At 59.2% G+C, this 68,663-nt stretch overlaps 2 protein-coding genes, 2 long non-coding RNA genes and 1 pseudogene across 5 annotated transcripts; 4 read left to right on the top strand and 1 right to left on the bottom strand.

Moving 5' to 3' along the window:
• The first annotated feature begins 6,011 nt into the window (after positions 1 to 6,011).
• Positions 6,012 to 10,363, top strand: LOC100410011 (tryptase delta-like; annotated as a pseudogene). Its single transcript, XR_013524467.1, has 6 exons — positions 6,012 to 6,150; positions 6,893 to 6,953; positions 7,133 to 7,304; positions 7,390 to 7,872; positions 8,439 to 8,759; positions 10,117 to 10,363. The product of XR_013524467.1 is annotated as a tryptase delta-like (transcript).
• Positions 10,364 to 13,169: 2,806 nt separating this feature from the next.
• Positions 13,170 to 15,008, top strand: LOC144578552 (uncharacterized). The gene is made up of 3 exons (XR_013524511.1): positions 13,170 to 13,302; positions 14,654 to 14,774; positions 14,882 to 15,008. It is a non-coding gene; the product is annotated as an uncharacterized LOC144578552 (long non-coding RNA).
• Positions 15,009 to 15,079: 71 nt separating this feature from the next.
• Positions 15,080 to 16,217, top strand: LOC118146161 (uncharacterized). The gene is made up of 3 exons (XR_013524510.1): positions 15,080 to 15,205; positions 15,411 to 15,517; positions 16,108 to 16,217. It is a non-coding gene; the product is annotated as an uncharacterized LOC118146161 (long non-coding RNA).
• Positions 16,218 to 33,765: 17,548 nt separating this feature from the next.
• On the top strand, positions 33,766 to 36,815 carry LOC118146156 (uncharacterized). The gene is made up of 2 exons (XM_035266436.3): positions 33,766 to 34,219; positions 36,185 to 36,815. Exons 1-2 carry the CDS (start codon positions 33,974 to 33,976, stop codon positions 36,722 to 36,724), a joined length of 786 nt encoding a protein of 261 aa, XP_035122327.2. The 5' UTR covers positions 33,766 to 33,973; the 3' UTR covers positions 36,725 to 36,815.
• A 20,084-nt stretch (positions 36,816 to 56,899) lies between these two features.
• Positions 56,900 to 59,603, bottom strand: LOC144578539 (mastin-like). The gene is made up of 6 exons (XM_078344119.1): positions 59,481 to 59,603; positions 59,139 to 59,319; positions 58,624 to 58,991; positions 58,166 to 58,279; positions 57,244 to 57,416; positions 56,900 to 57,142 (listed from the first exon to the last, which is right to left on the bottom strand). Exons 1-6 carry the CDS (start codon positions 59,539 to 59,541, stop codon positions 56,900 to 56,902), a joined length of 1,140 nt encoding a protein of 379 aa, XP_078200245.1. The 5' UTR covers positions 59,542 to 59,603.
• Between the last annotated feature and the right edge of the window lie 9,060 nt (positions 59,604 to 68,663).

The following is a 68,663-nucleotide window of genomic DNA, read 5'->3' on the forward strand; positions in this document are numbered from 1 at the left end:
GCCGGCCAGATGCCCCTTGCTTCAGTGTTGAGAGTGGACGTCCCGGCAAGTGGACACAGGAGGCAGAGCTCAGAGCCAGGGTCTGTGACGTCCCGGCAGGTGGACACAGGAGGCAGAGCTCAGAGCCGGGTCTGTGACGTCCCGGCGGGTGGACACAGGAGGCAGAGCTCAGAGCCGGGTCTGTGATGCTCCTGCCAAAAGGGCCTCCCCTCCATCTAATGGTGAAAAAATATCAGCCTGGCTTGAGGGGCGCTCCACAAAATGATGGCCCGAAATCTTTAAGGCTCTCAGAGTCAGAGGAGTCGAGGAAGACAGGGGACCATTCCAGAGCCCAGCCTGCTTCCTGATCCTCGGCGGGACGCTTTTGCCTCAAGGATGTTACAGAAAAGTTGATGGACTTGGTTGTCGATTAAGAATTACATGGCAGCAGGCTGTCCGCAGCCTCCTCGGGGCTTCCTGGCTGTGTGGCAGAACTACAGGAAAACGCCCGCCCTCCCTTCATCCCTCCGTGCCTCCCTCCCTCCCTCCCTTCCTCCCTCCCTCCCTCCCTCCCTGCCTCCTTCCCTGCCTCCTTCCTTCCCTCCCTGCCTCCCTCCCTCCCTGCCTTCCTCCCTCCCTCCTTCCTTTCTTTCCTGCCTCCTTCCCTCCCTCCCTCCTTCCCTCCCTCCCTCCCTCATTCCTTCCTTCCCTGCCTCCTTCCCTCCCTCCCTCCTTCCCTCCCTGCCTCCCTGCCTCCCTCCCTCCTTCCCTCCCTGCCTCCCTCCCTCCCTTCCTCCTTCCCTCCCTCCCTCCTTCCCTCCCTGCCTCCCTGCCTCCCTCCCTCCCTCCTTCCCTCCCTGCCTCCCTGCCTCCCTCCCTGCCTCCTTCCCTCCCTCCCTGCCTCCCTCCCTTTCTCCCTGCCTCTTTCTTTCCCTTCATTTCTTTTCTCCTTCTTTCTTCTCTCTCTCTCTCTCTCTTTCTTCTCTGCCCCTGCCCCTGCCCCTGCCTCTCTCACTGCAGACTTGACTTCCCAGGCTCAAGCAATCCACCCACCTCAGCCTCCAGCGGAGCTGGGACCACAGGCGCGTGCCACCACGCCTGACTGATTTTTAAACTTTTTGTAGAGATGAGGTCTTGTCATGATGCTCAAGCTGGTCTCAAACCCACAGCGAATCCAAACTGCTTCCCCTGCAGCAACTGCCTTGCTCTCCACAAGCGACCTGTGAAGGTTGCTGTTTCTCTGCATCCTCATCAGCACTTGGTAATTTTCCTTTTTTTTTGGAAACAGAGTCTCGCTCTGTTGCCCTGGCTGGAGTGCAGTGGCACAATCTCAGCCCACTCCAGCCTCTGCCTCCCGGATTCAAGCCATTCTCCTGCCACAGCCTCTCAAGTAGCTGGGATTCCAGGCGTCCGCCACCACACCTGGCTCATTTTGTATTTTTAGTAGAGACAGGGGTTTTTACCATGTTAGCCAGGATAGTCTCAAACTCTTGAACTTAAGTGATCCACCTGCCTCGGCCTCCCAGAGTGCTGGGATTACAGGCGTGAGCCACCGTGCCCGGCCAGAATTTTCCTTTTCTAATTCATAACTAACCTGAGGGGATGATGTGGCATTCCCCTCATGATTCTTAATGCCAAGCATCTTTCCATGTGCTTGTTGGCTGTTTGTGTATCTTTGGAGAAATGTCTATTCAAGTCATTTGCCCATTTCTTTAATGGGGCTATTTGTCCTTTTGTGTTTTGGTTGAAAGAGTTTCTCTGTATGTTCTGAATAGTAGACCCTGATCAGATGTATAATGTGTAAATGTTTTCTCCCTTTCTGTAGAATGTCTTTTCACTTTTCTTGGAAATGTCCTTTAATGCGCAAAATTTTGGTGAGGTTCAGTTTATCTCTTTTTTCCATTGTTCTCATGCTCTTGGTGTCTTATCTAAGAATCCATTGTCAAATCTGAGGCCATGAAGACTTACTCTTCTGTTTTCTTCCAAGAGTTTTGTGGGTTTCACTCTCATATTCAAGTCACTGCTACATGCTGGGTTAACTTTTGTATATGGTGTGAGTTAGGGATCTGACTTGTGGGTTTCACTCTCATATTCAAGTCACTGCTACATGCTGGGTTAACTTTTGTATATGGTGTGAGTTAGGGATCTGACTTGTGGGTTTCACTCTCATATTCAAGTCACTGCTACATGCTGGGTTAACTTTTGTATATGGTGTGAGTTAGGGATCTGACTTGTGGGTTTCACTCTCATATTCAAGTCACTGCTACATGCTGGGTTAACTTTTGTATATGGTGTGAGTTAGGGATCTGACTTGTGGGTTTCACTCTCATATTCAAGTCACTGCTACATGCTGGGTTAACTTTTGTATATGGTGTGAGTTAGGGATCTGACTTGTGGGTTTCACTCTCATATTCAAGTCACTGCTACATGCTGGGTTAACTTTTGTATATGGTGTGAGTTAGGGATCTGACTTGTGGGTTTCACTCTCATATTCAAGTCACTGCTACATGCTGGGTTAACTTTTGTTTATGGTGTGAGTTAGGGATCTGACTTTTGTGGGTTTCACTCTCATATTCAAGTCACTGCTACATGCTGCGTTAACTTTTGTTTATGGTGTGAGTTAGGGATCTGACTTCATTCTCCTTCCTGGGGATACCCAGTTGTCCCAGCACCATTTGTTGAAGAGACTATCAATTCCCCCATTGAACAGTCTCATCACCCTTGTCAAAAATCAACTGGCCGGTGACATATGGGTTTATTTCTGGATTCTATTCTATTCCATGGATCTATATGTCTGACTTTATGCCAATACCATGCTGTTTTTATTACTATCACTTTGTAGAAAACTTTGAAGTCAGAAAGTCTGGGTCCTCCAGCTTTATTCTTCTTTTTCAATCTTATTTCAACTCTCTGGAGCAGCCTGCAATTCCATGTGAACTTAAGGGTTGCCATCTCCATTTCTACAAAAAAGAGAAAAAAGTTCATTGGAGCATTGGTGGGGAATACACCAGATCCAGACTGGGGATTGCTGTCTGATCGATGGCGAGTTTTCCACCCATCAACATGCGGTGTCTTTTCACTTATTTGGGGTTGTGTCTTGTTTTCATTTCACCATGCTACAGAAATATTTTCTAGTTTTCAAAGGTGTTCTTTTCTGTTTATTTTTTGAGAAAAGATCTCACTCTGTTGCCCAGGCTAGAGTGCCATGGCATGATCTCAGCTCAGTGCACCCTCAGCCTCCCAGGTTCAAGCGATTCTCCTGCCTCAGCCTCCGAAATAGCTGGGATTACAGGTGTGTGTTACCACGCCTGGCTACTGGTTTTGTATTTTTAGTAGAGACGGAGATTTCACCATGTTGGGCAGGCTGGTCTCAAACCCGACCTCAAGTGACCCTCCTTCCCCAGCCTCCCAAAGTGCTGGGATCACAGGTGGGAGCCACCACGCCTAGTCTCAAAGGTGTTCTAAAATGTGTGTCTGGGATTTGTTTCAGTCAAGTGTGGTAAGACACACAGAGACAGCAATTATTGTCACACGGAAAGGACTCTAGACTCACAAATCCCTGGAGGCGGGGGCACCACAAACCTCACGGGGCCAGGTGGGGAGGTGCCCAGGTCAGTCAGGAGGTGGGAAAGGGGGAGCGGGGAGCAGGGCTCAGAGCCTTCATAGGGTTCTCCCGGGAAGGGATGGGAGAGGCGGGGAAGGTAGACTCCCGTCCAATACCCGGCTCTGGGGTGACTTAGGTCGGAGGAGCGGTGGCTTCGTGTGTGCGCCTCTGATAGGAGGTGGGTGGGATGTGCTCTGGAACAGCTGCTTGGTTATCAGAGGTAAACCTGCGGGGAATCCCTGCTGTCTTTAGGGAGTAGCCCAGGTTGGCGGCACGTGACCCCGCCACCTGCCACAGGTGAGAAGGCACTTCACCTCTGTGCTCTTCCTCCCAAAACCCGTGACCTCAGGTAAGCGCGAGAAAAACACCCGGCAAATCCCAATCGATTGACGCTCTACAAACTGGCTGGCCAGCCCTCCTCAGAACCGTCAAGGTCATCAAGGGAAAGGGACGTGGGAGAAAGTGTCACAGTCAAGAGGAGCCAGAGGAGAGGGAGGACGGAAGGTGACATGGGATCCAGGGTGAGGTCCTGGGACAGGAGAAGGAGGTGAGGGAGAGTCAGCTACGGGCTTGTTACCCTCGGGAACCACACTGGCTCATTAGTGAGCCCCTCCAGAGGAGGAACGGGAACAGGCCCAGGGCGCATGGATGGCTCTAGACTTCTTCGAAAGTTTTCCATAAATCAAAACCTGTTCTAAAATAATAAGTGTATTTTAAAGAAAGGAAAACAGAAATACTTCCCAGCCCAGCAGCCCCTTGGAGACAGCTCAGGCCTCTGTGACAACCCACCCTCCAAGCAGTCCCTGTCCCCACATCCGGCAGCAGGTGCCATGCTGAGGCCACAGATCAGATGGGCACCGTCTCCTGGCACAGCCCGGGCAGGCCCTTCCTAACCATCCTGGCTGCCCCCACCTGATGACTCAGCTGATTAGGGGCCCTGGGCAGTGCCCGGGACTTTCCTGCCCCCCTCCCTAGATCCAATTCATAGGCCAGGCTGGAGGGTCTGGCTTAGACCCTCTAGGTCAGGGATCTCCTCTTTCATGTGGGGAAACTGAGGCACGGGGGGAGTTGCCTGACCATCCATCAGGATGTGGCCCCCCCCCCAGGCACAGACTTGGCCTCCTGCACGCTGGCACCTGGGGCAGCCACGGCTCAGAGCTGGGGGTTCAGTGTTCGCCTTGGTGACAGGTAAGGATGACACTAGTCCCTCCCTCCGTGTTCTTGGTGAGCCCAGTGCCATCATGAGTCCAGTGGGGTGCAGGGCCTCCAGAAAGCAGTAAAAGTGAGGAAAGGGACGCCCGGAGCCTCCAAAAGGAGCCAGCCCTGCTGCCACGTGGCTTCAGGACGGTGAGACCTGTGTCAGATCTGACCTCCAGAACTGGCAGAGATCAGGAGCCAGGAGGCTCGCAGCGGTTTCTACAGCAGCAAAGGAGACGGAGCCCCACGGCTCAGCGAGGCCCGCGATGCCTGGAGGGTGTGGGCGAGCGTCTAGAAGGAAACGTCCTCCCAGCTCCCACCTACGGGAACACAGGGCAGTGCCCCTTTCGCTTCCACTCTCCCACTGGACCCTGCGCAACCAGCCTGCAAGCAGACACCCCGGCTCGAGGCCCTTGGCGGGCAGGGCTGCAGGGGGGCCGGGCGCAGGTGGGAAGGCGCTTGGATTTCCTCGGTGCCTTCTGGAGTATTTCCTGGTAGCTCATGTCTTTCAAAGGGTTAGTCCCATTCATTTAAGGAGTCAAAATTATGGCCATTGATATATATATGCGTGTGTGTATATGTGTGTGTGTATATATACGCGCGTGTGTGTGTGTGTGTGTGTGTATATATATATATATATATATATTTTTTTTTTTTTTTTTTTTTGAGACAGAGTTTCCCTCTTGTTACCCAGGCTGGAGTGCAATGGCGCCATCTCCTCTCACCGCAACCTCCACCTCCTGGATTCAGCCAATTCTCCTGCCTCAGCCTCCTGAGTAGCTGGGATTACAGGCGCGCGCCGCCATGCCCAGCTAATTTTTTGTATTTTTTTAGTAGAGACGGGGTTTTACCATGTTGACCAGGATGGTCTCGATCTCTTGACCTTGTGATCCACCCACTTCAGCCTCCCAAAGTGCTGGGATTACAGGTGTGAGCCACCGCGCCTGGCCCATATATATATATTTTTTTTTTTTTTTTTTTTTTTTTAAGAAAATGTTTCTCTCCGTAGCCCAGCTGGAGGGCAGCACTGTAACCATCGCTCGCTGCAGCCTGGGTGAGTTCTGGCACCTCCGCACCCCCAGGAAGAAGAAGACACCAAGTAAATCTCTTCTAACTACAAGCAGCCAGAAAGAGCAGACAGTGAAACACAGATAAGACCGTGTGGGCACAGAGGGAGGTGCAGGGAAGTCTCTTGGGTAACGGCCAACCTTCACACTCATACACTGGGCCCCAGGAAAACAGTGGACCTTCATAATCACGCTCCTCTCCTTTCAGGCGCCCTGAGATAGGAAGGCAAAAGCAGACTCGGGTATGCCTGCACGACACAAAGATGGATGGGAACAGAACACAACTCGTGAGCCCCCCACCAAGTGAGTGGGGGAGGGCTGGTCCGACCCCTGTTGATTCGAAGTCCCTAAAAGGGAGACCCCAGTCCTGTCCCCACCCCGTTGGCACCTCCTGCCTCTTGGAGGGTGGCCCATGGACATGGGTTCCTCTTCCCGTGTCCCTCTTGGGGAAACAGCTTGTGGGTGACTGGTCTTGTAGCATGGGGCAGCCAGACCTGGGTGCAGCCGTGCCTGAAGGCCTCCTGGCACCAGGGCAGGGGCAGGAGCTGATCCCACCAGAGGGAAGGTGGCACTTTCCGCGCTGGGACCCACAGCTGAGAGGTGGAGCTGCAAACCTCCAGTGCTCAGCCCTCAGCAGGGCCTGCCTGGCAGCCCCACACACAGAGGGCATCAGGGCGGTGGGGGCACGTGTCACATGGGGGCCCCGGGTCTGAATCGTCCACTTCCTTCGCTGGATGGGTGGGTGCAGCGCCCCTCCTCCGCCCCGCCCTGGTCTGGAGGGATAAATGGGGAGGGGAGAGCCCGCTGGGTAGAGGGAACAGGGAGCAGCCAGGGTAAGTCCCCACTCTCAGAGACCTGACTTCAGCGTCACCTGGAGCAGAGTGGCCCAGCCTCAGACCCAGAGCGCCGAGACCCAGGCCCGTAGGCCTGGACCCTGGACCCACCCCGGTCCCCCCGCCTGGCTCATTCTGCACCCCACACTCTGCAGCCCCTGGCCCTGCCCTGTCCCCCAGCCGGGCTCACGCCGCCCCTTCTTGCTCCTCAGATGCTGAGCCTGCTGCTGCTGGTGCTGCCCGTCCTAGTGAGCCTGGCTCACTCGGCCCCTGGTGAGTCCCAGCCGGGGGCACCCTGCCCCTCACTAGGTCCCAGAGGCCGGGGCCCAGGAGGGTTCTGGGGAGGCTCAGCTGGCCCCGACACAGGGGAGGAGGTCTGGCCCCGACACAGGGGAGGAGGTCTGGCCCAGGCGTGGGGCTGCTTCCCGGTCCTGAACTGGCTCCTGCCCCAGCCCCAGGCCAGGCACTACCATGAGCAGGCATCGTCGGGGGGCAGGAGGCCCCCAGGAACAGGTGGCCCTGGCAGGTGAGCCTGAGAGTCCGCCGCCAGTTCTGGAAGCACGTCTGCGGGGGCTCCCTCATCCACCCGCAGTGGGTGCTGACAGCGGCGCACTGCCTGGGACCGTGAGTCTCCCAGGGGTTTGGGGGTGGGTGAGGGCTGGGTGTGCCCTGGCTTCCAGGTGCTCCTGGGGGCTGCCCAGGGCCTGAGTGGAGTGTCTACCACCGGGCACGTCAAGGATCTGGCCGACCTCAGGGTGCAGCTGCGGGAGCAGCACCTCTACTACAAGGACCGGCTACTGCGGGTCAGCAGGCTCCTCGTGCACCCCCAGTTCTACATGGCGCAGACGGGGCGGACATCGCCCTGCTGGAGCTGGAGGAACCCGTGAAAGTCTCCAGCCACATCCGCACGGTCACCCTGCCCCCTGCCTCGGAGACCTTCCCCGCGGGGACGCCGTGCTGGGTCACCGGCTGGGGTGACGTGGACAATAGGTGGGTCCAGGACAGCGGGAGGCCGGGCCAGGTGGGCACAAGGTCACAGCCACAGCCCAGCCCCTGGGGTCCCTGGGGTGACAGGGTCCCTCAGGGCGGCTCAGGGAGGCGGACTCAAGGCCAGGATGGATGGAATAGGCAGTGGCGAAAGGTAGCAGGTGCCCCGAGTAGAGATGATGGGTCTGGCGGTCCTGGGCCCCTCCCTTAACACCTCCGGGCCTCAGTTTCCCCTTCTGTGAAAGGACGCATTAAAAGTTCCTACGTCACACACTTGCTATGCAGAGAGAGAAAGCACACAGGGTGCTTGCTGCAAGGAGACAGACCGGTGCTGGGCTGGGAGCCGCCTGCACTCCGCCCCTCGGCCGCGGACGAGGCCTGGGAATCAGGGTTCTGGCAGGTGCCGTGAGGCCTACAGGAAGCTCACTCTGACCCTGCAGGAGGAACATTTTCACTTCTAGAAGGTCTTGTCCCCATTGTATCCACAATTCAGAGCAAAGCCTTGGGTCATGCTGTGACCTCCAGGTCATGCCGAAGGAGCCTGAGCTGAGGTGGGCTCTCCCGCTCCATGCAGAGGGGAAACTGAGCCCAGGGTCCTGCGTCCTCCTCGCCTGGGGCCCAGCCGAGCCTAGGGGGAGATGGGGGCCTGGGCTTTGCCCCCCGTGTCATGGATCCCAGCCTGGCAGTCTCCAGAGCCCGCCCTCCCTCCCTTCCCCACGTGGGGCTTCAATGAGGCCAGGGACCCAGGACCAGCCTCAGGGAGGGACCTAGTCTGCCGTCACTGCCCCTTCCCAGGGGCTGCAGGCCTGGACACAGAGCAGTGCTGGGCACAGGGCGCTGCCTCCCCTGCCCATGACATGGCCACCAAGTTCACCCAACGGCCCCCATCCGGCCCCAGCCCCGGCTCCACCTCCCGCTCTGTCCACAGTGCACCTGCCCCCGCCCTACCCGCTGAGGGAGGTGGAAGTCCCCATAGTGGAAAACCACCTTTGCGATGCGAAATACCACGCCGGCCTCTACACGGGTGACAGCTTTCGCATTGTACAAGACAGCATGCTGTGTGCGGGCAACGAAGAGCGCGACTCCTGCCAGGTAGGCTGCTTCCCCCACCCCGACCCCCCGAGCCCGGCCGGCGAGCGCTGACCCCTGACCTTCCCAGGGCGACTCTGGAGGGCCCCTGGTCTGCAAGGTGAACGACACCTGGCTGCAGGCGGGTGTGGTCAGCTGGGGCGAGGGCTGTGCCCTGCCCAACCGGCCTGGCATCTACACCCACGTCACCTACTACTTGGACTGGATCCACCAATACGTGCCCAAGAAGCCCTGAGCCAGGCCTGCAGGTGGTGACCCAGGTCACTGGAGAGCCTTCCCCTCCTGTCCGTAACACCACTGTTTCCTACCCAGGTGGCAGCCACGCCCCGCACCTGCCCCCATCTTGAGCCCCTCCCCCATCCTGAGCCCCCTCCCCATACTGAGCCCCCTCCCCATCCTGAGTCCCCTCCCCCATCCTGAGTCCCCTCCCCCATCTGAGCCCCCTTCCCCATCCTGAGCCCCTCCTCCATCCTGAGCCCCCATCCTGAGCCCCCTCCCCTATCCTGAGCCCCTTCCCCCATCCTGAGCCTCCTCCTCCATGCTGAGCTCCCTCCCCCATCCTGAGCCCCCTCCTCCATCCTGAGCCCCCTCCCCATCCTGAGTCCCCTCCCCCATCCTGAGTCCCCTCCCCCATCTGAGCCCCCTTCCCCATCCTGAGCCCCCTCCCCTATCCTGAGCCCCTTCCCCCATCCTGAGCCTCCTCCTCCATCCTGAGCTCCCTCCCCCATCCTGAGCCCCCTCCTCCATCCTGAGCCCCCTCCCCATCCTGAGTCCCCTCCCCCATCCTGAGTCCCCTTCCCCATCCTGAGCCCCCATCCTGAGCCTCCTCCCCTATCCTGAGCCCCTTCCCCCATCCTGAGCCTCCTCCTCCATCCTGAGCTCCCTCCCCCATCCTGAGCCCCCTCCTCCATCCTGAGCCCCCTCCCCATCCTGAGTCCCCTCCCCCATCCTGAGTCCCCTTCCCCATCCTGAGTCCCCATCCTGAGCCCCCTCCCCTATTCTGAGCCCCTTCCCCCATCCTGAGCCTCCTCCTCCATCCTGAGCCCCCTCCTCCTGGCTCCTCCGGCCCTCCGCTGCCCAGGTAGCTGGTGGTGGACGCCAGTCTTCCCGAGCCCTGGGTCTCATTAAAGTGCACGATAAAAAGCAGGTGTGGTCGTCAGTGTGTTTCTGGTGTTGGTGTCTCTAGGGAGGAAGGGTCCAGGCGTGGCCCGAGGCAGCTGCCAGAGCTGCGGGGTCCTGACCCCTGAGGCACAGCGGTCACTGTGGGACCGGCCTCCTCAGCAGCCCTGTTCGGCGAGTGTGGAGGTCGGTGGCTCCCATTTTGGAGGAGGAGTAATTAATTTCGGTTTTCTCCTGGCAGAGGGAGGCGGTTTCTTTCTTGCTGAAGCTGAAATTGGAGAAAGCACAGAAGCTCGCGGCGGCCGCTCAGAGGGGCTGGAAGTGCTCGGCCTCCCCGCTGGGTCTCGGCGTCCTGTGAGTCGCACAGATCAGGGTCTACGAGGGAGGGATTCTGAACGCCCTGAGGGCAGATCGAGGTCCGGCAGGGTCCGGCTGGGCACAGACGTGGCTCAGAGGTCCGGAGTGGTACTGATGGCTGCCCCCTCCCCCACCTGTCCTAGAAAGCCCAGGGAGCCCGGGCAATGCGGGAGACCCAGGAGCAACCTGGGAAGTGGTGGGGGTGCAGCTGGACCCTGGACCCCGGCAGAGAGCGCCCTGGGAGCTGGGCTGTGTCCAGCAGGTCTCACCCTGGGTTTAGAGCAGAGGGAAACCTGCAGGACTCCCCACTTTCTCCCAAGGGAAGTGTGAGGAGTGCCAGAGGGAACCACATTCCAGGAGAGAAAGGGCGGTGCCCCACCCTGCCTCCAAGCCTTTCCCACACCTCCCTTGGAGACTTTCCCACTGCCTAGAGGTGCCCCGACCCCTCCGCTCTGTCTCATTCTGGAAAGACCAGGGACCAGGAGAGTATAACCCAGCTGTGGTTTCTGCAGAGGCTCAGTGCCTGGGTTTGCCCCAAAGCCCCTGCCTTCGGGGGGTCCAGCCCACCCCTACCCCCAGGAGTGACAGGCAGGGCAGGGGAGGGCAGGGGGAAGGTGAAGGCCAGGCCCCACTGTCTGACCTGCAGAAACTTCCTCGGAGGAGCGGAAAGCCCCCAGACCCTCCCTTTTAGGCTCCCACCTTTTCTCAGTCCTGCAGAGGTCTTGGAAGCAGAGGGGAAGGCAGGAAGCCCCTGGTTGTGGGCGCCCCAGGGAGCTGGCCTGGGGCCACACGTGGACCTAAAGCCTGGGGCTGCGCCCTGAGTCTGCCCAGTCTGGGTGCAGAATGAGCAGGGGGAGGAGGGACCCGGTGGTTCCTGGCGTCGCCTGCCCCTTAGAACGCTGCTCTCCCCGCCCACCCTGGTGTGGCCCTGAGAGGAAGTGACCCCATGCGAAGGCTGGGCCTCTTACCCACCGTGCCCTCCCATCTTGCCCTGCGAGGCGGTGTCTGAGCTCTGGGACCCCGTACAGGAGGGACCTAAACCTCACCATGGTCCAGGGAGGCTAGGCCCGGGGACACGGAGGCCCCCTCACAGGAGCAGCAGGCAGCGCTCGGGCCCGGCCCCCGGAACCCCCGGCCACCGCGCCTGCACCTCCGAAGAGCTGCCTGCCTGGGTGTCCTCACCTGGAAGCTGGCACTGCAGCGGCGCCCGGGGGGTTCTTAGCACCTTCATTACCAGAGCCCCAAAGCCGAGGCAGCCCAGGTGGCCTCCGACGGGCGGTGCTGAGCACACCACACCCGGCCGCAGTCGGGGTGCAAAACCCTCCCTTTTTCTACTTTTTTTGTTTTTTCCCCTTCAAAAAATGCCTTTTGGTTTTGGGGTGTTTTTGTGGTGATGCGTTTTATTTAGAGATTTCTTGCTGTGTTCCCCGCAAAGACGCCACAAAACGCACGCTGCTGTTCCCAAGCTCTTTAATCACAGACGCTGCGAGGCCCCCGACCTCCCCTCCCCAGCACCTGCCCCCGCATCACGGAGGTCCGGGGCGCTGAGGGGCCGGAGAACCGGGCTCAGGCCCGCGGCCTGCAGCGGAGGCGGCAGCGACGACCACCCGGAGGAGGCGGGTCCGGCCCGGAGCCCGGCCCGGAGCTCAGGGCAGCTCCCCGACCTGCTGCAGGATCCAGGGCACGTGGGTCTGGACGCGGGCGTAGACGCCGGGGAAGTCCCGCAGGGCACAGCCGTAGCCCCAGCTGACCACCCCCACCAGGCTCCAGGACCCCCGCACCCTGCAGACCAGGGGGCCGCCGGAGTCACCCTGAGGAGGGGAAGGAAAGGGGTCCCGCTGAGCTCCGGGGCGGGGCGGGGGCGACGGAGCGGCGGGGCAGGGGCGGGGCGGGGCGAAGGAAGTGGGCGGAGCGATGGAGGGGCGGGGAAGTGGGCGGAGCGATGGAGGGGGCGGGGAAGTGGGCGGAGAGATGGAGGGGCGAGGAAGGGGCGGGGTGGGGTGAGGGCGGGGCGGGGTGGGGGGAGAGCTGGACGGGGGCGGGGTGAGGGCAGGGCGAGAGCGGGGCAGGGGCGGGGCGGGGGCGGGGCAGGTGGGGACAGGGCGGGGTTGGGGCAGCAGAACTCACTTGGCAGGAGTCGCGGCCCTCGCTGCCTGCGCACAGCATGTCATCCCGGATGATCGGTCCGTCGCCCGCGTGCCGGGAGGCGTTGCGGTACCGCTGCTCGCAGACGGCGTTCTCCACCACCTGCACTCTCACCTGCTGCAGGCGGAACGGCGGCGGCAGCGACTCTAGGGACAGAGGAACCCCGGGCTGGCGCAGCGGACCCGGCCCTGCCAGCGGCCCAGCTGGCCCAGGGCTTCCCCGACCAGGACATTGGAGACTCTGGGTCGGAGGCGGGGGACTGCCCTGCTGTCAAGGGCCCCTAGTCCCTTGCGCCGTGGCCTGGCGGCCTGAACACGGTGTGCGGGACCCCGTGGGGGGGCGTGTCTCCCTCTAAACTCCTAGGGCTCAGAGGTGGACCGCCCAGAGAAAAGTGGAGGGATGAGTTTTTCTGTTTTTCTTTTTTCCTCCAAAAATGCCTTTTGGTTTTGAGGTGTTTCTGGTTTTGATGGGTTTTCCCCTCTGCATGTCAAGTCTGAGCTCGGTTCTGCCATTGGCAGTCACAGGACCCCGACTCTCCTGGCCTGGGCAGCACAGAGCTGTTGGGAAAAGGAGCTGGAGGCACCGCGTGGCTGTGAGCAACGCCATCTCTTCCCTAGCTGGAACTCACGCCCCAGGAACCCTGGGATGACCTGAGTCCTTCCCCAGCCCCCACTCAACACGCACCGAACATCCCGACGGCTCCCCAGCCGGTCACCCAGCACCGGTCCTTCGGGGTGAGCTTCAGGGAGACGGGGGAGAGCTTGACCGGCTTGACATTAGCAGCGCAGATCACCGGGCTTTCCAGCTGGAGTAGGGCTACGTCCGCTCCCAGCCCCGGCGTCACGTAGTCGGGGTGGACGATGACCCGGCTGACATTCAGCAGCTCCCGGCCCCCATAGAGATACACGTCCCCGGCGTGGATCCGGTAGGTGGACGGGTCAGTGTCCTTCCTGGGGAGGACAGAACCGGGCTTCTCAGGGGGCCTGGTCTGGGGCGGCCACACTCCCACCCTTCCCTCACTGGGGTCCCCGCCCAGGCCTCACCGGAAGATGCAGTGGGCGGCGGTCAGCACCCACTGGGGGTGGATGAGGGAGCCCCCGCAGATGTGCACCCAGGACGCCCAGCGGTAGCTGTAGATCCTCAGGCTGACCTGCCACGGCCACTTCCCCTGGGGGGCGTTGTGGCCCCCCACGATGCCCAGCAGGTCATTCTCGGGGATGGTTGCTGGGAGCGACAGGAGGAGGTCAGGGAGCCCGGCCTCAGACGCCCGAGCCTCAGCCCGTGCCCACACTCGGGCCAGAGCCGGACTGTACACACGTCCCCTGGATCCTGGGTCAGGGCCGGCGGAGCCTCTGGGAAGGGAGGGCTGTGAGGGCCGGGACTCACCTGGGCTCCCCGAGCTGCAGCTCCCCAGGGAGAAGATGGCCAGGAACAGCAGCAGCAGCATCTGCAGGGAGACAGCGTGGAGTGGGGCTGGGGGCTCAGACCCGGGGTCAGGGGTGGGTCGGGGAGCCGCCCGCAGGTGTCAGGGAGGGGACGGCACCCTTACCATGCCAGGACTCCGCAGCTCTCCCCGGCCTCTCGGAGCCCCTTTATTCTCAGGCACAGGAAGTGGGCAGGTGCCAGTCAGCCCTCTCCTTGGAGAAGGGGCGGGGAGGAAGCGGCCCCTTGTTCAGGTTGAGAAGGGTGGTGGCCAGCGACCAGGGGTGTGGGTCCTTGGTCCAGGCTCCGGAGGTGCAGCTGCCCTGAGCCACTGGGTCACTGTCCCCACCAGCATCACCAGCAGAGGAGAGCCGCCGGGGTTGGGGAGGAGGGTACGCAGCCTCACTGCAGAAGCGCCACCTCACCTGGCAGGTTCCTGCGCCCTGGGGAGGTGGTGGGATGGCGTCCCCACCTCGAGGCCAGTGATGCTCAGAGCCAGGTGGCCAAGCATTTCTCGATGCCCAGGGCAGGTGGTGGCAATGTTGACGACATGGGCAGGCCCCTCCCCTGGGGCCGCACGGTGGTCTCCCAGCTTCCACAGCCACCCCACACATGCCAATCAGTGCACAGCAGCCCGCTGTCCCTGGGGGGAGGTCCTCTCATCCTCACCGAAGGCAGTGGGGCTTCACCAAGGCCTGGGCCGATGACCCGAGGCCGAATCCTCCCTGCAGGGGTGGAGACGGGGCCCAGGGGAGCCGACCCCAGGCTCTCTCATCCCAGGTCCACACAGCAGCCCAGCCCTGGGTCAGATCCTCTTTGAGTGGCCAGAGCAGATGGTCCTCTTCCTCAAACAGAATGCCTGTGACCCTGGCCCATCAGGACATCCCGGCAGGTGCAGGTCACTATGGGGGGCTGGAGGGTCCTCCTCCCCAGACTCCACCCAGGGCCGCATAATGGAATCCGCCCCAACTCCAGGTGAGCCAAGCAGCTCAGTGAGAGGTAGCCGAGCCTCCTCCTCCTCCTGGCTGGAGGCCCCCGGGTCATCACCAGCCCCACCCTCAGTCCCCCTCCTCATCCACCAGGAACAAGCCTCTCCGTGGTGACTCAAAAAAGCAACTCTGAGCCCTGCCCCGGCCCCCGCCTGCTGAGCTCCTGGCTCTGCGTGGCCTCTGGGTGGCCGGTGATGCCAGCGGTGACACTTACTGAGTCCTCAGGGCTGGCCGTGACTCGGGAACCACAAGGAAGGTGGCTGGGGAGACAGCACACCCAGGCCTGGGGCCACCTCCAGCCAGGGAGTTGGGGGCGGGCCCTGAGCTCTGCTTCAGGGGCCCCAAGCCAGGCTGTCCCGTATGTCCTCAGCCCTGCCTGTCCAGGGGGCCTGGGCAGATGGCACTGGTGTGGACAGGGTAAGCCAGAGGACCCAGGGTGGGGCATGGGGCAGGCTGGGTGCTTGGCTCTGGGGCAGTCCACGCTGAGCAGGGCAGGGTGTGGGTGGGCAGAGTGGCCAGGAGCTGCTGGGATTCAGGACTGGGAGTCTGAGCCCAGGAGGCTTTGGGGCACCCTAGGCATGGCCCAGCTCCACTGCCAGTCAGAGAACATGTTGCTTCCCAGGGCTAGGAAGAGCCAGGAGGTGCTGGAGAAACAGCCCAGGGGAGGCCCGGAGGGAGAGAAAGACGTGACAGCCTCATCCATCAGTGCCAGCGGGCAGCAGCCCTGAGGTGAGAAGGGAAACAGAGAAGGCAGGGCTGCGTGTCCTCACACCCCCACGTCCCCACCTCGACCTGGGGCTAACTCCTGGGATGGCCACCATGGCACAGAAGGGCACACAGGGGCGGGACGAGGGCCAGCTACTGAAACACCCTGCATCCTGCTCTCTGTGCTGACCACGGAGGCACAGTTCCCTTATCTAAGAGGGATCAACCTGAGGCCGTCACCCACAGGCTGTTAGGCCACGGCGCCTGGGGACAGGATACCTGTTTGTCCTGATAGAGTCAGGACCAGACCACCATGAGAGCGTTTGGCGATAGGATCAGAGGAAGAACTGGGGGCCGTGCGACCGTTAAGACTGGGGTCAGAGGCCCTGGCCAAGGACAGGGTCAAGTCGAGGCCTGTGGCCAGGGCACCCCCCACCCCGGGTCACCACTGTGTGAAGGATGTGGCTGCTTCAGGCCAGAGGTGCAATAGGGCTGGGCTGGAGGAAAGGCCAGGCAGAGGGTCCCAGCTCAGGGGCACGTCTGAATACGACACGCAGAGCCTGGGGACCTGGGAGGTGAAGGGTTCATGACCGCCATTTTTCCATGTCCCCAAGGTCACCCAGCATGTGTGTGCACATGGAACCCTGTCACCCATCAGTACCAGCTTCCTCAGTGTGGGCTCAGCTTTCACAGACCTGGAGAGTCCTGCCCACCTGCTTCCAGGGTCCTGGGAAGATGCTTCCTGCGCGCAGGTGAGTCCGCTCCTCATCCAGGGTGTCCGCTGCTCTTCCCCTGGCACCCTGCACTCTGGGTCCCTGCTGCCCACACGGGGTCGCCCTGGGTGACGGGGCCCGCCGAGCTGCACCTCCTCGATTGGGAGACCATTTCCTGAGGGTGTTTTAATGGAGCCGTGGAGTTTGCCATGAACATAACATCTGCACCGATGTGACAAACGGAAAAACACTCATCTTCTTTCAATGTGAAGTCATTTTGGTTTTGGTTTTGGTTTTGGTTTTTGTTTTTTGAGACAGAGTCTCACTCTGTCGCTCAGGCTGGAGCACAGCGGCTTGATCTCGGCTCACTGCAACCTCTGCCTCCTGGGTTCAAGTGATTCTCCTGCCTCAGCCTCCAGAGTCACTGGGACTACAGGCGCGAGCCACCGCGCCCGGCTAACTTTTTGTGTTTTTGTAGAGAGACAGCGTTTCACCATGTTGGCCAGGATGGTCTTGATCTCCTGACCTCATGATCCACCTGTCTCTATCTCCCAAAGTGCTGGGATTACAGGCATGAGTCACCTCGCCCGGCCATGAAACAGGTTTTAAGGTAAAAGACCTAGGCCAAACATAAACGTTCGAAGTAGATATTCTGCGTAATTCTAGACCCTGCAGTCACCGTCCTCGCCACCCAGCGCCACCTCCCCTGACTCCACACATGTGGTCACGAGAGGGAGCTTCGCAGTGACGGGACTGCCGCCGACACGCAGGCAGAGATGTCAGGCTTAATGGCGCCCTGCAGCCAGCTGTATGGATTTAGGGAAACATTTCACCAGCTCTTCATGGACAGTTAGACAGTTTCCAGTAATTTGCTGTTATAAATAATAATGAAAAGAAGGTTCCTGCACGTACAGAAGATGTGTGCTTCTCCCAGTTAATTACACACAATGCACAATGCTCAGTCAGATGGGTCTGAGTCCAAAACGAAACCCAAGCTGAGATTGTGGAGCCACTGGGATCCATCTACTCACCCACGCTCCCATCCATCCATCCACTCAACGTGCACCCATCCATCCACTCACCCATCCATCCATCCACTCATCCATCCATCCACTCACCCATCCACCCATCCACTCATCCATCCATCCACTCACCCATCCATCCACTCACCCATCCATCCATCCACTCACCCATCCATCCATCCACTCATCCATCCATCCACTCAACCATCCATCCACTCACCCATCCATCCATCCACTCATCCATCCATCCACCAACTCACCCATCCATCCACCAACTCACCCATCTGTCCACTCATCCATCCATCCACCAACTCACCCATCCATCCATCCATCCATTCACCCATCCTCCCATCCACCCACCCATCTATCCACCAACTCACCCATCCATCCATCCATCCACTCACTCACCCATCCATCCATCAACTCACCCATTCATTCATCCATCCTCCCATCCACTCACCAATCCATCCACCCACTCACGCATCCATCCATCCACTCACTCATCCATCCATCTACCAACTCACCCATCCATCCATCCATTCACCCATCCTCCCATCCACTCACCCATCCAGCCATCCACTCACCCATCCATCCACTCACCCATCCATCCATCCACTCACTCACCCATCCATCCACCAACTCACCCATCCATCCACCAACTCACCCATCCATTCACCCATCCTCACATCCACTCACCCATCCATTCATCCACTCACCCATCCATCCATCCACTCACCCATCCATCCATCCACTCACTCACCCATCCATCCACTCACTCACCCATCCATCCACCAACTCACCCATCCATTCACCCATCCATCCATCCACTCACTCACCCATCCATCCACCAACTCACCCATCCATTCACCTGTCCACCCATCCACTCACCCATCCATCCATCCACTCACCCATCCAGCCACCCACTCATCCATCCATCTACCAACTCACCCATCCATCCATCCACTCACCCATCCTCCCATCCACTCACCCATCCATCCACTCACCCATCCATCCATCCACTCACTCATCCATCCATCTATCCACCAACTCACCCACCCAGCCATCCACTCATTCATCCATCCATCCAACTCACCCATCCATTCACCATCCTCCAATCCACAAACCCACTCACCCATCTACCCACTCATCCATCCACTCACTCACCAATCCACCCACTCACTTACCTACCCATCCACTCATTCATTCACTCACCCACCTATCCATCCATTCTTTTTTTTTTTTTTGGAGATAGAGTCTTGCTCTGTGACACAGAGTGGAGTGTAGCAGTGTGACCTCGGCTCACTGCAACCTCCATCTCCTGGGTTTAAGTGATTCTCCTGCCTCAGCCTCTCAAATAGCTGGGATCACAGGCTCAAGCCACCACACCCAGCTAATTTTTCTTCTTTTTTAGTAGAGATGGGGTTTTCCTATGTTGGCCAGGCTGGTCTTGAACGCCTGACCTCAAGTGATTCACCTGCCTCAGCCTCCCAAAGTGCTAGGATTATAAGCATGAGGGTTGGGTTAGGGTTAGGGTTAGGGTTAGCTCTGGGAAGTGTGGCTGCAGGAGACAGGGGACGGCCAGACACTGGACCCCAGGCAGCCTCGCTTCTCTGGCCCTGGTGGGTGGGAGTGGCCAGGGTGTCTGGGAAGGACCAGCTCCCACATATTCCACCTCCCCAGGAACCGCAGATACCCCCCGGGGTGTGCACATCATCTGGAGGGGGATGAGGAGCCAGGTCACCCCAGCCCTTCTCAGCCGTGCTTCTCTGGTGCTGAGCTCAGGGAGGGTGTGATCAGCGCTGGGGGAGGATTCTCCAGCGTGTGCAGGAAAGCCTTGCTCAGCCCCGTCCTGCCTCAGTTCCCTGGGACAGGGCTGGGGCCTGTGACTTAGGATTAACCGGCTGACAGAAGACATATCATTAACGTTCTTTCCTCACTATGAAAATAGCTTTCTTGTTCATTTTACGCGGGCAATGCCAGTTTGCTATACAGGTTCCAAAGACGCAGTGGGAGCCCAGGGTGTCCGGCCTCTCCCTCGGGCACAGGTGGTTCTCCCGGCCGGCCCCACCCTCTGTCCTGCCTGCAGGCTCATCGTTTCAACCCAGCCATACCCGATGCCTCCGGGAACCACTCAGGCTTCCCTTAGGGATGAATCTCACTGACACCCAGGGGAGCCACCTCTGGTTCTTTTGAGGACCCTTCCGTCTATGACACCACCTCCCACTGCATTTCTTTTCTTTTCTTAAATTTTTTTGGTATAGAGTCTTGCTCTGTTGCCAGACTAGAGTGCAGTGGCATGATCTGGGCTCATTGCAACCTCTGCCTCCTGGATTCAAGCTGTTCTCCCACCTCAGCTTCCCCAGTAGCTGGGATTACAGGAGCCCACCACTGCATCTGCCTAATTCTTGTATTTTTAGTAGAGATGGGGTTTCACCATCTTGGCCAGTCTGGTCTCGAACTCCCGACCTCCTGATCCACCTGCCTTGGCCTCCTGGCGGCATTTCAAATCCCTGTCACACACTCACCACCCTCCAGGCCCTGAAATCAGGTAGAACAAGTTTATTCCCCAATAGTCCAGGACAGGCCACCTTAGTGGCATCAGGAGAACCAATGAATAAGGGAATGAATGAGAGCCTGAAAATGACTGCATGGTGTGTGAATCTGCCAACACCCTCACTTGGTAATGGGGTACACTGCATAAAACACAATAGGGGTGGGGCATGATGGCTCACACCTGTCACCCCAGCACTTTGGGAGGCCGGGGCAGGTGGATCACCTGAGGTCAGGAGTTCAAGACCAGCGTGTCCAACACAGCAAAACCCCATCTCTACTGAAAATACAAAAATCAGCTGGGCGTGGTGGGCACCTGTAATCCCAGCTCCTCCGAGGGCTGAGGCAGGAGAATCGCTTGAACTCAGAGGGTGGAGGTTGCAGTGAGCTGAGATTGTGCCACTGTACTCCAGCCTGGGTGACAGGGCCAGACTGTACAACAGCAACGCCACGATAAGGAGTGATGGCCCCGAGGTTGGGGAAGAGTCTCTGAATCTCTCACCCGCCCAGACTCCACCTGCCCCAGCCCACGCCTGCCCCGTTCCCCCAGCACTCAGGTTTCCCAAATGGAAGAGCTGGGACCACCCACTCTGCAGCCACAAAGACCACTCTGACCACCAGCCTGTGTAGGCAGACAGTTTAATGAGATAGTCACAGCCGGATGGCACCCCAGCACCACAGAGGCCGCCACCCTCCTCTTGGGACCCGCGGAGAAGGAGAGGGGAGGAAGAGGGGGAGGGGAGCAGGCTGAAGCTCAGGGAGGTGGGCGGGGGGGGGGTACAGGCGGAGGGGGTCAGAAAGCCGTGCCGGGGAAGGTGAGGACGAAGCTTCGGCCTCCTCCGCTGATCCTGGCGCCCCCCCCCGGGGCTCACCCACACTTCCTGATTTGCCGGTGGATCCAGGCGACGTGGCTCTGGACACTTGTGAAGACGGCCGGCAGCTGGATCATGGAGCAGCCGATACCCCAGCTGACCACGCCAGCCTGGACCCAGTAGCCTCCCTTCCTGCAGACCAGGGGCCCTCCGGAGTCCCCCTGCAGAGAGAGGACGCAGTCACACATCTCTCCCGGGGCCTCGAAAGGCCCAGGCCAGGAGGAGCCCCCTGGGGCGAGGCAGAGCCTGAAGGTCTCACCATGCAGGGCCCCCGGCCCAGGGTGCCGGCACACAGCATGTCCTCCGGGATGACCTTCTGGTTGGCGCTGGTGTGCAGGTAGTTCTTGTAGGCTTCCTCACAGGCCCCGCGGGCCTCCAGCGGGATGTGCACCTGCTGCAGGCGGTAGGGTGGGTGTAGTGGCGCTGGGGGAGAGAGAGGGGGGTCAGGAGGCAGCAGGGGGCTGTGTCCCCGACACGGTGGGTTTGCTCACACCCACCACGGCCAAGGCAGCCACGGGGAGGGTCCACACCGCCTGTGACGTATGGGCCCTGGGCTCTGGTCCTGCTCTCACCACTCGGACCTGGAGCCAGCCTGGGCCTCAGTGTCCCCATCTGTCCTTGGTGGGGGTGTGTCCTCAGCCCATCTCTGCAGAGCCCTCGTTCCGTGATAGACAGGCTCAGATTCCACAGACAGACCCCGACAGACCGGGGCTGGGCATACACGTCTCTCCAAAGCTCCAGGGATCTTCCTTGGAACTGGAATCTTAGCGGATTAAGCTGGGATGAGGCCATGCTGGGATGGGACAGGAAGGGCCCTCAGTCCGAGACAGGTGCCCTCATGAGAGGCAGGACAGGAGTGGACCCAGGCTCGGGGGAGAAGTTTACATGAAGACCAAGGCAGAGATGGTGGGCATGTAACCGTGAGCCCCGGGACACCAGGGCCATGAGAGGCTGGGAGAGACCAGGAGGGACCCTCCCCTAGAGCCTGAGAGGGAGCAGGGCCCTGCCCACACCTGGACTTTGGGAGAACACATCTCTGTGGCGTGAAGCCCCCAGGGTGTGGGCCTTGTCACAGCAGCCCCAGGACACAGACACGGGGGGCAGGTGCTGGGGACCAGCAGCCCAAAGGTCCGCAGAACATATGAAGAAGCATGACTCCCCCATTGAAAAATGTAACCAGATTCTTCCTCTCACCCCGCTCCATGCCCCCAAAATCCACACAGAACAGAGTGAGGGCAGCAGGCTGTGGACCCGGGGAACAGCCGATGGCAGACCAAGAGAGCTGGGAAATGCCATCCACCGTCCTTAATGCAAAATGAATATCAGCACACCAGAGTGGACACAGGGGGCTGAGAGGCTCAGCGGAGTGGGGGGGCAGCTGGAACCTGCTGGGGGGAGGGGGGCTCCTTTCCTTCCCTGTCCCATTTATTTCCGAGCTTGTGAATGTCAGCCCCCAAGGGACCTGCCTCCATAAATGGGCATGGAGGGGAAATTCTGGAAACTTCCCCACACCTCTCCACCACCCTCCCCCTCCCCCACCTGCCGTCACTCTCACCGAAGTAGGATGTCCTGCCCCAGCCGGTCAGCCAGCACTCGTCCTCTGGAGTGAAGTTCAGGGCCTCAGGCGGCAGGGTGACCGGCTGAAGGTTGCTTGCTGCACCCACGGGGGTGGCCAACCTCAGCAAGGCCACGTCGAATCCGAGGTGGGCAGCAATGTAGTCGGGGTGGATGATGACCCGGCTGACATTCAGCAGCTCCCGGCCCCCGTAGAGATACACGTCCCCAGCGTGGATCCGGTAGGTGGACGGGTCAGTGTCCTTCCTGGGGAGGACGGACCTGGGCTTCTCAGGGGGTCTGGCCTGGGGCGGCCCCACTCCCACCCTCCCCTCACTGGGGTCCCCGCCCAGGCCTCACCGGAAGATGCAGTGGGCGGCGGTCAGCACCCACTGGGGGTGGATGAGGGAGCCCCCGCAGATGTGCACCCAGGACGCCCAGTGATAGCTGTAGATCCTCAGGCTGACCTGCCACGGCCACTTCCCCTGGGGGGCGTTGTGGCCCCCCACGATGCCCAGCAGGTCATTCTCGGGGACAGGCTCTGGGAGCCACAGGAGGAGGTCAGGGAGCCTGGCCCTGCCCTCCTGCAATTCCAGGAGTTTCCAGGCTCTGCTCCGTGAGGGGTCAGCTCTCCGCCCTAGCCCAGTCCCCAGGGTCCAGTGTGGGACGGGGCCAGGACTCACCTGGGGTGTTAGGCATGGAGCCCCCCAGGCAGGGGAGGGCCAGGAACAGCAGCCACAGCATCTGGGTGAGAAGAGCCGCACAGGACCTGGGTCCGGAGGCCACTGGTGGCTGCTGGGTGGTCAGTGTCCTCACTGTGATCTGTGGCCACAGCTGCCCTCATGGACTCACCTGGAGCTCCTTTATCTTCCTTGCAAAGGAAGTAGGTGGGGCTCGGTCAGACCTTCCTCCCGCCAGGGTGGGGGCGATGGCTCAAGGCCAGGCTGTGACCGGGTGACCAGGAGGACACAGGCCACCCCCAGCCCCGGTGACTGTTCCCTAAGGGACAGTTGTGGTTGTCAGGGATAGGGGGGCACCACCTGCATCTAGTGGGAAGAGGCTGGGGCTGGGGTCTGTGAAATGTCCATGGTGCAGAGGACCCTGGCCCCAAATGTCCACAGCCCCCGGGGTGTCACCACCCCACTTGTCTTTATGGCCAGTGCCCCAGAGGCCAAGGTAGCAGCTGGGCCTCGGTAGAGAAATGGCCAGGGACCAGCACTCTGGAAGCCTCTCCTGCCACCTGGGACGACATGGGACGGGCACTCATACGTCCTCCATGAGGGCAAAAGCATCATCCAGAGGGAGGGGCGTGAGAGGCGCTGGGAGCCAGGACCAGGGGACCCTCTTGCTCCATGGTGGCTGCCCCAGGCCCAGGCTCCAGCCCTTGGAGGGAGTTTCAGACAACACTGCGGAGTCCATGCAGGATGGGCTCCTTTTAATTCTATTTAATCATATAATCCCATTTTCATCAGATACAAACCTCAGGTAGCAGGAGGGGAGCCCCTGCGCCGGGAGAGGGGCCATCACCTGCTGGGATTCTCAGAGGGTGGGGATCTGCATTCCTATGGCAGGCCCCAGCTGCCCACTGCTGAACCTCGGGGCTCCGGCAACCAATGCCCGTTTCAGCCCAGGCAGCAGACACGTGCCAGGACTGAAGGGGCTGCGAGGCCAAGGTCCCCCTGCAGCCTCTCCTCCAGGAGGCTCGCCTTGCTCTGGGATTGTCATGGGGGGTGGGAACACAAAAGAGCACTGTGAATGGGGGCGTGGGGGCATGTGCATGCATGCCTGTGTGTGCATGCCTGTGTGTGTGCATCCCTGTGTGTGTGTGCATCCCTGTGTGTGTGCATGCCTGTGTGTGCGCATGCCTGTGTGTGCATCCCTGTGTGTGTACATGCCTGTGTGTGTGCATCCCTGTGTGTGCATGCCTGTGTGTGCATCCCTGTGTCTGTGTGCATGCCTGTGTGTGTTCATCCCTGTGTGTGCATGCCTGTGTGTCTGCATCCGTGTGTGTGCATCCCTGTGTGTGTGCATGCCTGTGTGTGTGTGCATCCCTGTGTGTGTGTGCATGCCTGGGTGTGCATCCCTGTGTGTGTGTCCATGCCTGTGTGTGTGCATCCCTGTGTGTGCATGCCTGTGTGTGTGCATGCCTGTGCGTGTGCATACCTGTGTGTGTGCATCCCTGTGTGTGTCCATCCCTGTGTGTGTGTGCATGCCTGTGTGTGTGCATCCGTGTGTCCATCCCTGTGTGTGCATGCCTGTGTGTGTGTCCATCCCTGTGTGTGTGCATGCCTGTGTGTGTGTCCATCCCTGTGTGTGCATCCCTGTGTGTGTCCATCCCTGTGTGTGTGCATGCCTATGTGTGTGCATGCCTGTGTGTGTCCATCCCTGTGTGTGTCCATCCCTGTGTGTGTGTGCATGCCTGTGTGTGTGTATGCATGGGTATGTGTGATTTGTACATGTGTGAATGTGTGTACATTCGTGTGTGTGTAAGCACGAGTGATTGTACATGCGTGCACGTGTGTGGTTGTACATGTGTGACAGTGTGTACATGTGTGTGTGTGTAAGCATGAGTGCATGTGAGCTTATGTGCATGTGTGTAAGCGTGTGTGTGTTTCCATGTGTGTATGTGTGGGTTCATGTGGGGTGCATGGTTTTAGCACGGATTTGCATGAATGTGTGTGTGTATTCTGCATGTCCTCCAGCTGGCGCAGGTCCAGCTCTCTCCATGCTTCCAGAAGCTTCCTGGCGAAGCTTCAGGACCCCTGGAGGCTGAGGGAGGGTGTCCCTGCGGCTGTGAAATCCTCTGCTCCCCGACTTCTGCCTGCACACCCAGCCCTGGGCCTGCCCGCATGGGGAGGAGAGAAGGCCCAGGCTGCCCGGGATGGGTTCCCAGCCACCCCTGCCCCTCGCTCCTGACCGCATTCTGCCTGTCATGGCCCAGGACCTCTGGCTCTGTGCCTGGGGAGCAGCTGCACCCCCCTTACTCTTGGGGGCTTGGCCCACGCCCACTTCAAGCTGCTGCCCAGGCCCATGGAGCAAGCAGCTCCGTCTGAAAAAGCAAGAGGATACGAGAGAGCAGCTGGAGAACAGCAGCCTGGGAGGTCTGACCAGGTGAGGCCAGGAGAGGCTGATGGGAGGGAGGCTTGGATCCAGACCACCTGGGTTCCTTGTCTAGAAGCAGAGGGCCGAGGAGAAGGGAGGATGGCTTCTTAGCCCGGCGCTTTCTTGGTGATTCCTCTCCAGGCCTAGGACACCAGGAGAACATGGCAGCTGTGTCACAGGTGCAGGACCCTCTCAGGCTCCCTCCCAGCTGCCAGGAGGCCCTGGTAAGGCAGACTCGGCACCAGCGAGCATGAGAGCCCTGAACCAGCCAAGATCCGTGAAGCGCAGCCAGTCGAGGGCCGCAGGGCGAGTGTGGCCAGGGCCTCCTAGGCGGCCCAGAGCCTGCAGGCAGGGGTCCCAGGCTTCACGGGGGTGGGTGGGAGAGGCCGAGGAGCCGTCGGGCCCCAGGCCAGTCTAGGTTTGGGGAGCCAAGCTGGCCCGAGCAGAGCCAGGAACGTTGGAGTCTCGCTTGGAGGATGCAGGTGACGCTTTCTTTTTATCTTCTATCTGGTGCTTTATACTTGGAATCAGGTGTGAGGTCCGCCAAAATCTGGCACTGTTTTATGGGGAGGGTTCTCGAAGTTGCCCAGTGCTGTGTCTGCACAGGGAGGCTCCTACAGGAAGTGCATGTGAAGGAGGAAAACGCATGCGGGGGAAGGAGTCCAGTGCCACGGCAATGGCAAACTGTGTTCCCCGAAAAGATCCATTCAAGCGTGAGCCCCAGGACCTGGGAATGTGAATTTATTGGAAAATAGGGCTTTGGCAGATGTGATTAAGGATGCCAAGATGAGAGCATCCTGGGATGAGGGTGGGCCTCAATCCAAGGAGAGGCGTCCTTATAAAAGAAAGTGGGGTGAGACCCATAGGAGCAGGGAAGACAGGCAGGGATGGGAGTGATGTGGCCACAGGCCAAGGACTGCCGGCAACACCGGATGAGCGAGTGTGAGCATGTGTGATTGTGCATGCATGTGTGAATGTGTGTGCATGTGTGTGTATGTGTGTGCATGTGTGATTGTGCATGTATGTGTGAATGTGTGCGTGTGTATGTGTGATTGTGCATGTATGTGTGAATGTGTGTATGTGTGTGCATGTGTGATTGTGCATGTGTGCATGTGTGATGGTGCATGTATGTGTGCATGTGTGTATGAGTGTGTGCATGTGTGACTGCATGTATGTGTGAATGTGTGTGCATGCGTGTGTGCATGTGTGAAAGTGTGTGCATGTGTGATTGTGCGTGTATGTGTGCATGTGTGTGCATGTGTGTGAGTGTGTGCATGTGTGACTGCATGTATGTGTGAATGTGTGTGCATGCGTGTGTGCATGTGTGAAAGTGTGCGTGTGTGCACGTGTGTGAGCATGTGTGGTTGTGCATGTGTGTCAACATGTGTGAATGTGAGCATGTGTGTATGTGTGTGCATGTGTGAACCTGTGTGCATGCCTGTGTGTGGGCATGTGTGATTGTGCACGTGTGTGAGCATGTGTGTGTGTGAATGTGTGTATAAGCATGTGTGATTGTGCATGTGTGTGAACGTGTGTGAGTGTGTGTGTGCGTGCACGTTAGCAGGAGCCTCTGGGGATCAGGAAGCAGGCACGGAGCAGCCCCTCCCTCCAAGCCTGCAAAGCAAGCGGCCCTGCTGATCCCTCTGGGACCGAAGGAGAATAAAATTCTCCCCTCAGTTTGCGGCACTTTCTGTGGCAGCCCCAGGACACTGATAGAGGTGACAAGAGACGGGCACGGCCCAGGCACCATGCTCACGCCTGTCATCTCAGCACTGTAGGAGGCTGAAGCGGGTGGATCACTTGAAGTCAGGAGTTCTAGACCAGCCTGGCCAACATGGTGAAACCCCGTCTCTACTAAAAATACAAAAGTTAACTGGGTGTGGTGGTGCGCATCTGTAACCCCAGCGACTTGGGAGGCTGAGACAGGAGAATTGCTTGAACCTCGCAGGTGGAGGTTGGGGTGAGCTGAGATTGCCCGTTGCACTCCAGCCTGGGTGACAGAGCACGACTCCATCTCAAGAAATACAACAAAAACTGAGATGGAGTGGAAAGATGTCAGAAACACTTACTGTTGGGAGCAGGGCTCAGTGGCTCACACCTACAATCCCAGCACTTTGGGAGGCTGAGGCAGGAGGATCGCTTGAGCTCAGGAGTTCAAGACCAGCCTGGGCAACAAAGTGAGACTCCATCTCTACAAAAAGTCAACAAAATTAGCCGAGTGTGGTGGCGCCCGCCTGTAGTCCCAACCACTCCAGAGGCTGAGCAGGAGGATGGCTTGAACTCAGGGGGTTTAGCAGTGAGCTGTGATCACACTACTGCACTCCAGCCTGGGTGACAGAGCAAGACCCTGTCAAAAAAATTTAAAAGCTAGGGACCTGAATACGGAATGTCTCATCTCTCAGGCCACTCATGGGCTCAGGCACCCTCTGTTCCCTCTGGGAGCTGCCTGTTCTGCACCTGTGTTGAGCAGGGCTCAGCGGGAAGCAGGAACCAGACTCCCTGTTTAAGCAAAAGGCAATTTAAGAGAAGGAATTTGATCTTTTTCGTGTGTTTCATGTGTTTGTGTGTGTTTGTGTGTTTTTGTGTGTCTGAGACGGAGTCTTGTACTATCTCCTGGGCTGGAGGGCAGTGGCCTGATCTCAGCTCACGGCAGCCTCCGCCTCTTGGGTTGAAGTGATTCTCCTGCCTCAGCCTCCTGAGTAGCTGGGACTACAGGTGCGTACCACCACACCTGGCTAGTTTTCGTATTTTTTGTAGAGATGGGGTCTTGCTATGTTGCCCAGGCTCTGCATGGCTTAAAAAAATTGTTTTCTAGAGATAAACTCTCGCTGTTGCCCAGGCTGGTCTTGACCGCTTTGGCTCCATCGATCCTCCTGCCTCGGCCTCCCAAAGTGCTGGGATTACAGGCGTGAGCACTGCACCCGCCCAGAAGCCCTGTGTATGTCCAGCCATTGGTCCTGTGTTGATTGGGATAAGCCGCCTCGCTGCTCTCATGCCCCTGCCACTGTCTGCAGGTGACCTGGGACGGGCTTCAGAGACACCACATGGTCTACAGACACTGCAGCCCGTCCCCTCCTTTCCAGTCCCGACACTCTTTGTTGTTGTCTGTTTGTTTGAGATGGGGTCTCACTCCGTTGCCCAGGCTGGCGTGCGCTGGTGCGATCTCAGCTCACGGCAACCTCCATCCAGCCGGGTTCAAGTGATTCTCCTGTCTCAGCCTCCAGAGCAGCTGGAATTACAGGCGTGCGCCACCACGCCTGGCTCCTTTTCATATTTTTAGTAGAAATGGGGTTTGGCCATTTTGGCCAGGCTGGTCTCGAACCCCTGACCTCAGGTGATCCGCCCGCCTCGTCCTCCTGAGTAGCTGGAATGACAGGCGTGAGCCATGGTGCCCAGCCTGTTTCTCTCGGTTTCCGTGCTGCCTGTGCCGGGCTGGGCGGAGGGAGGGAGTGGCTGTACCTACCGATCCCTTACTCACAGGAGCCGCTTCTTGAGGTCCGGGGTTACACAGGACGTTTGCTGTGGGCTCGGGTGAGATCCCCCCAAATTTGCTAAGAGTTTTATCACAGTTGGTGGTTGAATTTATCCACCAAAAGAATCAAATGCTTGTCAATCAGATCACCGTCTAGTGCTCTATCTCTGCTCCGCTGACTGGCAGATTAGATGAGATCTCCTGAGCGTTAACCCAGCCTGGTTTCACCCCATCAGGTTTCACTGTAATTGTGAGCACATTTTTAGAGTCAACCGGTTAATGATTTTGGATGTTCGCAACAATGCTCATGAGTGAATTCAGCCTGAAGTGACCCTGCATTCTGAGTCCAGCCTCGTTCTGCAGGCTGCACTGATCTCATCAAACCAGCCAGGACGTTCGCCTCTTTTTCCTAGTCTCTGGAAGAGTGTGTTTGAAATGGAGGTTATGTTTCTCGAAGACTTAGTAGAATTCTCACGTGAAACCATGCAGGATAAATATATATATATATGTATATATATATATATATATATATATATATATATATATGTATGTATATATATATATATATATATATATATATATATATATATATATATACTGTGTACTCAGAAAAATTTAAAAATTTGGCCAGGTGTGGTGGCTCACTCCTGTAATCCCAGCACTTTGGGAGGCCGAAGCTGGTGGATCACCTGAGGTCGAGAGTTCAAGACCAGCCTGATGAACATGGAGAAAACCTGTCTCTACTAAAAATACAAAATTAGCCAGGTGTGGTGACGCACCCAGCAACTCGGGAAGCTGAGACAGGAGAATCGATTGAATTCAGGAGGTGGAGGTTCCAGTGAGCTGAGATTGTGCCACTGCACTCCAGCCTGGGCAACAAGAGTAAAACTCTGTCTCAAAAAAAAAAAAAATAGCGGGCCGGGTGCGGTGGCTCAATCCTGTAATCCCAGCACTTTGGGAGGCTGAGGCGGGTGGATCACGAGGTCAAGAGATGGAGACCATCCTGGTCAACATGGTGAAACCCCGTCTCTACTAAAAATACAAAAAATTAGCTGGGCGTGGTGGCGCGTGCCTGTAATCCCAGCTACTCGGGAGGCTGAGGCAGGAGAATTGCCTGAACCCAGGAGGCGGAGGTTGCGGTGAGCCGAGATCGCGCCATTGCACTCCAGCCTGGGTGACAAGAGCAAAACTCCATCTCAAAAAAAAAAAAAAAACAGCAGTGACTTCAGCCAAAAATAAAAAACAATTTGTGTTCTGAGTAATACAGGAATGTGTCATATAAAAAAATTTATTTAAAAATCAAAATAATTATCTGGGTGCAGTGGGTCACACCTGTAATCCCAGCACTTGGGAAGGCCGAGTGGGGGAGGATTCCTTGAGCCCAGGAGTTTGAGACCAGCCTGGGCAACATAGTGAGACCCTGTCTCTACAGAAGATTTAGATATTAGCCCCAGAGCGCCACGGATGAGGCTCACGCACACGTGGTAGACACGGGGAGTGGACGGATCCCAGGCTTCCTGGCAGAGCGGTGAGAAGGATGCAGTGGCAGATGCCCTCAGGCTGTTTCTGTGGGGCACGGCTCTGCCCAGGAGTTGTCCAAAGCTGTCAGACCCAGAGAAGGGTGCATCACAGTGTTGAGATGACCCAGGGACAGGCACAGGGCGTCTCCATGAGCCTATGTCCTCTACAAGCAGGGAGGACGGAGCCAGAGAGATTCCTGTCCCTCATCAGTGTGGCCCCTTTGTCTCTGTGGCAGGGCTGGGGATGGCCGTTGTGTGGCAGGTGACGTGGGTGAGGGTGCTAGGGATGGCATCGTGTGGCAGGTGATGTGGGTGAGGGTGCTGGGGACAGCCGTCGTGTAGCAGGTGACATGGGTGAGGGTGCTGGGGATGGCATTGTGTGGCAAGTGACATGGGTGGGGTTGCTGGGGACAGCTGTCATGTGGCAGGTGACGTGGGTGAGGGTGCTGGGGACAGCATCGTTTGGCAGGTGACATGGGTGAGAGTGCTAAGGACAGCCATCGTGTGGCAGGTGACATGGGTGAGGGTGCTGGGGATGGCATTATGTGGCAAGTGACATGAGTGAGGGTGCTGGGAACAGCCGTCGTGTGGCAGGTGACGTGGGTGAGGGTGCTGGGGACAGTATCATGTGGCAGGTGATGCAGGTGAAGGGCCTTCAGAGCCACTCCTGGCCTGGCCCAGGTCTTTGGGCCTCTGGAGTGTTCTGTGGGGATCTGGTGGACACTGGCACAGTGCCAGCTGCCACAGCACCCACCCCAGCACCCACCTGGGTCTGGCTCCGCCTGCCTTGTTGCAAAAGGGACCTGCAGGGGGTGGGTCCCTTTTGTGCCCTTGCCCAACCTGCATCCTGCCTCAGGCACGGCCCCACAAGAGCCCTCACCACAGGCTCTGATCCATCCCTGACCTGCCCCCCTCACCCTGCCGTCTCAACACAGGGGCCTCCTCTGTATCAGGAAGCCCAGGCTCCCAGCCCTTTCTCTGTGCAGTTCTCTCCAGGTGGGGTGGGAGAGACCTGCCAAGACAAACAAGATTCCTCAGCTTCACTCAGTGTGAAGCCAGAAGGGACCAGACCCAGACACCCCTCCCAGTGCCAGCTGCTCCACAAAGCCCCTTTCTCCAGCAAGAGAGTGTGGCCAGCCCTCTGATGCTCAGGGGCCTTCTCAGCCTCCCCTGACCCCCACCTTGGGGCTGGGGGGTGCAAGAGGAAGGAGAATGGAGACTTCTCCATCTCAGGTCGAGGGCGCCTGTCGTCCTGCCACAACCCGGCAGCCACCCTGGACCAGTGCTGGTCCCAGAGCTTCTCCAAGGCAGGCACAGGGCAGCCATGTGGGAGGTCTCGGTGCCAAATGCTCTAGTGCCCCTGGCCAAACAGTGGCCTGGCAACTCGGGATCTGCACCATGCGTGGGTCTCCCCAGCCTCCCATGCTGCACCCTGGAGAGGCCCTGGGCACTGGGTAAGCCTCTCGGGGCTGGAGGAGGTGCCCAGGGGTTCAGAAGCACTTGAATGTGAACGGACTGAGAATGAACTTCCAGAAGCACTGCCCCACTGAAAAAAAAAGCCCAAGGGACCATCAGGGCATGCCAGGAAGCATTGAGGCAGCCACTGGGCCCACAGCAGGGTCTGGGATGGGCAACCCTGGGTGGAGACAAGGGGAGGTTGTCTGGGTGGACGTTGCTTTATCCGCAGCTTATCTGAGGGAAGGGAGTCTGCCCCAGACCAGGTACCCCAGACCTCTGCACCAACGGCACAGACCTAGCGGAAGGGAGGGAGGAAGGGTGGAAGGAAGGACGGACGGAAGAGCAGATAGATTCGTGGGTGGGTGGGATGGATGGATTCATGGGTGGGTGGGTGGATGAATGGATGGATAGATGAGTGAGAAGATTAGTGGAGGGATGGATAAATAGATGCATGCATGGATAGATTAGTGGATGGATGGATGGATGGATAGGTGGATGGGTGGATGGATGAATGGATGAATGAGTAGGTAGATTAGTGGATGGATGGATGGATGGATGGATAGGTAGATGGATGAGTGGATAGATTAGTGGGTGGATGAATGGATGGAGAATGGGTGGATGGGTGGATGAGTAGGTAGATTAGTGGATGGTTGGATGGATAGGTGGATGGATGAGTGGATAGATTAGTGGATGAACAGATGAATGGATGGATGAGTGGTTAGGTTGGGGGCTGGATATATGGGTGGATGAGTGAATAGATTCGTAGATGAAAGATTGAATGGATAGATTGGCGGGTGGATGGATGGAAGGATGGGTGAGTGAATAGATTCGTGGGTGATGGATGGACAGATGGATAGACAGATGGGTGGGTGGACGGGTGGATAGATTAGTGGGTGCATGGTTGGATGAATAGGTGGATGGATGATGGATGGATAGATTAGTGGATGAGTGGATGATTTAGTGAGTAGAGAGGTAGGCGGATGGCAGATGGATGAAATCTGGTGGGGGGGCTGACCTATACTTTAGTGGAGGGCTGGGCTGGGAGCTGGGCCCCAAGAGTAGATCACCACTGAGCTTGTTTTCCCTGCTGTTGGCACCCAGCTTATCATTTCCCTCCACCACCAATGAATGCCTGGTCTGGAGCAGCCTTTTTTTTTTTTTGAGACAGAGTCTCTGTTGTCCAGGCTGGAGTGCAGTGGCGAATTCTCAGCTCAATGCAACCTCCGACTCCCGGGTTTAAGTGAGTCTCCTGCCTCAGCCTCCTGAGTAGCTGGGATTGCAGGCACGCGCCACCGTGCCCAGCTAATTTTTTTGTAGTTTTAGTAGACACGGGGTTTCACCATGTTGGCCAGGATGGTCTCTGTCTCCTGACCTGGTGATCTGCCCGTCTCAGCCTCCCAAAGTGCCTGGATTACAGGCGTGAGCCACCGCGCCCAGACTGGAGCAGCCATTTCTACAGCCCGACGGTCCAGAGCAGATGCACCCCCCTCAGGAAGCCCCCAGTCACTGCCCCACCAGCCACACCCACACTCAAGAGCACTGGCGGCTTTCTGGTTTGCTCTGCTAAAGGTTTAATGAGACAACACTACAAACTGCCTCTGGGGCTTCCATTCCCAACCTCACCCCATTCAAAGCCCCTCCCACGCCACCTCCTCCCAGGCTGAGGGAGGAAGGTGATGGGTCTGAAAAGGTGGAAGGGACTGAGGCAGTGGAGGGGCCTGGAGGAGAAAGGAGCTGTGTCCCTGGGGAGCTGGGCGGGGCTGGGGGCTCAGAGCTGCATTCCTAGGGAGCTGGGCGGGGCCGGGGGCTCAGAGCTGCCTCCCTGGGGAGCTGGGCGGGGCCGGGGCTCAGAGCTGCCTCCCTGGGGAGCTGGGCGGGGCCGGGGGCTCAGAGCTGCATTCCTAGGGAGCTGGGTGGGGCCGGGGGCTCAGAGCTGCCTCCCTGGGGAGCTGGGCGGGGCCGTGGGCTCAGAGCTGCCTCCCTGGGGAGCTGGGCGGGGCCGTGGGCTCAGAGCTGCATCCCTGGGGAGCAGGGCAGGGCAGGGGGCTCAGAGGTGCATTTGTCGCAGGATCCAGGGCACGTAGGTCTGGACTCTCGTGTAGACGCCAATGCTGGGCCGATCGCTGACAAATCCCCAGCTCGTCACGCCCACCTGGATCCAGGTACCTCTCTTCTTGCAGACCAGGGGGCCGCCTGAGTCACCCTGTGGAGCAGGGAATGGCCGGCTTGACCAGAGACACCCAGGACCAGCACATCCCAGTCCAGCCTCGGGGCTGCAGGTGGGAAAAGGGATGGCAGGAGAGAGGCGCCGGGTCTCACCTTCCAAGTGCGGCAGCCTGTGCGGCCAGCACAGATCATGTCGTCCTGGATGAACTTTCTGTCTCCAGCGCCAGGAAAAGCGTCGTGTATCTGCCGCTCGCAGTCTGTGTTGCTCAGCGTGGGGACCTTCACCTGCTGCAGGCGGTAAGGAGGCGGCAGCATATCTGGGGAGACAGGCCTCGGGTGCTGGGAGCGGCTCGGGGGGTCCCCCAGCCAGCGCCAGGCAGAGCCCCTCCCTGCCCCCGGCCTCAGCTCTGCCTACCCGGCCTAAGGCGGAGTCAAAGGGGCTCCACCTGCAAAGCTACAAAAACCCAAAATGGAGATGCCTCCCAGGCTCAAGCCATCCTCTAGCCTCAGCCTCCCAAGTCACCGGGACCACAGCCACGCACCTCCATGCCCAGCTGATTTTTGAGATGGGAACTCTCTGTCTACCGGCTAGAGTGCAATGGCTCCGTCTCTGCTCACTGCAACCTCCGCCTCCCGTGCTCAGCTCATTCTCCCGCCTCAGCCTCCCGAGTAGCTGGGATTACAGGCGCACACCACCATGCCCCGCTAAAGTTTGTGTTTTTGGGAGACACGGGGTCTCACCATGTTGGCCAGGCTGGTCTTGAACTCCTGACCTCAAATGATCCGCCTGCCTCAGCCTCCCAAAGTGCTGGGATTACAGTCATGAGCCACTGCGCCTGGCCAATATGTACTTTTTTAAGTTTTTTGAAGAGATGAGGTCTCCCTGTGCTGTCCAGGCTGGTCTTGAACCCCTGGGCTCAAGTGATCCTCCTACCTCAGCCTCTCAGAGTGCTGAGATTACAAACATGAACCACGGCACTCACTTCCCTACTGACCCCACCACCCGTCCCCCAATACCTTTTACATTAGGAGAAAAGGGGGGCAGGACAGAACACATACTCTAGAAGAGGGAGGCGGGGTGTACACTCTCTACAACACCAGGCATTGCCTTTTAAAGAACAGGCCGTGCACGATGACTGACGCCGGTAGTCCCAGCACTTTGGGAGACTAAGGCAGGTGGGTCACCTGAGGTCTGGAGTTCGAGACCAGCCTGACCAACATGGAGAAATCCCGTCTCTACTAAAAATACAAAACTGTGCAGGTATGGTGGTGCACGGCTGTAATCCCAGCTACTCGGGAGACTGAGGCAGGATCATTGCTTGAACCGGGGAGGTGGAGGTTGTGGTGAGCCGAGATTGCACCACTGCACTACAGCCTGGGCAACAAGAGCGACACGCCATCTCTCTTTTTTTTTTTTTGAGACCAAGTCTCACTCTGTAACCCAGGCTGTAGTGCAGTGGCATGATCTGGGCTCACTGCAACCTCCGCCTTCTGGGTTCAAGCGATTCTCCTGCCTCAGCTTCCTGAGTAGCTGGGATTACAGGTGCGTGTCACCACACCCGGCTAATTTTCTTTTTGTGTTTTTAGTAGAGACGGGGTTTCGCCATGTTGGTCAGGCTGGTCTTGAACTCCTGACCTTGTGATCCGCCTTCCTCAGCCTCCCAAAGTGCTGGAATTACAGGCCTGAGCCACCTAGCCTGACTGGGAAATTCCATCTCAAAAAAAAAAATGAAGGCCGGGAGCAGGTGATGAAGAAAGCCTCAGGGTCTCGGAAGCCGTCAATAGAGCGAGGGACGGATGGGTCAGTTCCTGTCCTCTGCGAGCCCATTCCGTTTTCCACAAAACGAAGAAAAATGCCTCACAACGAGAATGTGCATAAAACACATGTTCTGTACACACACGCACAGCGCAGTCGGTGCCTCCTCCCACCGCCCCAGATGCTGGTGTTCTCTTCTCCCACCTGTATCATGAGCTGGCACCCCAGGCCTGCCCACCTGACCCCTGCACCCCAGCCCTAGCAAGAGAAACCCAGACAGGTGCAAACCAAGGGCTTGCCTTCCGTGAGCCTTCCTGGGACCCCCTCGAGTGCCGCCTCGCGTCCCTCCGGCTCTCACCGAACAAGCCGACCCTTCCCCAGCCTGTGGTCCAGCAGTTGTCAGTGTCAGTGAGTTCCAGGGACGCTGACGGCAGTGCGACCGTCGCGAGGGATTTTGTTGTTCTCACGCTGGTGGCCAGCTTCAGCAGGGCAATGTCTCCCCCCAGGAAGAAGATGGAGAAATCGGGGTGGACGATGACCCGGCTGACATTCAGCAGCTCCCGGCCCCCATAGAGATACACGTCCCCGGCGTGGATCCGGTAGGTGGACGGGTCAGTGTCCTTCCTGGGGAGGACAGAACCGGGCTTCTCAGGGGGCCTGGTCTGGGGCGGCCCCACTGCCACCCTCCCCTCACTGGGGTCCCCACCCAGGACTCACCGGAAGATGCAGTGGGCGGCGGTCAGCACCCACTGGGGGTGGATGAGGGAGCCCCCGCAGATGTGCACCCAGGATGCCCATTGGTAGCTGTAGATCCTCAGGCTGACCTGCCACGGCCACTTCCCCTGGGGGGCGTTGTGGCCCCCAACGATGCCCAGCAGGTCATTCTCAGGGACAGTCGCTGGGAGCGACAGGAGGAGGTCAGGGAGCCCGGCCTCAGACACCCGAGCCTCAGCCCGTGCCCACACTCGGGCCAGAGCCGGACTGTACACACGTCCCCTGGATCCTGGGTCAGGGCCGGCGGAGCCTCTGGGAAGGGAGGGCTGTGAGGGCCGGGACTCACCTGGGCTCCCCGAGCTGCAGCTCCCCAGGGAGAAGATGGCCAGGAACAGCAGCAGCAGCATCTGCAGGGAGACAGCGTGGAGTGGGGCTGGGGGCTCAGACCCGGGGTCAGGGGTGGGTCGGGGAGCCGCCCGCAGGCGTCAGGGAGGGGATGGCATGCTTACCATGCCAGGACTCCGCAGCTCTCCCCAGCCCCTCAGAGCCCCTTTATCCTCGCTCAGAGGTGGAGGGCAGCAGGAGGTGGGGCCCTGTGGTCGCCCCAGGTCCAGGAAGTGTCTCTTCACCCATCCTCCACTCTTGTGTCCCACCCACACTTCAGGTCTCCACCCACCCCACAGCCTGGGCTGCCAGGACAGGGGTGAGAGGGGCGGGTGAAGGCAGGGAGCGTGGGGTGGTGCTGGGGCCCTCGAGTCTGCCTGTTCCTCCTGGAAGAGGTCACAGCATCTGGTTTGGAGGGCAGGGCTGTCAGGAGAAACTCAGATCTGGGATGCAGGAGGGAGCCCGAGGCAGCAGCAAGCCTCTGCGTCCCACCATGGGGTCCCCGGGACAGTTTCCGGCAATCCATGCACAGCAGCATGAAGGTGACGGCCATGAAGGCGACGGGTGGCCCCATGTGGACGTGCAGCTCCCTCTAGGACAGACTGCAGGCCCATCAGATCGTCTGAGGGCGGTACCCACCATGGTGGTGCCCACCACGATTGGTAAAGCCCACTCTGCAGATGCCCTCCGGCCAGCTCAGCCTGGAGTCTGCACGTGGAGATGCCTCCATGGTGGGTGTTGGGGTGAGGTCCTCTGTCCTCAGAGAGACCTTCCAGACACAGTTGAGGCAGGCTGGGACCATGTCGCCCAGGCTGGAGTGCAGTGGCGTGATCACAGCTTACTGCAGCCTCCACTGCTTGGGCTCAAGCCATTCTCCCACTCAGCCCTCCCAGGGAGCTGGGACCACGGGCAAACTATGACCCAGAGACAGGAGAGAGACCTGTGCAGTGGTGACTGGAGGGGCCGGGGGCAGAAATGCCATCCTGGACTTGTGCCAGGTGTACCCTGGGCTTCGGGCAAAAGCTTCGGAGGTGTGGCAGCACCAGAGCCGTGGTCCTCCCAGGGAGCACGGGGCTTCGGGGACAGAGCCAGGACCCGAAACTGCAGAGGCAGGGGAGAGGCAGTGAGGGGAGGGACAGAGGACAGATGTGGAAGAAGGAGCGGGGAGGACCCTCGGGGAGAGCTGGACGCGGCTGTCTGGTGCCAAGGACTCAGGGTGCCCCACGTCCTGCAGCCCGGCTTCTGCCCCAGCCCCAGTGAGAGCTGCTCCTCCTCTGGGTACTGCACAAGAAGCCACAGGCACCGTGAGAAAGGCCTGGCAGCTCCAGCCTCTCCCTCCACCAGTGGGTGCTAGGACCCCAGCCAGAGCTCATGAAAGGGGGTTCAGGGGCTCACACCCTGCCCAGAGTGTCGGGAGCCTGACCCCCCTGCTCCCTGAGGCCCACGGTCCCTAGTCCCCTCCCTTTCTCCCTCTCCCACCTCGGCCCCCACTTGCCCCAGAAACCTTCCGGAATCCCTTTCTTCAGTCTTGAGCCCCCCCAGTCTCTGCAGGACCCCCACCCCACCGCACACCAAGCTGGGGGCACACATGTTTGAGGTGGGGCAGTCGGCACTAAAAGCCAAAATTTTCTGGCAGAGGTGAGGAGGTGAGTGAGTCTCCCAGCCCCTTGACTGGCTGGCGACAGACGGACGACCCCACCTGATCCTCAAAGCTACGGGTAGCTGGGCCTGAGAGTGCCAGGCACCCAGGGGACCCTCCCGCTGAGGCCCGGGGTGCAGGCAGCCACTCTCCACACACCCACCTCCTTTTCCCTACCCCCTGTCCAACTCAGGGCCAGGGCGTCCTGCCCCAGCCTGGGGCTGGCGGGAGAGCTGAGGAGGACGCAGCCACTGGGAGCTAGAGGAAGACACTGCTGTGGCTTCCCCGGCGTTTGCTGACCTTTTTCAGCCATTTCCCCCCAAGCCCCTGATAACAGACACCCAATCTGATGCCCATTCTGGGGACACCCAGGTAAACCCTGGGTCAAGGGCCCTGTGGCCCATGCAGGCATCCCCCCAACCCCAGTGTCCCAGGAAGCCTGGGCTCTGGGAAGAATCCAGAATCCTAGTGGGACCAGGAGGGGATGGAGAGACCCTCGATCCTCGGGCCCATATTGTGGAGACCCTGGGGGTGTCCCCCACTTCAGAGGGGCCCGGGGAGCAGGAGGGCTCTGCAGGGAGGTGGCAGGGGCCTCCCTGCGGCTCCAGGAAACCCACGAGGTGGGGTACTCCCGTCTCCCTGAAAGAAGGGGCCGCTAGGGCAGAGAGTATTCTCTGGTAAGTGGGAGTGGCCAGAGCTCAGCAGGCAGGGGCTTTGGAACCAGAGGGCCTTGTGGTGCCCAGGCCGTGGCCATGACAGGGCCACTGTGTCCCATTTTGGGTCTTAGGGGCAGCCGTGGGGACCCATGTCACGGCGGTTCCTCTGCCTGGAGAGAAGAGGTGGAGGAGCAGCTGCTCAGGGGCAGAGCTGGGGTCTCCCAAATTCCAGGGCAGCCAGCTCCATGGAGACCCACAGTTCAGGGAGGCTGTGTCCTCAGCAGACCCTGAGACTCCGGGAGCTCCAAGGAGGAGACCCGGCCAAGGGAGCAGCCTCAGGCCTCGCAGTGTGGCTCGGTGTCAGAACTGGGGTGCAGCGAGGCCGGGTTTCATTTCACAGATCGGGGGAGTGAGGGAAGGGAGGGAAACTCTGCCAGCCAGCGATGGCTGTTGGGGAGAGGACAGCTATCTCAACCCTGGGCTGTGGGAAGCCGGGGAGGGAGGCTGAGCCCTCCCAGAATAAGGCAATCACCACACGCCCTCCCTCGGGCCCCCAACCCGGCCTGAAGGTGCAGTCACTCCAGGCTGGCCCCGAGCCCTCACCATAGCCCAGGACTCATCAGAGAATCAGAGACTCGGAGGCTGCTGTTCACATGGTTTAATAGCATGGCAGACCCAGGCAGAAGGCAGGGTCCCTGGGTGTGTCCTCCCCAACCAGCCAACATCCCCGGGATACCAACTTCTGAGCCCCCACTTCCTCCGCATCCTCACCCCTAGGTCAGGGAAGGACGGACGGGCTGCTTTGGGGCCAGGTGGGGCAGGCAGGAACAGGGCCTGGAGGCGGGAGGGGGAATGCAGCTGGAGGCCAGGCGGGGAGGCCAGGCAGGGAGGCCAGGAGGGCAGGTTGGCTCCCGGGTTCCCAGAGGCTCCTCAAAGCTCCAGTGGGACGTGCTGACGGACCCAGGATGAATAGGTCATCACCCGGGTGTAGACATCAGGGTAGTCCCTGTGCCCGGAGGCCATGCCCCAGCTCAGCACGCCGACCTGGAGCCAGGTGTCCAGCCAGTAACAGACCAGGGGGCCCCCAGAATCGCCCTGTAGGGGAGGACAGTCAGGGCACAAAGGCCCCACGGTGAAGCCGCTCCCACACCAAACACTGAGGGCAGAGGGCAGGGCTGGGGTCTCACCTGGGAGGAGCCCTGCCCCTTCCTCCCTGCACACAGCATGTCAGCCTTGATGTGATACACCCTCTCGCAAGCCTGGGTCCTTACGATGAGGACCTCAGCCTCCTGCAGGTGGTGGGCTGGGGGCAGCGGCCCTGTGGGGAGGGGCTGGGTGAGCACAGCTGGCCAAGATGGCAAAACCCCGTCTCTACTAAAAATACAAAAATTAGCTGGGCATGGTGGCGAGCGCCCATAGTCCCAGCTACTCGGGAGGCCGAGGCAGGAGAATTGCTTGAACCGGGAGGTGGAGGCTGCAGTGAGCCGAGATCGCACCCCTGCACTTCAGGTGGGCGACAGAGCAAAACTCTGTCTCAAAAAACAAAAAAATGGCAATTGCTGACTGAGAAATGGCCTCCGGCTCCTGTGGCTGTCTCCTAGGTTTAAACAAGAGCTGAAGATGCCTCCTGGTGAGGGGAGGCCTGGAGCAGGCGGCCAGAGGTCCTGGGGCCCACCTGGGGCCCAGGCACGCCCCTGCCGGCCCCACGCACCCTGCCCAGTGCTTCCCTGCCCGTCCCCTGACCTTACCGAGGGTCCCCCAGCCAGTCACCCAGCACCTCATCCCTGGGTGGAGCATCAGTGAGTCGGGGGCCAGGGACACCGGGTGGACGAGCTCCGACAAAGTCACAGGGGCCTCCAGCTTCAGCAGGGCGACGTTGGCGCCCCCCAGGGCCAACAGGCTCAGGTTGAACTTGGGGTGCAGGATGATCTGGGTCACCTTCGTCAGCTGGTCGTGGTGATAGAGTGTCACTTGTCCAGTTTGGACCCTGTATGTCTGTGGCTCCGTCGCGTCCCTGTGGGAGACCAGCTGCTTCTCAGGGCAGGGGGCCCCCATTGCAGCAGGAATATGTCCAGGGTCTCAGCCCGGGGTCAGGAGGAGCCACAGCTCCCAGAACCTGAGCCGCCTCCCGCCCCAGGACACCGCCCGCCACACTACACGGCCCTCCCCCTAGGCTTCCTCCTGCCCACATCTCCCAGCACGGGTCTCCCGGTGAGCACTCACAGTGCTGTGCAGTGGGCCGCAGTCAGCACCCACTGGGGGTGGATGAGGGAGCCCCCGCAGCTGTGCTCCCACTGGTCCCGCTCCTTGTTGAAGGTCCTGAGGCTGACCTGCCACGGCCACTTCCCGGGAGGGGCACTGTGGCCCCCTACGGTGCGCGCCCACTCAGTCTCTGATCTGGGATCTGGGGACGTGGCGAGAGGGGCTGTGAGGGGCCCAGGAGCCCTGCCCAGAGTCAGCATGGCCTCCCCCATGCCGTCCCCCAGAGCCCAGGGTGAACAGGTAGCTCCCAGGGGCTGATCAGCACCCAGGCACCCGAGTCAGCACAGGCCTGGAGTCGGGGGCAAGTCCCAGGACAGTGGGAGCATTGGATGGGGCCAAAACTTACCCGGGAACATGGGCACGGAGCCCCCCAGGCGGGGCAGGGTCAGGAACAGCAACCACAGCATCTGCAGGGTTGTGGTAGCACTGGGCTGGGTGAGAGCTGGGACCGGGACCCCGGGGTCTGGGATGGGTGGGGGGCTGCAGGACCTAAGAGGAACCTGGCACTGCCTTCCTGGCGTCTCTGCCCTCTGCCTCCCTGAGCCCCCTTTATCCTCTCAGCCCAGGAAGTGGGCGGGGCCTGTGCATCCGTGGGCGGGGCCTGTGCATCCTTGAGCAGGGCTCCCCTTCTCCCAAGTCAGTCTCAGCTAGGATCTGCACCAGGCTGGGGAGAGGCTCACGGTGGAGGCGGCAACGCTGACACTGAATGGGGCGTTTGGAGGCGTGCTCAGTGCCACGGGTGATGCCCGGGCTGGGCCAAGCTGCCAATGCTCAGGAAAGCCCTCTCCCCACAGGAGCCACCCCAGCACAGCCAGGGCTGACCTGGGCTCCAGCTCCGGGGTTCGCGGTCCAGGTCCTCCCTGGGAGTGGGGCCGGGCGTGGGCTGCTGCCTCCTCCTGTGGGCCTGGCACAGAGCCCGCAGCTCCCACCCACCTTGGAGAGCTGCAGGGCCTGGCTTGGTGGGAGGCGGAGGCAGCCAAGCAGGGAACAGGGCCCCTTGTTGGGAGAGCCTGCCAGCAGGACTGGGCAGGGACGGCGGCTTCCCACCCTCTTCCTGCCTCTTTCGGGACACCGGGCAACGGTGAGCCCTGGAGAAGAAGGCTCCCTAGCTTCCTCAGCAGTCAGCCCTGGGAGCCTGAGCGCCAGGACTGGTGAGATCTCTGAGGAGGGTGCACTCCACCTCAGCCTCCCCCAGCCAGAGAGAAAGCAAAGAAGGGACTGTCAGCTGGGTGCAGTGGTTCATGCCTGTAATCCCAGCACTTTGGGAGGCCGAGGCGGGTAGATCACTTGAGGTCAGGAGTTCGAGACTAGCCTGTCCAACAGGGTGAAACCCTGTCTCTACTAAAAATACAAAAAATAGCCTGGCGTGGTGGCGGGCCCCTGCAATCCCTGCCACTGGGGAGGTTGAGGCGGCAGAATTGCTTGAAGGTGGAGGTTGCAGTGAGCCAAGATCACAACACTGCACTCCATCCTGGGTGACAGAGGAAGACTCCATCTCAAAAAAAAAAAGGGATTGTCACCATGACCCGGGAGTTCCCTGTTCCTGGGAGACGCCCCCAATCAGCAGTGCACCTGAGAGCTGAGGGAACAGGGCGGACAGTGCCGGTGGGCAGTGTCCCAGCCCCGCCACTGCTGGGCCTCACCCAAACCAGTGACCACCTGAGCAGAGAGCCCCCACCCCTGCCAAGATCCCTCAGAGGGGCTCCCCACACTCCGCAAACCTCACACGCCCAGGTTGGTCCTGCCACAGACCCTGCGTTGGGAAGACAGGGCCCTGGTGACTGTCCCTTGGAAGACCCTGACATCTGATGTACAGGGAGGGGTGCCTGGGGGCCCGTGTCCAGCAGCTCCTCACGGGGCTCACGTTGTGGTTTTGCAGGTTTTTTTCCTGCTCCGTCACCCAGGCTGGAGTGCAATGGCGCGATCTCGGCTCACTGTAAACCTCCACCCCCTGGGTTCAAGCAATTCTCCTGCCTCAGCCTCCTGAGTAGCTGGGATTACAGGCACGCGCCCCCACGCCCAGCTAATTTTTGTATTTTTAGTAGAGACGGGGTTTCACCATGTTGGCCAGGCTGATCTAGGTCTCTTGACCTTGCGATCCACCCTCCTCGGCCTCCCAGAGTGCTGGGATTACAGGCGTGAGCCACCGCGCCCGGCCGACTCTGGTTGTTTTTTATTGTTAATCTGGGCTTTTCTAACCAGCTATATTGAGACTGAGTTCACAAACACCTGTGGTTCAGATGGGTAAAGGGCGCAGCTCCGTAGATTTCTGTGCATTCACAGACATGCGGCCATCACCATTCCCAATTTTTCGGCATTTTTATCGCTCTGAAAAGAATCCCACATTCGTCAGCTGCCGCCTCCTGTCCCTGTCACTCCCTCCCCCAGCCCCACAAACCTCTGTCTGCCTCCACGGATTTCCCTGTTCCCACATGTCACTCAACGCATGGCCGCGGTGCCCGGCTTTTCTCACGAAGCGACTGGGAGAATTTCAGGCTCTTTCCCTGCGTGGTGCCCGGCCCTGCCCTGCCCCAGGAAGCCAGCTCAGCCCCAGACCTTTGTGTCAGCAAAGACCTCCTGGAGACACCTTGCCTAGCCTGGGAGGAGGCCTGGGCCACCTGTGCCTGGAGGGGTGGGTGGTGTCCTAGCCAGCTCCAGAGGCTGCCGCAGTGCCACAGCCCGGTGCTCATACACGGCAGGGATTCATTCCTGATGCCCTGGAGGATGGAGGTCTGAGGTCAGGGAGGCAGCGTGGCCGGTGGCTGGTGAGGACCCATGCCCTGGTTCAGACAGTGCTTTCTCTCTGCATCCTCCAGTGCAGGAGGGTGAGCGAGCTCTCTGGGGTCCCTCCTCTAAGGGCACGAATCCGCTGCTCACTTCCTGAAGCCCCCTCCTCCTGATACCATCACGCTGAGGTTAGGGCTTTTCCATCTGGATTGCGGGGAGCACAGCTGGGGTCTGAACTGAGGGTCCTGGCCTCCAGCAGTGGGAAAAGGGCTTGCTTTCTCCCATGCCTGGGGTGCAGGGCAGTGTCTGTGCACCCTCCATGAGCCTCATATTCCTGATGTACGATGTGCCTGTCCGGGATACAGGGGCGGGCGTGGGGATGAGGAAGAAACGGCCGTGAGAGGCCCTGGGAGCTGACTCTGGGCAGAAGCTCCAGCTCTCTCCAAAAGATTTCTTTGCACGGTAGGAGGGAGGTCAGTTCTGGAGCCTTCTGATTTGGAATTGCCATGTGGACTCCCAAAGTGACATTTTGGCACTGGTGGGTGGGGACTGAAGTGTTGGGGCAGGTCCCACAAAGCTGGGCTCTGCCTGAGACTCTTGGGGCCTGCACAGGAGGGTAGCCCCAGGATGCCCGCAGGGGCCGTCTACTCTGTGGGGCGGACGTCCTGCAGGCTGGGCACAGCCGTCGGGGGGGAGGGAGTGGCTCTCGGGGCCTGACGCGGCCCCACCTGTCTGGACACCCATGCTCTGCCGGCTCAGCAGTCCCAGCACCCACTTCTGAGCTCTGGGTTCAAACAGACTTAATCAGATGGCAGCAACCAAGAGCGTCGCTCACCTGCCCCCAGCCCCTGCCCCAGGTCACATCACCAAAGAGTCGAGGGGCCACAACCAACCCCACCCAGCATGAGGCCGACACAGCCCCAGATATGGGGACAGGACCCCACGGCCCAACTCAGGCAGAGAGCAGTTTCCTCCCACCAAAGCCCTTTGTCCCAGAGGTTCCCAAGGGACGAGGGGCCAGGGTGGGGCCTGAAATCAGGTAGAGACCAGTCAGGTTACAGATGGGGGCCCTGAGCGCCCCACCCCTTCCCACTGTGCTGCCCCCACCCCCCAGGGCCCTCTCCACCCCAGAACCCTCTACTCCCACCGGCACCCCCCAAAAATCTCAGGCTCCGGGCACTTGGAGGCACCTCCATATGCCCCAGGCCAGGTGTCCAGGGTGACCAGTAGAAGGCATTACAGCCGGAAAATCCAGAGGCACCCATGGGACCCTTGCTTCCCAGGAAAGCTGTGGTTGTCATGGGAACCTGTGGCCCCACGTAGCCCCTGCTGGAAGCACCTCCAGGGTTGCAAATCTGGGGTCACATTTGCAGAACCCAAACCGGAGAACCTTGACTTAGGACTTCAGTGTTTTTGTTTTTGTTTGAGGAGTGTCACTCTTGTTGCCCTGGCTGGAGTGCACTGGCGTGATCTCCACTCACTGCAGCCTCCACCTCCCGGGTTCAGGCGATTCTCCTGGATCAGCCTCCTGAGGAGCTGGGACTACTGGCCACGCCCGGCTATTTTTTGTATTTTTAGTAGAGACGGGGATTTCACCATGTTGGCCAGGATGGTCTCGATCTCTTGACCTGGTCATCTGCCCACCTCATCCTCCCAAAGTGTTGGGATTACAGGCGTGAGCCACCACACCCGGCCAATTTAGGACTTTTGAAATTCAAAAAAGAGGGATTTGTGCCAGAAAAGGAGAAAGTCTAGAGCTGGCCAGGAACCCCATCTGGGAGTGGAGGGCCGGGAGAGCAGCACCGGAGCCGTGGGCCTCGGGACCAGCGCACCGCACCAGCGGCTCTCAGGGCCACATCTTGTGGGACCAGGAGGACCCTGGTGGTGGGTAGGGACCTGGGGGCTCTAGGAGGGAGGTGGCTCTGGGAAGGGGAGGGAGGGAGAAGTCGGTCAGCCTGGGACTGATGCTCCAGTGTCAAGGGCCCTGACAGACGTGAGTGGGACCCCTCGCAGCCCCAGCGTCCATCCCTCTCCTGCCTGGCCTGAGAGAGACCGAGGCCAGCCTGCTCGGTGACCCCCAGCTGCTCCCACAGTCCAGACACACGCCACAGACCCGGAGCCATTTCCACACCATTTAATAGAGTCAAGTCACAAGCAGTTGCCTGGGATGGCTGGGGTTTCATTCTCACTCCCAGCTCATCTCTGAGGGCCCCTCCCCTGCTCCCCAGCCCCCTGCCGGCGGAAAAACTGGGAGCCTTGAGAAGCTGGAGAGGAGCAAAAGGTTCTCGGGGCACAGACCCGTGGGGGGCCGAGGCTGGGACTGGGGAGCAGCAGGGGCATCCACAAGGAAGACGGGGTCTCCGGGAGCGTGCAGACCCCACTGCACCCCAGCTAGGGTCCAGAGAATGGAGGGACGTGCTGGCGAATCCAGGACAGGTAGCTCATAACGCGGGTGTACACGCCGGGGTACCCTTGGCCGCAGAGGTAGCCCCAGCTCACAACCCCCACCTGGACCCAGGAGCAATTCCACCTGCACACCAGGGGGCCCCCAGAGTCACCCTGTGGGGAGAGACAGCGCTCAGCAAAGCCCCCAAGTGCACCCACAGCGATGGGGCAGGTGGGCGGGGGACCAAGGAGGCAGGGCAGGGCTGGGGTCCCACCTGGCAGGAATCCCGGCCCTCACTCCCCGCACACAGCATGTCGTCTTGGATGACCCTGTCGGTGCTGTCCAGTGACTGGTTACGGTACTCGTGGTCACACTCCTCGTTTCCCACGATGGGGACGTCCACCTCCTGCAGGTGGTAGGGCCAGGGCAGTGGCTCTGTGGGGAGAACGTGCACCTGAGCCTCTTCCCTACAGCAGAGACCCCATTCCACCCCGTGCGGGCCTTCCTGACCTTCAGCAGAGGACGTAGGGGAGTCCCCACCCCCCAAATCCTGACCCAGTGACTCAGTTTCCCCAAGTCCACTAGAGTCAGGGTCTGCCCACATGACCTCTGAGGATCTGGATGCCAGCCCAGCGCCAGGACCTAGGGTTCCTCTCGGAAGCAGGGGCAAAGCCATGGTCTCGGGACCCGGGACAGACCCTCCGACCACAGTGGAGAAGCCCAGCCTCGGCTGCCGTTGGCAGAGTGGAGCCAGGGAATACCGGGTCTGCAGCAGCAGCTGGAGCTGCCTACCCAGAGCAAGTCCCAGTCCCCGATGCCTGTTACAGAAGCATCCTGTCCAAAACCCGGGCGCCATCTTCACTCGCTCGCAAAGGGGGTCCCAGAGGACAGAGTGAGGGGATTTCCACAAGACCCAGCCCCCTCATCCCTCCCCGGCAAGCCTTCCCAATACGCACGGTTGTCCCTAATGTCACCCCAGCCGGTCACCCAGCAGGTCTTCCCCGAGGGGACGTCCAGGGAGACAGGCGGGAGCGAGACGGGGTGGACGAGCTCGGACAGCGGCACAGGGGCCTCCAGCCTCAGCAGGGCGATGTCCGCGCCACCCTGGACGGACAGGCTCTCGTTGTACTGGGGGTGGCGGAGGATCTCGGCCACCTTCGTCCGCTGGTCGTCCTCATAGAGCCTCAGCTGCCCAACCTGCACCCTAAACGCACAGGCCTCCAGCTCCTCCCTGGGGAGAGGAGCAGGCGCCTCTCAGAGTGAGGCCGGACGCTCAGGGTGCTTCCCCTGCATCCTGGGAGGGGCCCCCGGCACACCGGACCCCTGCCTGTCCCCACCCCCACTCCCACCCGCCAAGGAGACGGCAGGCCCCACTCACGGCTCAAGGCAGTGGGCAGCGGTCAGCACCCACTCGGGGTGGATGAGGGAGCCCCCGCAGATGTGCTCCCACATGCCCTTCTTCATGCTGTAGAACCTCAGGCTGACCTGCCAGGGGTACCTCCTGGCCGAGACATCACAGCCCCCGACGATGCCCACCTGCTCACGCCCCGTGCCAGGCTCTGGGGAGGCAAGGGAGGGCCTTGAGGGGGCCGGACGAGGGTCTTCCCTGAGCTCAGGGGCACCAAACGGTCCTCTCGCCCCCCAGGGCCGGTGCTCTGAGCCCGGGGCAGGGCAGGGACGGGGTCCTGGGCAGCGGAGGCATTGGGTGGGGTGGACTCGCCTGGGCTCCTGGGCACAGAGCCCCCCAGACAGGGGAGGGTCAGGAGCAGCAGCCACAGCATCTGTGGGGAGGTCTGCATCAGGAAGGGGGACCCCAAATACCAGCTTCTGGGAATGGAGGCTGAGCTCAGGGATTCAGCTCTGACGGGAGCAGCTGCCTGCGGTACCAGCCTCCACGTGCACCCCGCCTGTGGCCACCTCGCTCAGGGCCCCCTTTATTCTTCCGTCACAGGAAGTGGGCAGAGGCCGGCAGCTCCACTTCGGGGATTCAAGGTGTAACCAAAACGATCTCCTCCCTTGACTGAGAGTGAGGGGCCTGATGGCCAGCCGGAGGAAGCAGGGACCCCACGTTCCTCCACGGGAGAAGGACCCAGGCTGGTGCCGCCCTCCGGGAGCTTGTCCTGTCAGTGACGGACATGGGGACGAGGCTGCTGGTGAGATGAAAAGGCACGTTCAGGGTGGTGCTGGTGGCTGGGCTGGAGGGAAACGTCTCCCTGAGCCTCCCCACCTTCAGCAGCTCTGCTCTGGGCGCCAAGCACCCCAAGGATCTGGACACCCCAAATCACCAGAAAAAGGCTCAAGCACGGTTCCAAAGGACACACAGTCACTAATCAGAACAGGTTCCAGGAGTCCCAGGACCCAGGCTAGAGGAGAGGGCTGTCCGAAGCCCCGGGACTGGGGGGCCCGGCCTTCCAGGAACTTGCTGTTATCTAGAACAGCCGGAAAGGACCACACTGTCCACCTTAAGGTGCTGCTTGCGGGGGGCGGCCCAGGAACGTGGCCTGGATCTCAGCACTCCACCCGGCTCTGATGCGCATGGCAGAGTCCTCCAAGCAGGTGGACAGAAGGAAGGGTCAGGGCACTACAGGGGTCCCAGAGACATGGCCGTCCCCTCCAGTAAATCTCCAAGGTGAGGGAAGAGGAAAAGTGGGGCACCAAGCTATCGTTTGGTGGGACCACGTGTCCAGACCCAGGGTGGGGTCCCCATCACAGCTGCCCCCACCGCAGCTGGCGGACCCTCCAGCCCAACCAGTGAAACCCCCTTCCCTACTTCTCAGATCCCCTGGCTCCAGGCACAGCGGGATACTCCCCCTTGGGTGATCTGGGTCACAGACGGGCACCCACGTCGGGGGAGGTGGGAAGGGCACTGCCTGGGGCTACAGAGGCTCCTCCCCGGCCGTGGCACCCAGGGTGGACTCTGTAAACCCGAGAGGGACGGGGACACTGGTCTCAAGTGAGGACAAGCGTCTGTGCCCCAACTCCATGCCTTTCTCAGCCACCCTGCACCCCGAGACTCTGGCCGAGAGCCTCTGAGGCCGGGATATGACCGTGGATGTCTGTGGGGCGGGCGGGTCGCCGAGGGGCTGTGGTTTCCAGGCTGTGAAAGAATCAGCAGACAACTGTGCACGTTTCTCCGCGTCTTCCCTTCCCAGCCGCCACTGTGACCCCGGCAGCCGGTGTGGAGCTGCTGAAGACAGCTCGGGTCCCGCTCCCCGGGAGTCAGAGGGTTTGAGAACGTTCTCCGAGTGTTGGAGGAGGCGGGTGCGTTTGGAGAAGACTCTGCCCGACCCTGGAGGGGAGGGAGCAGGTGTCTCCAACCCCTTAGGGAGGGTCCAGGCCTGTGGGTTGGTTGAGGAGGAGACCCCTGTTGTGGCCTGGAGTGTACCCCCCATTCCTACTTTTTTTTTTTTTTGAGATGGAGTCTCACTCTGTCACCCAGGCTGGAGTTCAGGGGCGCAATCTCAGCTCACTGGGTTCAAGCGATTCTCCTGCTTCAGCCTCCCTGTAGCTGGGGCCCTAAGTTGTGTGCTTCCTTTTTTTTTTGGTGTTTTGAGATGGAGTCTCACTCTGTCGCCCAGGCTGGAGTGCAATGGTGCCATCTCGGCTCCCCGCACCCTCCGCCTCCCGGGTTCAAGTGAGCCTCCTGAGTAGCTGGGATCACAGGCACGTGCCACCACGCCCAGCTAATTTTTGTATTTTTGGTAGAGACAGGGTTTCTCCATGTTAGTCAGGCTGGTCTCGAACTCCTAATCTGGTGATCCGCCCGCCTCAGCCTCCCCAGGTGCTGGGATTACAGGCTGGCTTTATTTCCTGTGAGGTGCCCCGGCATTCCTTGTTCACCAGCCAGGGGAGCCTTCAGGAACCCCGGGGTCCCCAGTGCCAGGGTCCTCAGGGTGGCTTCCTCCTGGAGCCTCGCTCTTCCTGGCCTCAGCCACACCAGCACTGGCCTCTGCCCACAGCGTTGCAGGAAGAGGTCAGAGGATAGCAACGGCAGTTGCCACCCCATCCCTATCTCTCGTCCCAGGGCCCCGGCCCAAGCCCCAGTGGCCCCACAGCTCAGCCCAGGAGCCCCACCCGCAGGGGCAGATGCCCCTGGCCCACAGAGGACGAGAACCGGCTGGGGAGTCTCTTCGACAAACAGCAGTACCCGTTCTCCCCGTCCCTGCTAGGCCTCCGGTGCCTGCCGCTGGTCGGCAGAACCAGGTTTGAGCATGGAGCTGGGTCACTTAGAGAACGGTCAAGGGGAAGACAGATGGCCCCTGTCTGCGGGGTCTCCAGGTTCCTCCGATGCGCCGTCCGGCAGCCCTGATCCCCTCTTCCATTTCTTTTTTTTTTTTCTTTTGAGACGGGGTCTCACTCTGTTGCCCAGGCTGGAGTGCAGTGGCACGATCTCGGCTCACTGCAACCTCTGCCTCCCAGGTTCAAGCGATTCTTCTGCCTCAGCCTCCCAAGTAGCTGGAATTACAGGTGCATGCCTCCACGCCTGGCTAATCTTCTTTTTTTTTTTTTTTTTTTTTGAGGCGGAGTTTCGCTCTTGTTACCCAGGCTGGAGTGCAATGGCGCGATCTCAGCTCACCGCAACCTCCGCCTCCTGGGTTCAGGCAATTCTCCTGCCTCATTCTCCTGAGTAGCTGGGATTACAGGCACGCGCCACCATGCCCAGCTAATTCTTTGTATTTTTAGTAGAGACAGGGTTTCACCTTGTTGACCAGGACGGTCTCAATCTCTTGACCTCGTGATCCACCTGCCTCGGCCTCCCAAAGTGCTGGGATTACAGGCGTGAGCCACCATGCCCGGCCAGCCTGGCTAATCTTTAGTACAGACAGGGTTTCACCATATTGGCTAGGCTGGTCTTGAACTCCTGACCTCATGATCTGTCTGCCTCAGCCTTCCACGGTGCTGACCACCGCCCTCTGGGGAAGGGATGCCATCCCCCCATTGTCCACCCGCGTGCAGGGATGGAGGGCAACTTCCGTGCCTCTGAGGGGATCTGGACGGGCATTCCACCATCACGACATTCCACTTGTCACTGGTGTCGGCGTGTCTGCCTCCAGCTACCCTGACAGCAATGCGGCTGGTTTGCGCGTCTGTTTTACGCGTCACCCTGTGGATCCTCATCCTCATTACACAATCGATTTGTTCATTTCCATTAAAGAGTCTCCAGTTTCCTTCCAGGTTCTTGCCACCATGGACATAAACAGGACTATCTTTTTTTTTTTTAAGACAAAGACTTGCTCTGTCACGCAGGCTGGAGCACAGTGGCCCAATCTCGGCTCACTTCAGCCTCTGCCTCCCGGGTTCAAGTGATTCTCCTTCCTCAGCCTCCCAAGTAGCTGGGATTACAGGTGCGCACCACCACGCACAGCTAATTTTGTATTTTTAGTAGAGACGGGGTTTCACCTTGTTGACCAGGCTGGTCTCAAACTCCCAACCTCAGGTGATCCATGCACGTTGGCCTCCCACACTGCTGGGATGACAGGCGTGAGCCACCGCGCCCGGCCAACAGTGCTATCATTTAAACAGAGTCCTTTGGGGCCTGTTTTCCCGCAGCTCACGCAGGGTGCAAGCCCATCCTGGGTTACATGGGCCGCCGCTGGCTTGCCCTGCAGGGAGGCTGGAGCCCTTGCACCCTGCCCTCGGCCCGAGAGCACCCATCTCCCCGGGTCTCCCCAACGCCGTGTTTTTAGTTTTTGTTAAGCTGAGAAGCAAAGAACGGCTCTATGCGGATGTTTGAATAGCCCGTCCACGGAGACCAAGGGGGCGACCAGACTCCAGACACTGCCTGTCCACGTGACCAAGGGGGCGACCAGACTCCAGACACTGCCTGTCCACGCAACCAAGGGGGCGACCAGACTCCAGACACTGCCTGTCCACGCGACCAAGGGGGCGACCAGACTCCAGACACTGCCTGTCCACGTGACCAAGGGGGCGACCAGACTCCAGACACTGCCTGTCCACGCGACCAAGGGGGCGACCAGACTCCAGACGCTGCCTGTCCACGCGACCAAGGGGGCGACCAGACTCCAGACACTGCCTGTCCACGCGACCAAGGGGGCGACCAGACTCCAGACGCCGCATGGTAGCTTCTTCGACGAACGAGTCTGTCTGCTCCTCGGGATTTCTGATGCCTCCGTCAGGGTGAGAGCCCCTGACTAACAGGACCAAGTCCAGGATCCCCCGTGGGGACTTCGGGACCCTCTTCCCATGCCCCGTGCACGCTGACCTTACTCACGGCCTGAAATGACCCGGAACTTGCATCCTTCTGCATAAACGCCATTCAGACTACGGGGACCAGCCTGGCCAACATGGCGAAACCCCGTCTCTACTAAAAATACAAAAATTAGCTGGGGGTGGTGGTGCGCACCTGTAGCTACTCGGGAGACTGAGGCAGGAGAATCACTTGAACCCAGGAGGCGGAGGTTGCAGTGAGCTGAGATCGCGCCACTGCGCTCCAGCCTGGGTGACAGAGTGAGACTCCGCCTCAAAAAAAGTTAATAATAAATAAGTAACTTGGACTCTAGATCATGCTATCCAAGGAAACTTGCACCCGAGGCTGAGGGCAATATAAATGCGTTTTCAGGCACAGGGCACCTCAAACTTTTCATATCCTTTAAAACATTTCCATAAAACTCTTAAATAAAAGGAAAGACAATTACAGAAAATGTAGCAAGAGATACATTCAGAAAGGAGATCACACAGCATGATGGAGTTTACTGTTGTCCTTTAAAATAGATTACACCAAAGAAAAAGAGAAACTGTATCCACGTAACCCAGAAGTAACAGCCTAGATGGTATCACGTGAGGGATTTGGGGAGGAAGAGGGGCCGGGGGTGCCAGAGGCCGATAAACTCCTTATCTTACTGAATGTGCACGTAGCCATCTGTTTCAGAAAGGTGACGAAAGAGGAAACCTAGAAAATAACCGAGCTTTATAAAATAAAAAGATAACAGGAACCAGTCTGAGTGTATCGATGATTCTAATAAATATGAAGGAGTGAACTTGTCAGTTAAAATATACAAATATTAGCCAAAAAATAAACTTCTGAAAAAGAGGAAATTAAAAACGACAAATATAGCCAGGGGCGGTGGCTCACGCCTGTAATCGCAACACTTTGGGAGGCTGAGGCATGTGTATCACCTGAGGTCAGGAGTTCGAGAACAGCCTGGCCAACATGGAGAAACCTCATCTCTACTAAAAATACAAAAATTAGCTGGACGTGGTGGTGAGTGCCTGTAGTCCCAGCTATTTGGGAGGCTGAGGCAGGAGAATGGCTTGAACCCGGGAGGCAGAGGTTGCAGTGAGCCAAGATTGTACCACTGCACTCCAGCCTTAGTGACAGAGTGAGACTCTGGCTCAGTAAAATAATACAAATATTTGGCCAGGCATGGTGGCTCCTGCCTGTAATCCCAGCACTTTGGGAGGCTGAGGTGGGTGGATCACGAGGTCAGGAGTTTGAAAGCAGCCTGGCCAACATGGCACAACGCTGTCTGCAATGAAAATACAACAATTAGCCAGGCGTGGTGGCGCACTCCTACAATCCCAGCTACTTGGAAGGCTGAGGCAGGAGAATCCCTTGAACCCGGGAGCCAGAGTTTGCAGTGAGCTGAGATCACGCCACTGCACTCCAGCCTGGGCGACAGAGGCCGACTCTGTCTCAAAAAAACACAAATATTCATGATTGATATAAAAAACAAATCCAGGCCGGGCGTGGTGGCTCAAGCCTGTAATCCCAGCACTTTGGGAGGCCGAGGCGGGCGGATCACCAGGTCGAGAGATTGAGACCATCCTGGTCAACATGGTGAAACCCCATCTCTACTGAAAATACAAAAAATTAGCTGGGCGTGGTGGCGCGTGCCTGTAATCCCAGCTACTCGGGAGGCTGAGGCAGGAGAATTGCCTGAACCCAGGAGGCGGAGGCTGCGGTGAGCCGAGATCGCGCCATTGCCCTCCAGCCTGGGTAACAAGAGCGAAACTCCGTCTCAAAAAAAAAATAAAATAAATAAATAAATAAAGGTGGAGGAAACCTGGCTTCTGGGAGGGCCTCATCCCCTCTACGGGTGGAAGTGAAACACAGGCCATTGGCTTCGTCAGACCACGTGTGTGCAGACCACAGGCATGTCAGAGCCGCTGGAGGGGACTGCGGACTTGGTGGATGTTCTGAAGTGTCTTACCCTGCGGAGGATTTGTTCAAAGTGACCTGTGTGGTGTGAGAACCCCTAAAAACACCAAGACGGAGGGCCGGGCGTGATGGCTCCCGCCTGTAATCCCAGCACTTTGGGAGGCTGAAGCGGGCAGATGTACTGAGGTTGGTAGTTCGAGACCAGCCTGACCAATATGGTGAAAATACTACTAAAAATACAAAATTGGCTGGGCCTGGTGGCGGGGGCCTGTAGCCCCAGCTACTCGGGAGGCTGAGGCAGGAGAATCCCTTGAACCCGGGAGGCGGAGGTTGCGGTGAGCTGAGTTCACGCCACTGCACTCCAGCCTGGGAGACAGAGCGAGACTCCATCTCAAAAAACAAAAAACAAAAACAAAACAAAAAAAAAACCCTAAGCTGGAAATGGCCGGGGCAGTTTTCTGTGACACGGAGAACACAGAGCTGTGTGACGGTTGTGCTCTTCCAAGCCACCGTGAATGCGTAGATATTCACGGGCCCCTAGCACCAAAATCCCCAGAGGCCTTAACATGAGAGACCCCCAGACCTGTGCTGAGCCCCCCGGGGGGGCCCCACTCGGTGGCCAGGGATCTCACCCCACGCCCTTCTCAGCCCTGCTGGATGCAGAGCTGGCGACAGCGGGAACCGCGGGCATTACCCAACCTCAGCCGCAGCCCCGCCCCACGTTGCATCACTGCCCACCCGAGGAGCCCCCAGGGAAGACGCTGAGGGGCCGATGCCACCTGAGATACCGGAGGGAACCCGGTGCCCCACTCCGGACACAGCAGGCGCCCGTCTCCCTCTTCTGGTCAGGTCTCCGGCGCCCTCTCCTGGCCGGCAGGGCTGGGTGAGGATGGGGAGTTTGGGATCTGTTAGAGACCAGCCCCAGAACAGCAGAGAGGGGGTGCAGCCCCCCAGTCCTCTCCCCGACACCCCAGCAGGCTGGCTCACCACTTCCCATGTCCAGGGCCGCCCCCAGACCCTGGCTTTCCAGCAAAAGGCACCAGAAGGGCCTTTGATCAGTTCTGTGGGCATCCACACATGTGGCACAGCTGGGTGCCAGCCCAGGAGAGCACAGCGGGAGTTGGGGTCCCCTTGGAAGAATCGCCCCTTCCCAGGAGAAGTCAGCACCACCCCATGGTTGGATATTTTCAGCCGGGGCTGAGAGTGAACGGGAAAATGAACAAGGTGGCACTCAGGTGAGGCTCTGGGCCACAGGTGGACGCCTGGCCCAGCCCGGCCAGCAGCCTTGACCCACACTGACCCACCCTGGCCCTGGGACGCCCACTGCCTGCAAGAGGCTGTGTCGGGCTCCGGGGGTGTCTGTCCTTTCTTATTCAGACTGGCAGAGGTTCGGGTATGGGCCCTCCCCCACGGAACGTAGGCATCAGGCCCCCGGGGACAGAGAGAGCTCCACGGTGGCCTCTGAATCCCAGGACCTGAGCTTGGAAGGGCTCCCAGAGTGAACCCCACACCCTGGATCACAGATGGTAGAGGTGGGAGCCCCGAGCCAAGTTCCAGGGGAGTGGGGGTTGAACCAAGCCCCGCACCACCCCAGCGGCCCTGACCCTCCTCCAGGCCAAGTGTCACTGCAGGTGAGAATGGAGATGCTTGACACTGGAGCCTGGTCATCATCCTGCTGGGCACATCCCTGTGACCCTGTCACTTCCCTACCCCCGGGGGAGCCAGCCTCAGTGTCACCATCCAGCCCAAGCAGTTCCCACTGGTTAAGCCCCTCAGCTGGCCCCAGGACCCCCGGGACCCCCATCCCAGGCACCCTACAGACGTCTCCACTGCCAGCGCATGGCACCCACTCAGTCTGAGGACACGGCTCCTACCTCCCGCCGTGGAAGCCACCCCCTTATCCAACTCCACACCCAAGGCCTGGCCCAGGATCAACTATTGCCAGTGGGGTGGGGGAGGCAGCAGGGAAGCGCCAGCCAGGCTGAGCACCCACAGCACCCTGGAACAGCCGCCACCCACACCCAGCTCCCTGCTGCACTGAGGAAGGACTGGAGCTTAGAGACCCCAAGGGAAGCCGCTCCACCCCTGTGGACAGACACACTCGGCCACACGGAGGCTGCTTTACACACAGTTTAATCAGAGTCACAGGTCACAGGCCAGGCAGGTGGCGGTGGGAGAGCAGGGGCCTCAGCTCCCTCACACACCCGCCTGCCTGGTGACACCCTGCAGAGCCGCCCAGTGCTCTCCCTCGAGAAGGACAGGACGTGGATGAGGGGCAGGAAAGGGCAGTGGAAACGTGGGTGCCAGGCAGAGGATGACTGGGTGCCAGGACAGTCAGGCTGGAACTGGGGAGGGGCGGAGGGTGTCCATACGGGAGGCGGGGTCTCCTCCATCACGAGGACCCCCTGCAGCCCCGGGGAGGGGAGGGACATGCCGGCGGATCCAGGACACATAGCTCGTAACGCGGGCGTACACCCCCGGGAAGTCACCGTGACCACAGAAGGTGCCCCAGCTCACCACCCCCACCTGGACCCAGGTGCAATTCCACCTGCACACAAGGGGGCCCCCGGCGTCGCCCTGTGAGGAGAGATGGCACTCAGCAAGGACTCCCCATGTGCCCCACGGCCACAGGGGTGGCATCCCCAGGAGGGGACAGACAGGTGCGTCCGGAGTCTCACCGGGCATGGGCCGTGGTTCCCGTCCCCGGCACACAGCATGCCGTCCTTGACAACCTGCTCAAACCGCTTCGTGTTGTTGGAAGGAAAATGGTGGCAATAGATCTGATTGCAGACGACGTTGCTCCTGACCTTCACCTTCGCCTCCCGAAGGATGAGGGGCCGGGGCAGTGGCTCTGCAGGGAGAGGCGCAGGGAGGCTCAGGGGCCTGGCAGGGACAGGCTCCGGCTTCGCGTCTTATCCGGAGCTAAGGCGTATGATTCACTTGGAGCTAGACCCTCCCTGGCCCCGAGGCCATAGTCCCCGACACCAGACCACAAAACGGCAGGACTCACTCTTAGAAACTACTAGAGGGAGGGCACGGGGGGGCTCACGCCTGTAACCCCAGCACTTTGGGAGGCTGAGGTGGGAGGATCACTTGAGCCCAGGAGTTCAAGACCAGCCTGGGCAACATGGTGAAACTCCATCTCTACTAAAAATACAAAAATTAGCTGGGTGTGGTGGCGGGCTCCTCCAGAGGCTTGAACCCGGGAGGTGGAGGTTGCAATGAGTTGAGGTCTGGGCGACAGAAAGAGACTCCATCTCAAAAATTAAAACAAAATAAAATAAAATTAGCCAGGCGTGGTGGCGCACAACGGTAGTCTCAGCTATCAGATACTTGGAGGGCTGAGGCGGGAGGATCGTTTGAGCCCAGGAGTTTGTGTGGTGGCTCACGCTTGTGGTTCAGCTACTCAGGAGGCTGAGGTGGGAGGACCACTTGAGCCTCGGAGCCGGAGGCTGTAGTGAGCTATGATCACACCGCTGTACTCCAGCCTGGGCGACAGAGGGAGACCCTGACTCAAAAGCAATTTTGTAAATACAAAATTTTAAGAAAGAAACTATTAGGGAAAAGCATGGGACCAGGAATCCCTCTGGACCGAGATACGATGGAATGAGGGCGGCGGCTCCGGGCGCTGGGGCGCTGCGGGGCCCAGGACGAGTTCCCACCCTCCCTTCACTCGGGGTTTCTTGCTGCGGAGGAACAGCCACCAGCGAGCCGCTGAGGATGGAGCGGATTCACAAAGAGGCCGTCGGGAGGTGCCAGGAGCACCCCCAAGTCCCACCTCCAGAACTTGTCGCTGTGACCTTGTTTGGAAGTAGGGCCTTTGCAGATGGACTGGAGTTAAGATGGGGTCCTGTTACCCTCAATACACTGCCCAGTGTCCTTGGAGGAGGAGGGAGGGAGCCTGGAGGACAGGACCACAAGCCCAGGGAGTCGGAGACCCCCGAAGCTGGGAAGGCTTAGACTGGGCTGTCCCTCGGGGCCTCTGAAGGAAGCCAGCCCAGCCCACGCCTGGAGTTTGGACGTTTCACCTCCAGAACCGAGAGAGAATCAATCCCTGCTGCTCCGAGCGACCTCGCCTGTGGTCACCTGTCTCGGCACCGACACTCCACGCCATCTCCCCACATCCCCACCCAGGTGACCCTGCTCCTGACCTCCATGTCCAATGTCACCCCAGCCGGTCACCCAGCAGGTCTTCCCCGAGGGGACGTCCAGGGAGACAGGCGGGAGCGAGACGGGGTGGACGAGCTCGGACAGCGGCACAGGGGCCTCCAGCTTCAGCAGGGCGATGTCCGCGCCACCCTGGACGGACAGGCTCTCGTTGTACTGGGGGTGGCGGAGGATCTCGGCCACCTTCGTCCGCTGGTCGTCCTTATAGAGCCTCAGCTGCCCAACCTGCACCCTAAACGCACAGGCCTCCAGCTCCTCCCTGGGAAGAGGAGCAGGCGCCTCTCAGAGTGAGGCCGGACACTCAGGGTGCTTCCCCTGCATCCTGGGAGGGGCCCCTGGCACACCTGACCCCTGCCTGTCCCCACCCCCACTCCCACCCGCCAAGGGGATGGCAGGCCCCACTCACGGCCCAAGGCAGTGGGCAGCGGTCAGCACCCACTCGGGATGGATGAGGGAGCCCCCGCAGATGTGCTCCCACATGCCCTTCTTCATGCTGTAGAACCTCAGGCTGACCTGCCAGGGGTACCTCCTGGCCGAGACGTCACAGCCCCCGACGATGCCCACCTGCTCATGCCCCGTGCCAGGCTCTGGGGAGACAAGGGAGGGCCTTGAGGGGGCCGGACGAGGGTCTTCCCTGAGCTCAGGGGCACCGGACGGTCCTCTCGCCCCCCAGGGCCGGCACTCTGAGCCCAGGGCGGGGCAGGGACGGGGTCCTGGGCAGCGGGGACATTGGGTGGGGTGGACTCGCCTGGGTTCCTGGGCACAGAGCCCCCCAGACAGGGGAGGGTCAGGAGCAGCAGCCACAGCATCTGTGGGGAGAAAGCCGGGGCCTGCGGTGAGGTGACTTGAGCCCCAGCTGGGTTCTGGGAATGGAAAGGGGTTTGGAGTGGGCTGCGTCCTCACACCCAGGTTTCTCCGCCTCCTCCCCGCCTGCCTCAGAGCCCATTTATCTCTCAGACAGAGGAAGTAGGCGGGTGGGGCAGCCCCTTCTGGGCACACTCAGGAACAGATCTCAGAGTGCTGAGGGCAGATGGGGCCAGGTGCAGAGCTCCACCCGGCGGGACCGGGTCCCAGGCACAGAAACAGTGTGTGAACCACAGCCACCCCCGAGGGGGGTTCTGAGAAATGGTCAACGCAGGGAAAGGAAGCAGCAGCAGCACCCCAGCTGGGGAGGGAGGAGCGCGCCTTCTTCAGGACGCCACCCCTCTTCTCCAGCCGGCTCCCCTCCCTCACCCTCGCCTGGGACACCCGGCGTTCTGGGGAATGAAGGATTCACTTCTCGGTGCCTGGAGCCCGTTCTCCTCCTTGGCCCAAAATGTCCACCTCCCCAAAATAACCCAGAGTGCCCCGTGATGGCCGGGGGTTGCCAGAACCGGCTCCAGGAGAGTGTGCCAGTCCCAAGCCCAGGGCACCACCAGCAGCCTCGGTCCGCTGACCTCTCTCTAGGACCGTCTGCTGCCTGGAGGCGCTGGGGTGGAGGCCAGAACTCACAACCCAGCTGGGCGCTGCGGCTCACACCTGGAATCCCAGCACGTCAGGAGGCCAAGGTGAGTGAATCACAAGGTCAGGAGTTCGAGACCAGCCTGGGCAAATTGGTGAAACTCCGTGTCTACTAAAAATACAAAAATTAGCCGGGTGTGGTGGTGGGCACCTGTAATCCCAGCCACTCAGGAGGCTAAGGCAGGAGAATCGGTTGAACCCGGAAGGCAGAGGTTGCAGTGAGTGGAGATTGCACCACTGCACTCCAGCCTGGGTGAAAGAGGGAGACTCTGTCTCAAAAAAAAAAAAAAAAAAAAAAGAGAGAGAGAGAGAGAAAAGAAAGAAAAAGAAACATGGCCCAGCCTGGACTTGTCAGCAGCTCTGAGGAATGAGGACTCAACGACATGCCCTTTAATCTGTCTCTGAGACCCTGAAGCGCCCCGGTATGTCGTGCTCCCCACGGAAGAGGGTCGTGAGGACCCAGGAGCCCTCCGCCGCCAGCCCCCCAGCATCCGTGTCCCTGAACATCTGGATGCTGCTGGAGGCGACTGTCAGTGCGGGACCGCAGTGCAGACCCCACCTGGCCACTCTCGGCCTCATCCCACGCCCTTCTTGGTCCCACCGACAAGGAGACAGCAGGAACCATAGACCTTCCCCAACCCCAGCTACACCCCGCCCCCGGCCCACGTGGCATCTCAACCCGCCCAAGGGCAGCAGCCCCCAGAGAACAGCCAGGGGTGCAGCCCCCCAGTCCTCTCCCCAGCTGTCTCTCCGCCCCCCCCCAGCACAGCCAGCAGCCTGGTCCAGCTCGGCATCTGCTCGCCAGGGGGCGCATCCCCAGGCCTGCGTGCAGCGGCCAATCCGTGTGGGTCTGTGGCAATCCCAGTTCTGGCCTCCCCGGAAGAAAACACTCGACGGAGGGGCACACGGCAGAAGGAGAGACTGAGGCAAGTTTTAGAGCAGGAGTGAACGTTTATTATAAAGCTTTAGAGGCCGGGCGCGGTGCTCACTCCCGTAATCCCAGCACTGTGGGAGGCCGAGGCAGGAGGATGGCTGGAGATCAGGAGTTCGAGACCAGCCTGGCCCACATGGTGAAACCGCATCTCTGCTAAAAATAGAAAAATTAGCCGGGTGTGGGGGCGGGCACCTGTAACCCCAGCTACTCGGGAGGCTGAGGCGGGAGAATCGTTTGAACCTGGAAGTGGAGGCTGCAGTGAGCTGAGATCGCAGCCTGGGTGACAGTGAGAACCTGTCTCAAAAATACTAATAATAAATAAATAAAAACCAGCAGCTTTAGAGCAGGAACCAAATGAAAGCAACTACACTTGGAAAGGGCCCAAGCAGGCAACTTGAAAGACAAGTTGTGTGTGTGTGTGTTTAGATGGAGTCTCACTCTGTGGCCCGGCTGGAGTGCAGTGCTGAGATCTCCGCTCTCTGCAACCTCCACCTCCCGGGTTCAAGCGATTTTCCTGCCTCGGCCTCCAAATCAGCTGGGGTTACAGGCTCGCACCACCACACGCGGTTAATTGTGTATTTTTAGTAGAGACGGGGTTTCACCATGTTGTCCAGGATGGTCTCGATCTCTTGACCTCGTGATCCGCCCGCCTAGGCCTCCCAAAGTGCTGGGATTACAGGCCACAGTTTGATCTCTGACTTGGGGTCTCATAGGTTGGTTCCGGGGTCTCCCGTCCCTTCTCCCGTGATTATGCCCGTGTGTGGGCTATCTGCACGTGCAGGGGCCTGCTGGTACTCGGGAGGGGGGCGTATGTGGTTCGTTTGCTGGAGTTGTGCCCGTCCTGGCTTTAGGAGCTCTCCACGACCCGCCCGCTCACCGGCCCCCGAGACCGGGTTCAGGTGTTTGCTCTCTATCGGGAGCGCCGTGCCCTGGCCCCAGCTGTAGCCAATTATTATTTTAGCGAAGCAGTTAGTACCCGCCCGCCCGTCACCTGGCAGTCACCACCGACATTCCTGGTGTGTGGGTCCCGGAGCCCTCTCCTGCCCTGCCCGTGCCTGACCAGCTGCTTCTGCCACGGGCCCAGCAATCACAGGTGGCCAGCAGGACACGCTCCTGTGACCCACAGCCACAGCAGTGAGTGTTTCCCACCTGAGATCTCCTTCCCCTGGAAACCCAGGTCAGCCCCACTCAACCCACTTGGTCTGGCTCCTGGTCTCTCTCAGTCCCTTTCTCTTGCCTCCTCCCTCCCTGTGGACACCCTGACTTCCCCTCGGCCTTCCGCCCCCGCCCGCGCCCCCCCCACCCCACCATGGGAAGCTCCCGAGGCCTCCCCGCCCCCCCACCCCCCGGTGGGAAGCTCCCGAGGCCTCCCCGCCCCCGCCCCCTCCCCCCGTGGGAAGCTCCCGAGGCCTCCCCAGAAGCCAAGCAGATGCTGATACCATTTCCCCTGCAGCCTGCAGAACCACAGCCAATCCAGCCTCTTCCCCCTCTTCAGGCTGGAGTGCAGTGTCGATCTCAGCTCACTGCAACCTCCGCCTCCCGGGTTCAAGCAATGCTCCTGCCCCAGCCTCCTGAGGAGCTGGGATTACAGGCACCCACCACCACACCTGGCTCATTTTGTATTTTTAGTAGAGAAAGGGTTTCTTTATGTTGGTCAGACGGGTCTCAAACTCCTGACCTCAAGTGATCCTGGAATTACAGGCTTGAGCTACGGCCCCTGGCCTTCCTTTCCCTTTTCTCCTCCCGTCACCTCTCCCCCCTGCACTCTCCTTTTCCCAGGCTATTACTCTCACCAGCTGCATGATCTCAGCTCATTCAAATGCCACCTCCCAGGCTCAAACCATCCTCTCCTCAGCCTCTCGTGTAGCTGGGACTACAGGCACACACCACCATGCCCAGCTAATTTTCTTTTCTCTTTTTTTTTCTGAGATGGAGCCTCTCTGTTGCCCAGGCTGGAGTGCGGTGGCGAGATCTCAGCTCACCACAACCTCCGCCTCCCGGGTTCAAGTGATTCTCCTGCCTCAGCCTCCCAAGTAGCTACAATCACAGGCGTGCACCACCATGCCTGGCTGATTTTGTACTTTTAGTAGAGACAGGGTTTCTCCATATGTTGGTCAGGCTGGTCTCAAACTCCTGACCTCAGCTGCCGACCTCGGCCTCTGAAAGTGCTGGGATTACAGGTGTGCGTCACTGCCTGCACAGAGGCCAGACATGCTGGCTCGCACCTGTAATCCCAGCACTTCAGGAGGCTGAAATGACAGGATCGCTTGAGATCAGGAGTTTGATGCCAACCCCGGGCGACACAGTGAGACCCCATCTCTTTTTTTTTCCCCCGCGAGATGGGGTCTCACTCCTGCCCAGGCTGGAGTGCAGTGGCGTAACCTCGGCTCACTGCAGCCTCCATCTCCCGGGTTCAAGCGATTCTCCTGCCTCAGCCTCCTGAGTAGCTGGGACTACAGGCACCTGCCACCATGCCTGGCTCACTTTTTTGTATATTTAGTAGAGACGGGGTTTCACCATGTTGGCCAGGCTAAAAACCCTATCTCTTAAAAAAAAAAAAAAAAAAACTAAAAATCAGCCAGACATAGTGGCAAGCACCTGTGAACTTAGCTCTTTGGGAAGCTGAGGCAGGACACTGCTTTGTTGCAGGAAAGGGGTCCCAATCCAGACCCCAAGAGAGGGTTCTTGGATCTCTCACGGGAGAGAATTCAGGGTGAGTCCACAGAGTAAACTGAACGCAAGCTTGTTAGGAAAGGAAAGGAGTAAGGAATGAGCACTCACGGGGCTGCGCAGCGGCTCACGCCGTAATCCCGGCACTTCAGGAGGCCGAGGTCAGAGGTTCGGGTGGATCACAAGGTCAGAGGTTTGAGACCATCCTGGTCAACAAGGTGAAACCCCATCTCTACTAAAAATGCAAAAATTAGCCGGACACGGTGGTGGGTGCCTGTAGTCCCAGCTACTCAGAAGGCTGAGGCAGGAGAATTGGTTGAGCCCAGGAAGCAGAGGTTGCGGTGAGCCGAGATCACGCCACTGCACTCCAGTCTGGGTGACAGAGTAAGACTCCATCTCAAAATAAAAAACAGCAACTCTGCAGACAGAGCGGCCCTGATAGTGGCTGGCTGCTCATTTTTGTGGTTATTTCTTGATGATACGCTAAACAGAGGGTGGGTTATTCATGCCTCCCCTTTCAGACCGTACAGGGCCACTTCCCGATGACGTCGCCATGGCATCTATAACCTGTCGTGGCACTGGCGGGAGTGTGGCAGTGAGGACGACCAGTGGTCACTCTCGTCACCATCTTGGTTTTGGTGGGTTTTGGCGGCTCCTTCACTGCAAACTGTTTTATCAGTGAGGTCCTTATGAGCCGTGCCCTGTGCGGACCTGTCTCGTCCTGAGACTCAGAATGCCCTCGCCCTCTGGAGATGCAGCCAGTAGGCTGCAGTGTTGTTTCACCCGGCTCCTATCCAAAATGGAGTTGCTCCGGTTCACACACCTGAGGTTGAGGCTGTGGCGAGCCATGATCACACCAGGGCACTCCAGCCTGGGAGATGACAGGGCTGGGAGACAGGGGCTAGACTCCATCTCTTAAAAAAAAAAAAAGTCTGCCAGGCACAGCGGCTCGCGCCTGTAATCCCAGCACTTTGGGAAACTGAGGCGGGTGGATCACCTGAGGTCAGGAATTCGAGACTGATAAAGCCACACTCTGAATGAAGAGAGCCCCAAACAGGCTTAGTGTGAGCAACGCGGCTGTTTATTCACCCAGGGGCGGGCGGGCTGAGTGAAAAGGGAGTCGGCGGAGGGCGGTGGGATAGGAGCTGGTTGTATAGGTTTGGGGCAGGCAGTGGAAATTTACGGAAGTTAAGTTTCGGGCGGTTTTCAGAAGCTGGGAGGGGGTCGTAGGGTCTGAGGTCAGGAGGTTGTCCAAGGTCGGAGGCAAAGTCAGTTGCCCCATCAGCTGAGTGGGAATACGGAGCCATAGAAGAACGTGTGGGCTGATCATCCTTCCCCACTTTGTGCTTTTCCAGTTACTTCATGCAGGGCACATTGGGAGCCAAAGGTAGGGCTGAGGGCCCCACAGTGTCGTGGGGTGTCCCTTATGCTGTGCTGAGGTGCAGGACCCGAGAAATAAAGAGACAGGACACAGAAGTACGAGGAAAACGCAGCTGGGCTCGGGGGGCCACGCCACCTATAAGTGGAGTCAGGCGAGGCCCCAAATGTCCAGAAGCATCAGTATTTATTGTATATAGGTTAGGGGGCAGGGCAGTGAGTGAAGTCATCTTTAAGGACAGTGATAGGGTCGTGGGCAATAAAACATGGGGTCCACCCCCATTAGGTCACCTAGGCCAGGAGGTGGACAGTGCGCAGCAAGGGGCCCGTTCCCACGAAGGCAAGGGCCGTGCGCAGTAAGGGGTCCACCCCCATTAGGTCACCTAGGCCAGGAGGTGGACAGTGCGCAGCAAGGGGCCCGTTCCCACGAAGGCAAGGGCTGTGTGCAGTAAGGGGTCCACCCCCATTAGGTCACCAAGGCTTGAAGGGCCGTGCGCAGTGAAGAGGGTGCAGTGCGCAATACCTCTATCTATGGGCAAACTACTCCTAAGTAGATCTATAGGAGGATGCTTAAGTCCACAGCAGTGACAGAGCTGTCAGGGTTACCGCCCCCTGCTGGCAGCTTCCAGTGGGTTCTATGGGAAGATGCTTTTCGAGCAGCACAGCAGCAAGAGCTGATAAAGTTCACAGTCACAAGGTGGATTGCCGGTCTGAGGGCAGCCTTCACCAAGAACTGGAGCAGGGTCCTACAGCTCCTTTGTCAGGAGGAGTGGCTCTCGCCCCAAGCCCGCCATACAGCGGGTATCTTTATGATTCTGAACGCTGCCGCCTGGGCCGTGGGTTCTTGTCCGGGTGTAACTGTTTTCCCTTAAATCATGCTCTGCACTGTGTCTGCTCCAGACATTCCTCCCACTATAAACTGCTTATTCCTTAATCCGTGCTCTGTACCGTGTCCACTCTAGGCATTCCTCTGATTATGAACTGAGATATAATTATATGTAGGGAAATATTCTTTTTTTTTTTTTAATTTTTTATTGGATTTTAGGTTTTGGGGTACATGAGCAGAGCATGTAAGACAGTTGCGTAGGAACATACATGGCAGTGTGCTTTTCTTTCCTTCTCCCCTTCACCCACATTTGGCATTTCTCCCAGGCTATCCCTCCCCGGGAAATATTCTTTAGGCACTCAAACTATCAACTATTAGATGATCACATATAGAGGATTATATAAAGGGATTCTTCAAGCCCTAATTCTATAAACTAATATACAACTATGTAAAGGATTATAGGGCCAGGCGCGGTGGCTCACGCCTGTAATCCCAGCACTTTGGGAGGCCGAGGCGGGTGGATCACGAGGTCAAGAGATCAAGACCATCCTGGTCAACATGGCGAAACCCCGTCTCTACTAAAAATACAAAAGTTAGCTGGGCATGGTGGTGCATACCTGTAATCCCAGCTACCCAGGAGGCTGAGGCAGGAGAATTGCCTGAACCCAGGAGGTGGAGGTTGCGGTGAGCTGAGATCGCGCCATTGCACTCCAGCCTGGGTGACAAGAGCGAAACTCCGTCTCAAAAGAAAAAAAAAAAAAAGGATTATATAAAAGGAAATTGCTGAGTAGTAACACTATGAATTGGGATATTCCTCAAGCCCTAACTGTGCCAGGGTTCTGCTTAGCTCCCGTTTCTCGGTGCCTATACTGAGGGTTACCCACACTTCAGACTTCCTAGTTCCAGGAACTCACATGGAGTGTCCGCGCAGGCCACAGAGGTTACCGTGCCGTCCATGGCGCACTCAGCCCGATAGACCTTACAGAGACCATCCTGGCCAACATGGCGAAACCCTGTCTCTACTAAAAATACAGGCACATGCCTGTAATCCCAGATGCTCGGGAGGCTGAGGCAGGAGAATCGCTTGAACCCAGTAGGCGGAGGTTGCGGTGAGCCGAGATGGCGCCACCGCACTCCAGCCTGGGTGACAGCAAGACTCCGTCTCCAAAAACACAAAAAACGTTCCGGGAATGTGAACATGGTGAGTGACAGTTGCACTGTCCATCTCGTGGTGACATTTTAGGTCATGGATCAGCTTGTCTGAAAGGACAGGGAAGGAAAAGCGAATGCCTGAAACAGGTCCCCTCCTGGCATCGGCCCTGGGGCTTCACACGGCTCCTGCTCAGGTCCCTTGGGGCCTGATGGAGGTTACAAACACACATTTCCGAGGCTGCTCTGAGCCACTTTTGTTTCTCAGGCCCATGGGGGTGGGCTTGACGCACATCTCCAGACCCCACCCCGAGTACCTCTTCATCTGCCTGTTCATCTTTATCCTCTAGCACACCTGCAAAGCAAAAGTCAAATTCTAAGCCCCCAACCGACAAAACGGACCCCTTCCCTCCTCCAAAGGGGTTTAAAGTGACTTGGAACACCAGGCAGGCCGTGCCAGGAAGCGGGGATTGAACACGCCTCACGACACCCTCCTCCCTTCGGAATTCTCACGCCACCGACAGCCTTAACATTAAAACAGAGATGGGCATTTTGTTGTTGCTGTTGTTTTTGGTCCAGAGTCTCACTCTTTTGCCAGGCTGGAGAGCAGTGGCACAATCTCCGCTCACTGCAGCGTCCGCCTCCGGGGTCGAAGCAATTCTCCTGCCTCAGCCTCCCGAGTAGCTGGGACTACAGGTGCCACCGCCACGCCCACCGCCACGCCCACCACCACGCCCAGCTAGTTTTTGTACCTTAAGTAGAGACGGGGTTTCACCGCGTTGGCCAGGATGGCCTTGATCTTTTGACCTTGTGATTCACCCGCCTCAGCCTCCCAAAGTGCTGGGATTACAGACTTGAGCCACCGCGCCCGGCCAATATCTTTCTTTTCTTTTCTTTTCTTTTTTTTTTTTTGAGAAGGAGTCTCACTCTGCTGCCCAGGCTGGATGTGGTCACATGATCTTGGCTCACGACAACCTCCACCTCCCGGGCTCAAGTGATTCTCGTGCCTCAGCCTCCCGAGTAGCTCGGATTACAGGTGCCCACAGCACCACACCTGGCTAATTTTTGTATTCTTAGTAGACACAGGGCTCTCGCCATGTGGTCCAGCCTGGTCCCAAACTCCTGACCTAAACTGATCCACCCACCTTGGCCTCCCAAAGTGCTAAGATTACAGGCATGAGCCACTGTGCCTGGCCCCAAATTATATTTCTTTGATATGTTTTTAAATGGCCCTGCAAAGCTTCCTCTTATGGGAGAAATTTACATTCTGTAGAGAACGGTCTTCCTTACTGGCTGTTTCCAGGAGAGTCGAGCACCTTCTAAGGTCATAAGAGACATTTCCCATCCATTGTCTCTGCAGCCTGCTACACCTTGGCTTCCACGGGTCCCCACCCCCAACCTTAGTCTCAAGTATTTTCTGCAGACTTCAATACTTTAGGCAAAACTTACCTCATCCAACGAACTGCCAGCCAGGA

The sequence above is a fragment of the Callithrix jacchus genome, chromosome 12, assembly GCF_049354715.1.
Source record: "Callithrix jacchus isolate 240 chromosome 12, calJac240_pri, whole genome shotgun sequence".
NCBI lineage: Eukaryota > Metazoa > Chordata > Mammalia > Primates > Cebidae > Callithrix > Callithrix jacchus.

Bases quoted from the DNA above. Each gene is read 5' to 3' on its own strand.
- LOC118146156 (XM_035266436.3), top strand. From the start codon at position 33,974: ATGGCCGGCTTGACCAGAGACACCCAGGACCAGCACATCCCAGTCCAG. The intron at 34,220-36,184 runs GTAAGGAGGCGG...GTCTCCCCCCAG, and splicing joins ACCTTCACCTGCTGCAGGCG to GAAGAAGATGGAGAAATCGG.
- LOC144578539 (XM_078344119.1), bottom strand. From the start codon at position 59,541: ATGCTGTGGCTGCTGCTCCTGACCCTCCCCTGTCTGGGGGGCTCTGTG. The intron at 59,320-59,480 runs GCGAGTCCACCC...TTGTCTCCCCAG, and splicing joins CTCTGTGCCCAGGAACCCAG to AGCCTGGCACGGGGCATGAG. The intron at 57,417-58,165 runs GTATCTCGGTCC...CTCTCCCTGCAG, and splicing joins GCCGCCGCCCTCATTCCATC to AGCCACTGCCCCGGCCCCTC.